The 60948-nt window shown below is 32.8% G+C and overlaps 4 protein-coding genes across 4 annotated transcripts; 3 read left to right on the top strand and 1 right to left on the bottom strand.

Annotated features, from left to right (window-relative positions):
* Positions 1 to 2481: 2481 nt before the first annotated feature.
* On the top strand, positions 2482 to 14263 carry LOC133192466 (maltase A3-like). The gene is made up of 10 exons (XM_061328468.1): positions 2482 to 2717; positions 5167 to 5346; positions 8181 to 8350; positions 8603 to 8728; positions 10666 to 10773; positions 10865 to 10956; positions 11072 to 11258; positions 12918 to 13100; positions 13433 to 13564; positions 13676 to 14263. The coding sequence occupies exons 1-10, from the start codon at positions 2483 to 2485 to the stop codon at positions 14021 to 14023; spliced, it is 1761 nt and encodes a 586-aa protein (XP_061184452.1). The 5' UTR covers position 2482; the 3' UTR covers positions 14024 to 14263.
* Positions 14264 to 16184: 1921 nt separating this feature from the next.
* On the bottom strand, positions 16185 to 17596 carry LOC133192464 (NEDD8-conjugating enzyme Ubc12-like). The gene is made up of 3 exons (XM_061328467.1): positions 17506 to 17596; positions 17104 to 17219; positions 16185 to 16766 (listed from the first exon to the last, which is right to left on the bottom strand). Exons 1-3 carry the CDS (start codon positions 17570 to 17572, stop codon positions 16206 to 16208), a joined length of 744 nt encoding a protein of 247 aa, XP_061184451.1. The 5' UTR covers positions 17573 to 17596; the 3' UTR covers positions 16185 to 16205.
* Positions 17597 to 25460: 7864 nt separating this feature from the next.
* Positions 25461 to 37827, top strand: LOC133191850 (serine/threonine-protein phosphatase 6 catalytic subunit-like). The gene is made up of 10 exons (XM_061327580.1): positions 25461 to 25534; positions 27187 to 27282; positions 30620 to 30685; positions 30893 to 30960; positions 31101 to 31174; positions 32136 to 32215; positions 32584 to 32700; positions 35407 to 35499; positions 36884 to 36941; positions 37255 to 37827. Exons 1-10 carry the CDS (start codon positions 25466 to 25468, stop codon positions 37443 to 37445), a joined length of 912 nt encoding a protein of 303 aa, XP_061183564.1. The 5' UTR covers positions 25461 to 25465; the 3' UTR covers positions 37446 to 37827.
* Positions 33162 to 34114, top strand: LOC133191849 (uncharacterized). Its single transcript, XM_061327579.1, has one exon. It carries the CDS (start codon positions 33200 to 33202, stop codon positions 33977 to 33979), a length of 780 nt encoding a protein of 259 aa, XP_061183563.1. The 5' UTR covers positions 33162 to 33199; the 3' UTR covers positions 33980 to 34114.
* Positions 37828 to 60948: the final 23121 nt, after the last annotated feature.

The raw sequence follows: 60948 nt of genomic DNA, 5'->3' as shown, positions 1-60948 counted from the left end.
ACTGTAAGCTAAGTCAATGCTTTAAATTTATGAAACCAATCTGTAGATAAGCGTACCTTTTGAATACAGACGATTTTAGCATAAAAACGATTTAATTTTCCCTTTTTGCTTAAGTATGTTGGCTAATCTTGGCCCCCTCGGAGTAGCTTGTGTTTACGTTATGTAATGAAAAAATAAAGCAATTAAACGCTATTTACCTGCATCTATCAATCCACTTTCTCCTCTTCTTTGCAACAATCGGGGATCAAAACAAACTACAAGTTTAATAATTCCACTGCGATGCTTACAACTTAAGTAATCCATTGTCTCCAAGAACGCTCAGGTACCCGGGAGTTATAAAACGAAAGTGAAAGTCAACGAGACTTACAGACCCTTTGAATTTTCCTATAGTATACATGATAGATAAGTGTAATAAATATAATTTGTGAGCAAAAACAAACAACAAATTCTACTGGGGTGCTTAAAACTAAATGCGAAGCTGTAATCCATTGTCTGCAAGAATGGTAAGTTATAAAACGAAAGTGAAAGTAAATGAGAATTAAAGCTATAGTCTTGGGAGCAGTTGTTATTTCATAAATAATTTGAATAGGTGATATCACCTATTCGAATAAGTGATATCACCTATTCAAAATGATTAAGTGATATCACCTATTCGAATAGGTGATATCACCTATTCGAATAGGTGATATCACCTATTTGATTTGAATAGGTGATATCACCTATTCGAATAAGTGATATCACCTATTCAAAAGGAATAAGTGATATCACCTATTCGAATAAGTGATATCACCTATTCGAATAAGTGATATCACCTATTCGAATAAGTGATATCACCTATTCGAATAGGTGATATCACCAATTCAAATCGAATAGGTGATATCACCTATTCGAATAGGTGATATCACTTATTCGAATAGGTGATATCACCTATTCGAATAGGTGATATCACCTATTCAGAAGCTGAATAGGTGATATCACTTATTCGAATAGGTGATATCACCAATTGAATAGGTGATATCACCTATTCGAATAGGTGATATCACTTTTTGGCAGTAAATACCAAAACGGCGCCTCATACTTAAGCGCTCCACAGTTGCTGATGTCACAGTCAGTTAAAAAAATATAACATTGATAAACAAAATTATGCTACTGAAACAATTGTTAGCAAAATGAATTTCAAATGATAGAGAAAAGTTTTCTAATGAGTACACTGGTATTGTGCTATAGTGTGAAATGTGCGGGGAAATTATTTTTGAGAACCTTATGACGGTATGTTTTTGACGTTACAGTGTTGCTGAGTTTGCTCCGTGGTACAAAACTTGTTGAATTTAAAATTAAATAACATGACTTCTATAAAAGCACATGGAATGAAACTTCACACTTTAACAAAATAAATATTTTTTTCATACGATAATATGCTCATTTTAAATATCTTGAAGAAAGTATAACGAAGATTGACATCGTCCGCGAACTTTGAACAACCCTCGTACATATCAATAATTATAGGAAATATAAGGATTGATAATGGATAATTAATATGAATCATAAATAAGCAATTAATATAAATCATTAATTATGAGGTCAGTTTTAAAATCATTAAGGGGACCCTTCATATATGTGTACTGTACACTAAAGAGTTCTAAAGTGGTATTTTAATGCAGAGTGATCTGCACTTAGATCTGAAATATTTACAGTATACGTTAATTAATTTGTCTGCATGCTATCCTTTATTTCGAGTTCTCTGGGATATATCGAACTGATGTTTTTAAATTGAAAAGAGCGATATGTCAATATTGAAAAAAAAAATTCCACAGTGACAATCTGAACAAAATGAAAGAGAACGTATCTGTAAGTTGTAACCAATTCAAGCATTTTTAATTATTAGTGTAGGTCAAAATACATGTATATTAATTGAATACTTTATTTCATAATTTGGATAATTTTTCCCCATTTAAATAAGCAAAAATGATTGCTGTTCATCAATACTTCGTTGCCTTTGAGCAATGCTCATGGGATAAATGGCTGATACTCTAAAATCAATATGTACAAATTTATACGATGTATATATTAGTATATTATATTTTCTCAATGTCCAAAAAAAATCATATTAAGTATATGGAGAACAAAAGACGCTTGGAAGACCGCGTGAACAACAAATACTAGTATATCCATGTCAACCCGGGATTCCGTTTCTGCTTACAAACCACTTGTGGTTGACAGCCATAGAATGATTTATAAACATTCTGATTAAAGAAAAATGTTTCGAATTTTCAGAAATTCATCTTACTTCTGATTTTCTTCATGTTTTACTTTATGTATGATTGAGTTGTACTTCTATAATGAGAATAACGCGTCGCTCGGAATGGTAAATGTTTTAGAGATGTATGATAGCACTTGAAGATTGCCATCTTATCTCAACAACACAGATATTCCACCCGAAAAACTCATCAATCCAACACACCTCTGTATTTTTCGGATCAAAATGTCTAATCCACATAAACAGAGGTTCTGCGAGCAGACAAAATGCCTTTTCATTTTGCTAGTAGCAGTTATAGCAGCTATTGTTCTAGTGTGTGTACTAACATTTACTGACAAAAGTTTTCGAGCGAAAGTGAAACCGCCCAAAGAATTAGAATGGTGGAAAACGAGCATTATATATCAAGTTTATCCACGTTCATTTCAGGATTCTAATGGCGATGGTACCGGAGATTTAAAAGGTCAGATAAATCATATTTTTAAGGTTTACAACTGATGATTTTGCTTATTTTACAGACAAATCTTTAAAAAGAACTTTCTCATTTATTTTCTTGATGTAAAAATCAGATAGAATCCTTAGTTCTTAGACCATGAATGTTCATGAGAGAAAAGAAGAAAAAAACAATTGCAAAGGGGGGGGGGGGAGGGGGGGCAGACAGAACCAAAAATAATACGCCAAAATGTTACATGTAAGGAATAAAGGATACTTTCTGCAACAACAGCCCTAAGAGAGTGGAAATTGCACCTTTACAGATTCTGCCATTAATCTAATTAATTACTTAAAAGACGCTACAAGTATTTTGAGCAAATGGTTCCTTTGCTACAAAATCTACTTTCTTATAAATGAAAATCTCCGGATCCTTTACGCAAAAAAAAAATACAAAAAAGAAACCAAAAAAAAAGAGCAAAAAAAAAAATTAATTAAAAATTCATGCATTATACATCAAAACAAAAACAAAACAAACCCTAGGTCAGGTTAAAAAAAACATCTGTATAAGCAATTTGTTATATTAATTAGTAAAACTAAATTGTATACACCATTCTTTAAAATTTTAAAATTGTTAAATATGGCATATACAATTCTCTATTGAACATTTGTCAAGTCCTGATTTTGAAGTGGAGGTTTTTAACTTTTGATAAAATTTCTTGAAACATAAATGTATTTTCCTTCTTAGCAAAAATAATGGTGACATTGATAACTAAAAAAGGGAGAAATGAAAAAAAGAAACATTTAAGCAAGGTCGAAATGCTCTAGTTTAAAAGAAACAAAATGTGTTTGTGAAACACTGATGTCCCCGGATGGCAGCTTATGGTAAAGGTTAAAGTTTCTCAAATTCAAGTCAAACGTCAAGATCAAGAGATCAAGAAAGTTTTGTGTCAATGGATATACCCAGGCTGGTAAATATGAAAGCACAAGCACCAACCATTCAAAAGTTATAGCCAAAGTTAATGTTTTCTAAAAGTGGGTCAAACTCCAAGGTTCAAGGCCAAAGGGTCAAAATTAATGGTACACAGGGGAAGACTTTGTTATAAGAAAGACATATGCAAGATATAAAAGCCGTAGTACCAACTGTCCAAAAGATATGGCGAAGGTTAAAGTTCGTCAAAGTAGGTCAAACTCCCAACTCCAAAAGGCCAAAATTGTTGGCATCAAAGGAAGGTCTTGTCACAAGGAATATACCTGTGAAATTTGAAAGCCCTAGTACTAACTGTTCTAAAGTTATGACCAATGTTAAAGTTTTTTAAAAGTAAGTCAAGGTCAAAAGATAAAAAAAATAACACGCTGGAAAGGTCTTGTCACGGTGAATACACATGTGAAAGACGAAAGCCCTAGCACCAACTGTTCAAAAGTTAAAGCTAAGGTTAAAGTTGGGTTTTTTTTTGCAAAAGTGGGTCAAACTCAAAGGTCAAGGTCAAAGTGGTCAAATATGTTGGTACCTAAAGGAAGGTCTTGTCACAAGAAATCCGCATGTGAAATATGAAAGCCATAGCTCCAATCAATCAAAATTTATGGGCAAGGTTAAAGTTTTTGCGGACAAACATACAGCTAGACAGACAGATAGATGGACGGACAGGGCAAAAACTATATACCCCGAATCTTCGATTAAGGGGGCATAAAAATAACCATGCACGGGCAGGGTAATCAGTAACCATGCACGGGCAGAGTAATCAGTAACTATGCACGGGCAGAGTAATCAGTAACTATGCACGGGCAGAGTAATCAGTAACTGTGCATGGGCAGAGTAATCAGTAACTGTGCACGGGCAGAGTAATCAGTAACTGTGCACGGGCAGAGTAATCAGTAACTGTGCACGGGCAGAGTAATCAGTAACTGTGCACGGGCAGAGTAATCAGTAACTATGCACGGGCAGAGTAATCAGTAACTATGCACGGGCAGAGTAATCAGTAACCATGCACGGGCAGAGTAATCAGTAACTATGCACGGGCAGAGTAATCAGTAACCATGCACGGGCCGGGTAACAATACAAGGGCAGAAAACTGTTTACAGAAAAAATCTGGTAACAATAGATCTTCTAATCGGTTTCATTTGATACAAAGGCGTGGTCTTTCAAACGATCTCATCTATTTGTCGAAAGGGTATCTCGAAATGTGTCCATTTTAAGGTTGATTTTCTCGAGAATTATATTTCATCTGATCTCACATCTCTAAACAAGGGTTTCCTATCCGAAATCCACTCTAGATTTTGGTTCGGAAACATTTGGCCATTAAGGATGTTTTTCTCATTCATGTATTTTTAAAATCACATGATCAAAATTACAGACCATACTACTTTTAGAAAGTTCAATGTGTTTGATATAACATGCAATTCACAGATCTTATTTATTATTTTTAAATATTTTCTTATACATGTACTTAAGTTTGAAAAATATACAAATGTACTTCCTATAGGTGTAACGAGTCGCCTTGACTATCTGAAAGATTTGGGTGTGGGCGCCATATGGTTGAGTCCCTTTTACAAGTCGCCTATGAGAGACTTCGGGTATGATGTTGAGAATTACACCCAAGTCGACCCTTTGTTCGGCACTATGGATGACTTCGAAGAGCTGATGAGAGAAGCTAAGAAAAGAAGTACATCTGATTCATCAATATCACTATTTTAAGTAGCAAAATTCACCTCTTGACTTCAGATTAGACATCCCCAAGTATTTTTTTTTTGTGTCCAGGCAGGTTTTGATATATAGTCTTTTCTTTTCTTTTTAAGTCACTTGAGTCACTCAGGTGACCTACTGCTATCCGTTCTCGTCCGTCGGCGTGCGTCGTGTGTTAACATTTGAACATTTTTAGCTTCTTCTCTGAAACCGCTTAACCAATTTCAACTAAATTTGGTATATAGCATCTATGGGTGAAGGGGAACAAAAATTGTGAATTTCATGGTCCCTGCCCCCCTGGGGCCTGAGGGGTGGGGCTAAAACCACCAAAAATAATGCAATCTTTAAAAATCTTCTTCTTTACTAGATCTGAACATCAAGCAGTCAAACTGTTAGCATCATTGTAATAAGCATTAAGCCCTCTACCAAAATTGTGAAATTCATGGCCTCAGGGTCAGGGGTTCTGGCCCCAGGGTTGGGCTATATAGATCATATAGTGAAAGTGCATTATTTCTTTGAAAATCTTCTTCTCTGCTCATGGGTATTAAATAAAGTAACTAAGTACATAGTTATGAAGAGCAAGAGTGCCTCTTCCAAAATTGTGAAATTCATGGCCCCAGGGTCAGGGGTCCTGGTATTAGGGCTGGGCTCTATTGATTATATAGTGAAAATGCATTAATTCTTTGAAAATCTTCTACTCTGCTCCTGGGTATTAAATAAAGTAACTAAATACATAGTTATGATGAGCAAGAGTGCCTCTTCCAAAATTGTGGAATTCATGTCCCCAGGATCAGGGGTTCTGGTGTTAGGGCGGGGCTCTATTGATTATATAGTGAAAATGCATTAATTCTTTGAAAATCTTCTTCTCTGCTCCTGGGTATTTTAATATAGTAACTAAGTACATAGTTATGATGAGCAAGAGTACCTCTTCCAAAATTGTGAATTTCATGGCCCCAGGGTCAGGGGTTCTGGTGTTAGGGCGGGGCTCTATCGACTATATAGTGAAAATGCATTGATTCTTTGAAAATCTTCTTCCCTGCTACTGGGTATTATTTAAACAAACTAGGTGCATGTTATGATGCATAAGGATGCCTTTTCAAAAATTGTGATTTCATTGCCCCAGGATCAGGGGTTCTGGTGTTAGGGCGGGGCTCTATTGATTATGTAGTGAAAATGCATTGATTCTTTGAAAATCTTCTTCTCTGCTACTGGAGATTATTTAAACAAACTAAGTGCATGATTATGATAGGCAAGGATGCCTCTTCCAAAATTTTTAAATATATGGCCTCAGTTTTTGGGGTTCTTGAGGAGGGGGGGGGGGGGCTCTATTGATTATATAGTGAAAAAGCATTAATTCTATTAATTAATTATTAATTAATCCTGTCTGCTCCTTAGTGCTGAGCTGATAAATAAATTGCTTAGCTATGATGAAAATGGGAGCTTCGAACAGAATTTTTAAATCTTGTGGTCCTAGGGTCAGGGGTTCTGGGGGGGGGGGGGCTTTTGATAATATAGTGGAAAAGTGTTAATTCTTTGAAGTCCATAGTTATGATAATGAGGGTAACTCTTCCAAATTTGTAAATTTCTTTACCCTTGGTCTTGGGTTCTGGTGTTAGGGTAAGGCTTTGTTGAATCTGTAGTGAAAATGCATTGTACCTGTGAAATTCTTCTCTGCTTCTGGGCATATCGCAAGCAAACTGAGTAAAAGTTTAAATGATATAAGTAAGCGTATTTCTACCAGATTTTTGAACATCTGGACCATTTGCCTAAGCATTCTGGTCCTGGGCAGGGCTCTATTAATTTGTATTCTACTGAGAGAAGTTATTCCCCCTTTCCATTCACCTTTGATAATTAATCATTGTAAATAATGTATTTGAAAGGTTAATAGAATAAGATAATTATGCAAGAATGTTTATCGTATAATTCAAAAAATACTTTCTTAATTTTAATAATCAGGTAGGCCTGTAAGTAATAGATAAATAAAAATGAGACAAAAATAACTTATCTTATTAAAAGTTCTTCAAAGACCGTAAGTAAGTGAACTTTATTGTCTTTTCCGTTTGAGTTGAAGAGTTCCAATACGTAAAGGAACTGTGTACTACATTTTAATGTCTATATATGCTATTGTACACTTCTTCTTAAACTTTGGATAAACAAAACATCTAGAATATATGTTTAGTATTTTTTGAATATTTTTCTTTGAATTATACAATAATTTTCATCATATGATATCTTTTCAAAACCCCTGGTAATGCATGCTGATTTTTTTTCTGCGAACATCTGATGGCACTATAATCTGTAGTTAAGAATATCTCGAAAAATTATCAATAGGTAAGGTACGTTGCATATGTCCTTAAAAATAGTACAGAAGCACTAATAGTTTGTTAATAGTCTGCATGGTGATAGTGTTAAGTGGGGGACAGATGAGAACTTAATTTATGAGTTGATACTGAATACTAGACTAATTATTTTGTTGATCCTGATCTTCCTACTTCTCTTGCTTTAGGGCAACAAAGCTTCATCTATCAGTGTACCTTCTAAATTGTTGTATTATACTCAGGTGACCGTTAAGGCCCTTGGGCCTCTTGTCTTTTTAAATTAATTTAAAAAATATTGATGTACACAATACATTGACATTGTGTAATTGTATGTAGTGATCTAAATTAAAGAAAAAATATTTTTAAAAAGTAAGACAAGAAAACGGTTTTAACATATTTTATATACACATGGCATCTGCATCTGTTCTTTAAAAAACACATAACTTAAGATCATAAGTTTATAATGAAATGAACATTTTTCTCTGTATATTCGTAGACTTGAGAGTACTAGTAGACTTTGTTCCGAACCACACGAGTAACGAGAGTGTTTGGTTTAACAACAGCCGCCACAGTGTCGGGAAATACAGGGATTACTATGTATGGGACGACGGCATAAACTGCTCCACATGTTCCGATACCAACTTCAAAAAACCTCCAAATGACTGGGTTTGTCACTTTTTTCCCCCTGAGTCGATATGTAATTGAATAATGTTCTTATTCTGGGAGACTAGTGCCTATATTTAGATCAGAGTACAACGTAGTAATTTATTGTATAACCTGTATACTTTCATGTTTTCTAAAGATTCAAATTTGTATATATTTGGTATACTTGTTACGAACATGCATTTCGGATTGTATAATGTCCTAAGGATATACATAAGGTCCAATTTTACAGACAGTTTATCTGTACTTGTACAGACCAGCGCCTTTCGAGGTTCAGCTTGGACGTACGATAAAAACCGGAAGCAGTTTTATTACCACGCCTACTTGGACGCACAGCCGGACCTCAATGTTCGGAACCCTGAAGTTGTAGAAGAATTGTCGGTATATTTTTAGAAACAGCTTATTTTAAAAGTCTTTGTTACTTTAATGTTATGCATGTTAAACACATTTTTTAATTATAGTCCCCACCCCACTGGATAACAGTACATGTTGAATTTAGCATTTAAATCCTCAACAAAAGGAAATTTATTTTGGAGGGTTGGGGGTGTTTGTTTGTTTGCTTAACGTCCTTTGAGCAATGAGGGATCTTTTTCATGCCAGCACCTACTGCGACTCGGGACTTTGGTTTATACGGTGTCACCATAAGGACCGGTCTCCACATCCCATATTGGATTAGAACCCGCGATGTAAGGATCAACTTCTTACTCGGCGACTCTAGAGCAAACTCTGACGATCCTGGCGGGGGGGGGGGGGGGGGGGGGTTAGAAATAATTAAAATTAAGAAAGATCATAGATGTATGTAGTTATGCAGTTTGTACCAAATTCTCCATCCACCACCTCTCCAGATATTTCAATCTACAAACTTAACGTTATTTTTTAATGCCCACGTTATCGTAGTTTTGGGGATATATATATATATTATTTGGTTTATCCGTCTGTTTTTTCTGTTTGTCCTTTAAAACCTTGAATCTTGCAAATAACTTGTGAATGGTTATTGCTAAGGCTTTCATATTTTTTTTCTTGTGACAAGACCTTTCTTTAGACACGAACATTTTTAGCCTCTTGACCTTGGAGTTTGACCTAGTTTGACCTTAGCCACAACTGTGACAAGAACTTTCTTTGGAAATTTGTACCACACGACCTTAGACTTTCTGTTGACAGAGAAACTTTAACCTTTGCCATAACTTCTGAACGGTTGTTACTAGGGCTTGAGTCACAGACCTTTCTTTGGGTACCATCATTTTTTACCTCTTGACCTTGGAGTTTGACCTATTTTTGAAAATCTTTAACCATGGCAAAAAGGTTCTTCATGATGCTAGGGGTTTTATATTTCATATCCTTGTGACAAGATCTTTCTCAGGATATACATGTACCACCAATTTTGACCTCTTGACCTTGGAGTTTGACCTACTTTTGAAAAAAAAGTTAAGTTTGATCATGAGCATCCATAAGAGAGCATCAATGTTTCACAAACACATCTTGTTTATACTATGGAATTCCCTTATTCCTCATCTTAGTTTGCAGTGTTTTTCGAGATATCTCTCAAATATAAAAATGATGTCGCTGGACTACAGCATTCTGTTTTTTTTCCACAACCCTTATTTTACTAATACACTACCATGATTTAACTATACCGGCAACAAGAAAGGGGCAACCAACCTTTCAATGAACACATTTTCAACAGTAAAAAGTTATGTTTAAAAAAAAATGGTGGGAGCCCCCCCCCCCCCTTCGATACTACGTGCTTGCATTTTATCGAGCATATTATATAAAACAAAGAGGTTCTTTATCTCCTCACAAGTTACTAGAAGGCCTTACATACTTATCTTTTCTATTGCCACAAAGTAATAATAAGTTTCATACTTTTCCTCACTGGTTTGAAGGGAATATTGCATTCACACATACATGAATATTTCACACATGTCTTTCACTAATTTGAATTTTTTTCAATTGTTAGTTAATACTAGTATATGATTAATTATAATTAGTCATGCTCAGAATTGTAAATTAGTGAAAGACAAGATATTGCGTGAAACAGAGCAGAATTTTTGTTAGCTTGATATTCATTTATCTGTTCAATGAAGTGTTATCATTACCACAAAACATTATCTATTCAATGAATTAATTGAAAGAAGAAAATAACTGAACGACCCTCAGTATTAATTTTAATGCACCTTATAAATACATGTTCATGACTTTCCAGGAATAAACGTGTAGCCGATACAGTGAAATTTAAAATGAAAGTTATCCTCTCTCGATCATTGTCCTCGAGTTGAAAAGATTCCTTTTTATGCATTGATTTTCTCCCACAATTTTAGAATGTTTTACGTTTTTGGCTGAATAAAGGAGTAGATGGATTTAGAGGTGATGCCATACGAAAACTCTTCGAGTTTCAAGATTTGCACAAAAATGAAAATGGCATAAAAGTAAGTTTATCAACTGTTAACAACATTTTTGTGCCTTACAAATATAGAAAGTAAGTCAAAAACTTCAAACTACATTGGGTTTTTTTTTAAGAATTTGACCAGAAATCTTCGTGAAATATATCCAGTAATGAAAACATGGAAGGATGTGTTGAACAAGCACGGCGGAAGAAATGGACAAGAGAAGTATATTGCCAATCACTCATCTCTATTATACTTTAAATTTTATTTTAATTCATGTAATTTATAATAAAATACGGAAGTAATTTTTTCAACAAAAGTTCGATTCATTATCTTATAGAATATTGATAGCAGAATCATACGGAATTACGAACGAGATGCGAGATTCGTACTACGAGGTGGACACAATACCATTCAATTTTGCATTTGTTCAGAAACTTAACCGATCTTGTGAAGCTCGCTGTATTCATGAAATTATACACTCTTCCCTTATGGATCTAAAAGAAGACTGGTGGCCTAATTTTGTGGTAAATACCTAAGTGTTAGATAAACTAGCATGGATAAATTTAAAATGATACTTGGAACGTAACAAGAGGCCCATGGGCCACAGCGCTCACCTTAGTAACTTTGGCCTTCCTGTTTTTTACCTGATTTCTCCCCCCCCCACCCCCCCGTAGTACTTATTGTGGCCCCGCCCTACCCCCTTTGATTCCCTATTGTGGCCCCATCACATCCCGGGGGCCATGATTGAAACAATTTAGAATCTACACTACCCCAGGATGCTTCCACGTAAGTTTCAGCTTTTCTGACCCAGTGGTTGTTGAGAAGAAGATTTTTAAAGATTTTTCCTATATATTTCAATATAAAATTGGATTCCCTATTGTGGCCCCGCTCTACCCCTGGGGGTCATGATTTGAACAATTTAGAATCTACACTACCCCAGGATGCTTCCACATAAGTTTCAGCTTTTCTGGCCCAGTGGTGCCTGAGAAAAAGAGTTTTAAAGATTTTTACTACATATTTCAATGTAAAATGTGGATTTCCTATTGTGGCCCCGCCCTACCCCCGGGGGGTCATGATTTGAACAATTTAGAATCTACACTACCCCAGGATGCTTCCACATAAGTTTCAGCTTTTCTGGCCCAGTAGTTCTTGAGAAGAAGATTTTTAAAGATTTTCCCTATATATTTCAATGTAAAACTTTGACTCACTATTGTGGCCCCGCCCTACCCCCGGGGGTCATGATTGAAACAATTTAGAATCTACACTACCCCAGGATGCATCCACATAAGTTTAAGCTTTTCTGGCCCAGTGGTTCTTGAGAAGAAGATTTTTAAAGATTTTTCCTATACATTTTAACATAAAATTGGATTCCCTATTGTGACCCCGCCCTTCCCCCAGGGGTCATGATTTTAACAATTTAGAATCTACACTACCCCAGGATGCTTCCACATAAGTTTCAGCTTTTCTGGCCCAGTGGTTCTTGAGAAGAAGATTTTTAAAGATTTTTACTACATATTTCAATGTAAAACTTGGATTCCCTTTTGTGGCCCCGCCCTACCCCCAGGGGTCATGATTTGAACAATTTAGAATCTACACTTCCCCAGGATGCTTCCACATAAGTTTCAGCTTTTCTGGCCCAGTGGTTCTTGAGAAGAAGATTTTTTAATGACCCCACCCAATTTTTGTATTTTCTTGATTATCTCCCCTTTGAAGGGGACTTGGCCCTTCATTTTAACAATTTAAACTCCCTTTCAGCCAAGGATGCTTTGTACCAAGTTTGGTTAAAATTGGCCCAGTGGTTCTTGAGAAGAAGTCGAAAATGTGAAAAGTTTACAGACGGACGGACGGACGACGGACAATGGGTGATCAGAAAAGCTCACTTGAGCTTTCAGCTCAGATGAGCTACAAAAAAAAATTAGCACCACATCCTTTTCAGAAATGTAAAATTTGATTCCATTTGTTTGTAGCAACTATCATGATTCATCAGTTTACCGAAAGTTTCTTGTGCAGCTTTTTTCTTTTACTTAGGTTTCGAATAGTTCCGTAAGGAATTTGATAACTTTCGTAAAATGCCAGATTTAATGGATCAAGATCATATTATACATGTACATTTCTGTCAGTAACGTTTTAGAATGATAGGGGGAATTATCACAGTTAAATGAATCATCAGTGTGTTTCTTCAGCTAGGAAGTCACGACATATCTAGAATAGCCGACAGAATGGGACCAGAATTGGTTGATGTATTTAATATGCTCCTGTTGACGCTACCCGGTACACCAACAACATATTACGGCGAAGAACTAGGAATGAGAAATGCATTTTATACATTCAACGAGAGTCGGGACCCGGCTGGATTGAATTATAAGGTCAATATATATATATATATATATATATATATATATATATATATATATATATATATATATATATATATATATATATATATATATATATATATTCGCTAGCCAAGGGTTGTGGGGAGAATATTGATTGTCTTGAACAATAGTCTTCACATTTTCCCCCGCCAGTTTGTCGCTTATTATACATTTGGACACTGCTATTTTGCAAAGATCTTTTAAAATACATGTAAATATCTATATCTACATTAAGAAGGGAATAAGAAAGTTTTCTTTCATTTTAAAATCTTCAATGCATTCCAACCTTATATATTTACAGTACATGTATTAGGCTTTTACAGGGTGACTATCTAAAGCACACACGGGACCCAGAGCGGTCGCCGATGCAGTGGAACTCCTCCACAAACGCTGGGTTTTCTAATGGGATCCCATGGTTACACGTGAACCCCAATTACCCAGTTTTAAATGTAGAAGTTAGTGAAATCACTTTTCATTTTCTTAATGTATTAAACTCATTAAGTTTTTTTAAAGAAATGTTATGTTATACAATAGCACCAAATTTTCATAACTTATTATTTTTTTAGGAACAACTTTCCGTAGATACCTCCAGTTTAAACACTTATAAAAGACTTGCTAAACTGAGACAGCATCCATCTTTTACCAACAAGAAAATTATTTTCTCAACCGTTAACGACAACATCATCTCATACATAAGAACCGATGCTGAAAAACCAAAATACTTGGTTGTTATGAATTTTGGGTCACGTGATTCTTCAGTAGATTGCAGCGGCCCTCCTCTGGCTTCAGAAGGAAACGTTTTCTTCTCAATTGGCAATTCTCTCTCAGAAACTTCAACACACAAGACTGGAGATATCATAGACTTAAAGAAAATTTCTCTGAAGAGAGGGCAAGGGATCATTGTTAAAATATGAAAAGCGTTTTGCTTCCATATTATGTCCCAGAGGTACATAAAGAATATGGTAAATTTGCTTTACTCTCTTTGATCATAATTACAGTTATCGTTCTGTTTGATTTTCTCTTGCTAATTTACATTTTTACTTCGGGACAGAAGGGTAAGAACAGTTTTAATTAAGCCAGAAAAGGTCAATTGTTGAAATAACCTTTAAATTCTCTGTAGCATACCCAAATAAAGTGGACAACAATGAAACAGAGTTTGCGACTTCTGAAATTTTTCGCTGATTTGAAATTGTTCATTACTTTTGCCTCCACCACATTCTGTAAAATTATGTCCCCTATGGTGCCCTATTTCTAAGTATGACGGTTAGAATACGTCTTGCATGTTTATTTTGTATCCAATATGATTAAAATCTGATCTTTTGTTACGCTCCGAAATTCTGATGGTCGTTGTACAGCGACCATCAAAATTTCGGATCGTAACAAAAACCTGATTTAAATCAGATTGGGTTTGTAGCAAGATGGAGGGAAAAACAAAGTGAAAGAAGTAAATGACACTCCAAATCTTTTTTGCTTCTTGAGGTTTTTATGTTTCAAGAAATCAACACCTATGTATAGAAATACAAAGAACAGTCTCTCACTTTTTTTTCTCAGTTCAAATGCCTTATTTGGAACCCTCTGCAGTGTTCATGATCTACATCTGTCCATGTCCATACAACAGATATACAATATATTTACTTTTCAGGAGAAAAGAATTAATAGGGCAAAATTATTTATAGCAATTCTATTTTTAGAACCGATGTAACAAAATGCGAACCTTCAGGACAAACCAAAATTGTTATAAATATTTAAACAATCTTTATGTATATCTCTTTTGAAATTGAAAGACCTGAATAAGTTTTTTTTTTTTGCATTTTTCGTAGAAAGCAGTAAGTTTGTTAAGAGATTCCAAAGCTTAAAAATAAGCTTGAACTTGGTTGAACTTGGTAAATAAGAATAAAATTATTTCCTTTTGTGGGAACAACAGTAATGTTAAGGATGTGTGGCTTGAAGGTTACGAAGGGAAGTTGTATGATTGTTACTTATTCTGGCGTTCAAACTTTGCACGGAAAAGTTTGATTTTATGAGAGAACCTTTTTTTTTTACAGATTGATTCAATTCTATGACTCTCTGCATAGCAATGAGCGCAACAACAACAAAAAAATACATGTATATTATTTGTGATTCAGTGTTTATTATTATTATTAAGTGTAGATACAAAAGAAAATTGTTTAATAAAATGTCAAAAGAATCTGTTCGACATTTAATCAAGAGTTCTTACTGAGCATGTCCCTGATTAACTCTGTGCACTCAAAATGTATATGATTAACGATTTGCTGAAATAACCTATATTTTCTGCAGCATACCCAAATCAAGTTGACAACAATGGAGACAGTGAATGCTAAATTCTGTAACATTATGTCCCAATAGTTCCTTAGTTCTAAGAATTATGGCTATAGAATACATCTTACATGTTTGTTTTGTAGCACGCTGGAGCGTAAACAAACGAAATAAGTGTCACACCAAATCTTTTTTAGGTTTTATGTTCCAAGAAATCAACCCATATTTATAGAAATATAAAGAACACAGTTTCTCACTTTTTTTGTTCGCCAAGTTGTCTTTCTTGGAACTCTCTGCAGTGTTCATAATACATGTCTGCCCATGTTTGTTTCGCCATGCAACAGATACTGTATATACAATATCATATGAATTAATTCGACTTCCTCTTTCTATACCTTTTCAGGAAAAAGATTTACAATGAAAATTATTTATAGCAATTCTATTTTTAGAACCGATGTAACAATAAGTGAACCTTCAGGACATTTAAAGAATCTTTTCAAGCGTATCTCTTTTGAAATTGGAAAGACCTGAATAAACTTTTTTGCATTTTTCATTTAAAAAAACAAAAAGTTTGTAAAGAGATTCCAAAGCTTTAAATTTGATTTTTAATAAGATATCAAAAGAATCAGGTCGACATTAAATTAAGTGCTCTTCCTAAGCGACTGTTGCAGCTATGTCCCTGATAAACTGTAAGTTTGTACACTCAAAAAGTAACGATTAGTTACAACAATCTGTGTCTTGAGAACCGGTACATGTATCTAGGTATGGAATGCATGTAGTGTACCATTCAAAAAAAGGTATATTGGTTGTTTCATTTCTTTATTGATAAAATTCAAATGTCTGTACACCAGGATCTTCATACACAATTTCATGCATATTGGTCAAGTAAAAGTTTTCTAGGACACGTTGATTACACAGTTTCGTGTCTCGTTTGTTGCTGACTATGTTCCAGTTTGTAGTATCTATCTCCATTGGTTCCTCGTGGTCAGGCACAATAGACTCGCCTTCTTCCTCTCTCCCTCTCCAGCCTGCATTCTTTGGAACATAAGGTCCACTCTCGATCTGGCCACCTTTCACTGATAACTTGGCCATCTCGAAACGGTCAAAATAATCCAAATAAGGTGAAAGTGGATCGTCAAAATTGGGTGTGTGTAATACAAATAATACCGCCTGAACACAATCGTCAAATGAATAACAAGTTGAATTCCATTCATCCTCGTCCAATATACTTATGCATACTTTTAAGTCAACTGAAATATCTTCTAGAGATTCTTCTGATAAAATGTCTTCTGAGAATTCTTCAATGTTTGGATGGAATATTAGAGTCTGACATGTAACTGTGGGTGGATAATTAGGCCAATCCTGACTCGCTGTGGCAATCTATGAGAAAAAATTGTTATAATTATTGAAAGTTGTAGATAATTCAAAGTGTATAATTGCAAAATACAAACAAAAATATCTTAGAAAATCAATAATTACGCCATGCAGTTTCAATATTATGAATGACTCAACTTGTATAAATAGAATAGACGTTCTAAGAAATATAAATAGCATGTAAGAAAGCAACAATTATTTTAGCTTTGTGAGAAAGTGGATTAATTTATTTAATTACATGTAACAATATGTTTTTATTAATAATATAATTGAATTTTTTTTAAAAATATATATTTTATTTATATTTCTGTAATTAATGTCTGTTTGCAAACTAAAGAAGTACCTTAAAAATATATTTCCCTGAATAATATGGTCCACCTGACGGAGATATTTCAACCTGGAAGCTGAATTCGTCATCGTCACTCTCATCTGACCATGACAAGACGCGGGCCTGTCCGTCTATAAATAGAATCACATCATAATATAAATAGAACGTATATAAATTTAGACAGTATAATACTGAGTATTCAAAACTTAACCCGTTTAATATGAAAACAATTAAGCAGTAAGTGGTACAGACGTTTACTAGTATTTTGCAGAATCCATGGATGCAAATAACAAGAGATAGGCCTATATGGGTTGATGTACATGTAAACATGTACATGGAGATACATACAGTGTAACATATGCAGATGGAAATTGTTTCATGTGGTAATCTGGCCAATTACATGATCTTTGAACCTACCTGAAAAACTATCGATAGTTTTCAGTAATTTGAAGAAGTCCTTCATTAAACTCCTTTTCAGTGCCATGATTTAAATGAGAAAAAACGCGCCAGTGTTTCCTTTTATATTAGCTTGCTTTGGAACTAAAAATAGATCTTATACTCTCAAGGAAATTCCCAGATAGACTGGCAATTTTTAAAGACTGACAATGCAATGTGACCCATTAATATTCGGGCTACAGAGAGGGAAGACTATCTAAGTTTCTGAACTTGTGTCCGATCCTTTTGACTTTGTCAATAAAATATGTTCAATTCACAGAAAGGGAAAGAAAAAAATATTTAATCTAAATTTAAACTTTGGATATTTAAAGTTTTGAACTTAGCCTTAAATTCTTAATGATTTATACTCGATACACTTGTATATATAAATATATAATTGATGGAATGTCTGTAAATTTGCCAATAATTATATACTGTGATATAAGCTTACGTACATGATCACCACTTCCGAAATTCTAAGGGATCCATAATTTTTCGTGATTTTCAGTTGCATGTTGTCGATGTTTATGATTTGACAGTGAACGTAATTTTTTAGGACAAACTAATTTGCCGATCGTCAAAAATACGATATATATATTTATTTTTTAAAGCGTTCCACTGTTAGCCTGTGCTAGATTATGTACTGTTATCAGAATTTATTCTCTTTATCCTTCCTGGTGCTTATCCGCATCATTCTCAAAATTTACACTCATCAGTCAAACACGAGATTTCTTTCTTTTTTCAATCTTTTATATACCCAAACTAGGCGTTGCATAAAAATGGTTAATATTCAGCAATGAAATTTTGTCGAAAAATCCTTCGACATTATTACTGCATTGTTAATTTAGATTCATATGAAAGAGAACAATCATATAAGAACATGTGAATGAAAATATTCCATCCAGTCTGTTTTTTCAAAACTTTTTTAAAAATAAAAATATATTAGAAAATATGTTAATTTTCACCTTATTTTCAATACCATAATGTAAAACAAAAATGGAATTCGTTTTATTGATTGACATTGCGTTGTACATGTCGTGCAGTGCAATAAAATGCAGTTAAATTCTTATTATTGTAAACAGTATAAATTCTCTTGCAAACAAAAAAAATCCACTCATGAGTCAAAAAGGAGTGTTTATTCTTTTGGATCTTTTGCGCATACCCAAACTAGTCATTCGATGAAAAAAAAAAAAGCAAGCAACATGTAACTTTGCGAAAGTCCTTCGACTTAATTACTAATTGTTAATTTTGATTCATATCAAAGAAAACAAATATTTAAGAATATGAGAATAAAAGAAATGCTCTCTAGTCTGTTTTTGAAACCTTTTTTTTATCAAAGCATAAAATGAAAAAAAAAGTGTCTGTATTCAATAAGTTTTTAAATTCAATTAAGAAAAAAAAATGACTAAGTTAATATTGATTGCACAATTTGGCAGGCATCACAATGTATCGCATTGTATTGCAGCAGAGTGCAGTATGGTGCAATTATACTTGAACTTAAACAAGCACAATTATTTTACTTGTCATTTTACTTGTCAATGTATTAGAAATATTCCCCCACCATCCACCCTCCAAAGACAGCTTTTATATACAATTTGTCCTTGTGATTGAATGTTTCTTTGGAAATTTGCATAATGTAAGTTTTGTTTCAAAGTTCGATAACTCAAATTATGTCCCTTTGAACAACGTAGACAAAACGATCATTGATTTCTGCTTTATATTATGTAAATGTTTAAGCAATGCTTACGAGTAACAGGCTTGTATACTATATATACATGTAAGACGTTAGAGAGACATTCACAAATGACCATTTGTTAAAGTCAGAGTAAATAACGGTTATGGGTGATGTCGCTTGTAAAGGACTTAGTGTGAGCTTATCTCACTAAACAAGTACTGCAAATATAAGCAGTATTGAAAAGCGTCTCTGATTGTTCTACAAAGTCATCGGCGCTTTGTTTGAGTCTTAAAATATTCACTCATCAGTCAAACAGGAAAGTTATATTTTTTTTCACTGTTTGCCTAATAATAAAAATTGACCAAGTATGTTTTAATTAGAGAGTACATCAAGCATTACAATGCAATGTATTGTTGGACAGTTATATTTTTATTTAAAAGTAAAATTTTTAGCTTGCAATTAAAGAACTTCTCTCGACACTCCAATTTTCCTTGGGATGTTTCGCATATATCCATATCAGTCTTTCAATAAAACAAATCACCAAAAGTAACAGTTTACTGTTCTTTGCTTTGATGAGAACTTAGCTCTAAGTACTGTTATCAGAATATATTCTGTTTAGGCTTCCTGGTGCTTATCTGCATCATTCTCAAAATTTACATTCATCAGTCAAACACGAGATTTCTCTCATATACCCAAACTAAGCGTTGCATAAAATGATAAACATGCAGCAATGAAGAAATTTGTCGAAAAATCCTTCTACATTATTACTGCATTGTTAATTTAGATTCATATGAAAGAGAACAATCATATAAGAACATGTGAATGAAAATATTCCATCCAGTCTGTTTTTCAAATTTTTTTTGAAAATAAAAAATATATATGAAAATATGTTAAGTTACACCTTATTTTCAATACCATAATGAAAAACAAAAATGGACTTCATTTTATTGATTGACATTGCGTTGTTCATGTGCAATGCAATAAAATGCAGTTAAACTCTTAAAATAGTAAACAGTATAAATTCTCTTGCAAACAAAAAAAATCCACTCATGAGTCAAAAAGGAGTGTTTATTCTTTTGGATCTTTTGCGCATAACCCAAACTAGTCATTCGATAAGAAGAAAAAAAAAACCAGCAATATGTAACTTTGCGAAAGTCCTTCGACTTAATTACTGATTGTTAATTTTGATTCATATCAAAGAACACAAATATTTAAGAATATGAGAATAAAAGAAATGCTCTCTAGTCTTTTTTTGAAACCTTTTTTTTTTTATCAAAGCATAAAATGAAAAAAAAAGTGTCTGTATTCAATAAGTTTTTAAATTCAATTAAGAAAAAAAAAATGACTAAGTTAATATTGATTGCACAATTTGGCAGGCATCACAATGTATCGCATTGTATTGCAGCAGAGTGCAGTATGGTGCAATTATACTTGAACTTAAACAAGCACAATTATTTTACTTGTCAATGTATTAGAAATATTCCCCCACCATCCACCCTCCAAAGACAGCTTTTATATACAATTTGTCCTTGTGATTGAATGTTTCTTTGGAAATTTGCATAATGTAAGTTTTGTTTCAAAGTTCGATAACTCAAATTATGTCCCTTTGAACAACGTAGACAAAACGATCATTGATTTCTGCTTTATATTATGTAAATGTTGAAGCAATGCATACGAATAACAGGCTTGTATACTATATATAAGACGATAGAGAGACATTTACAAATGTGTTAAAGTCAGAGTAAATAACGGTTATGGGTAATGTCGCGTGTAAAGGACTTAGCTGAGCTCATCTCACTAAACAAGTACTGCTTAGCAGTATTGAAAAGCGTCTTTGATTCTTCTACAAAGTCATCGGCGCTTTGTTTGAGTCTTAAAATATTCACTCATCAGTCAAACAGGAAAGTTATATATTTTTCACTGTTCTGCCTAATTATAAAAATTGACCAAGTATGTTTTAATTAGAAAGTACATCAAGCATTACAATGCAATGTATTGTTGGAAAGTTATATTTTTATTTACAAGAAAATTTATTAGCTTGCAATTAAAGAACTTCACTCGACACTCCAATTTTCCTCGGGATGTTTCGCATATATCCATATCAGTCTTTCAATAAAAAAAAAATCAGCAAAAGTAACTGTTCCTTGATGAGAACTTACATGTAGCTCTAAGATTAGAGAGAGAGAGAGAGAGAATCGATGTGAAAAGTTATCATGAAATTCTCGGTATTTATATAATGACAGAGGACAGAGATGTTCTGTTGTGACATTTAAGGTTTGAAGAATGCCCTCGAATGGATATTTGTACAGAATACATTCGTTTCTGGAAACAATTTAAATGTTATTTAGAGAGGAGGGAGATGTGTGTTAATTAATACGGATAAATTGGCTACATTTTCGCGTCTTAAAGATTATTGCTGTTTTTGTTGTCATTATGATGATCTAGCCATATGAGGAGTACTTACTATATGAAACAAGCTGAAGGAAAAAATGATCACATGTACAGTGAGGGCAACAGCTATAGTTTTGGGAAGCATTTATAGTGTTCCCAGAAATTATTGAGAATTTTATCGTGATTTTTTTTTTTCATTAAAGGATTTTTTTTATTATTTGATTAAGTTTTTTTTAATCAAATAACATTATTGCTACTTACAGTTTTCATAAATAACTTACCGTTTTCTTTGTACACAATTTCAGGTCGATTGCCAATGCTCAAAATGAGTGTTATTGAAAAAAGAAAGCTTATTGTAGAAAGCTAGAGTTATCAAAGATTTGTAAAACTTTAAGAAACTTTTGAAACACTGAGTATTCCGCTGTCTATTATAGATTCACGTGGAGCAAAAAATTGAAAGATGGAAAGGAATTCGGCAGAGGGAAAGAGTTGGTAGGGCTATGGGAATGGAATCCCATTTTTTTTATTTATGCATAGTGTTGTTCTTACTGAGCAAATATCAACGCTTTCTTTGATCTGTGAATGCCTACAAACTCTTTTCCTTAAATGAATTTCTCTTCTTTTTGAATATTTTGTATAACACAATACAGAGTAGACGGTGACATACTGAGTATTCGGTGTTTCAGAAATATCACCAGATTTAACAATCCGTTACTTATTAATTTAATCAGTATTTTATTATGTAAAGTCAGTTTACATAATTGGATTGGACATCAGACATGGCCTATACAAGTCCTCTCCAAGAAGGTCAAGGTTACAAATGTTAAGAATTGACAATGATTTACAATCATGATGAAATAATTCATAATAAGTTACATTAATTTCTTTTGTTAACTAGAAATGGGAAAAAAAGGAGAGATAGATTAATAAATTCATAAGAGTTATTACTTAGCATGTATACTCACTATACAATATAATGAAAAAAATAAAAGAGTGCAAACAAACAACAAAATAGAATAAGTAAACAAATGAAGTGCAAAAGACAAATATGCAAGGAAATAAAAAAAAAAGCAAAGAAAATAATATTAATAATAACAAATAAATAAATCTGGAACAAGCAAAAACACTGGATTAATAAAGAAAAAAAATGAAAATGCAAAAGACAAATATCCAAGAAAAAAATACAATATATATACATGGAAATGCTGAGATTTGAAATAAGTATAAATATCAAAAATATTTGGAAATTAATATTAAAACTTAAATATGAAATAATATCAAAATCGCTTTGAAAACTTGATGTAGTTGGACTGCTTCAAAAATTGAACAGTTAGTTTTATCAGGTAATTGCCTATCACCAAATAGCAAAGTATTCAAAATTTGATCAGGAGAGAGGGTTTCTAAACCTATTATACTCTGAAGACTGTCAAAAAGTATCATTCTCTGATTATTATAGGCAGGGCATTCTAAGAAAAAATGATAGTTATCCTCGTTCGGATATCCGCACTTAGTACAAGATGCCATTTCACTTAAATACTGATTATACGTTACTTATACATTACTGAAAAAGGTTTTCTACTTTCAATGGCAGTAATTTTGAATATCAGCAGACAACAGAAGTATATTAAATAAATGGGAGGCTCTCCATTTAAACTGCATGCATCATTAGAAAGTGCGGGGTATTATCATTAAATAAAAAAGTGACATTAAATTATATTGTTAGTAATGAATCCAACGTATCATTAAACAAAATCTCAATAATCTCTGGGAACACTATACATACTGATTTCTCATGCGTGGGGTCAGGTAGGATAATTTCATACCAAGAAAACCTTAATTTGCAATTGCGTTTTACATTTTGGTGAAATCAATAAAAGCGCAATTTATCCTTATCACTAATACTGGCATGATATTGAGGCAATAAATTTCACCAGTTTTGAGGGATGGATCCTAAATTTTGAAACTTCCAAATGAGGAAACTAATTCTTCAGAAAACAATTAGAAGCTTTTTCCACCTCTTTTCCCTGTATTACCCATATATCATAAATGCGTTCAAAACTTGAGAAAAAAATATTGCAAAAGAGAGTAAATACTTTTTGAATCAATAAAAGAAATTTAGACAAATGTTCTGATTGGCAAAATCAATATTGACCCAAGGTCTGATTTGAAGTTTAGAGAAATATTCTACGTCGCTATTGCGCTGAGTAGGGGGGGGGGGGGGGGGTTGAAAGTATACTTGTAAGGTAAGTAAGTTATAAATATACATGTATGAAAATTACCCATTAGAAAGCCAACTTTCTGTGATATGAAGGTCAAGGTTAGAGTCAAATTTACCATCTCTAAGTTTATCATGTTTGTATTGAAAAATCAGTGTTGCCTCGCACCATATGTATCTGATTCAGTGATTAACGTAAACTTACTGCTCTTTGGTCGATTTCACCCTTGACTATATAAATTGGACCGCTGCATGTTTAAGTTCCACTTTTCCGCGATTCGACACTGCTTTTTTGCTGGAAAAATCCTGCTTTTCCGATGTCGATCAGCGAGATTTGATCAGCTCAAATAGCTCAGTTGGTAGAGTACCTGTCTACAGTCGATTCATGGGGCCCGAGTTTGATGATCGAATCGCTGGTTACATTTGGTGCCATGACCAAGATGTGAAAGGTGAAAGACCTGCCAGTAAAGAGTCTTGGTTGGGATCTTCGGGGTGAAAACCTTTAAGGAGGTAGTAATGTGGCGGTCAGGCAGGTTTGATTGTCGGTGGTCAGATACAGCTCAGCTGGAAGAGTCCGAATCCTGGTCTGCTTCGTTGTATTTTTCTCCCTCACCAGTCACAATACACAGTAGTATATGGATTTTTTTTTTCATAAAAAGAGAATAGTGCTTTAATTTTATGATTCATGCCCATCTTGAAGTCTTCAAATTCAGGCACTGCATGATCATGAACAGTTGACATCAATTGCATTATCTTTATAGGCTATATACATGTATATTGCATCTTCAGAGAAGCTCTTCTTAAAAAAAATGAACAGTGATAGGATACCCCCTCCCCCGGCCTTTACATTTTTTTTTTTTTTTTTTTTTTTTTTTTTTTTTTGAAGTTTGTTAAAGAATGATCCACATCGGGAAATAAATGTGATATTATATATAGAAAATTCTTTACAGATCTTGGGAAATATTGAATTGTTTCAGGAACGTACCTGGACATAACTGAGTTAATAATTTTATTTTTCCACTATACAGTATACATGTATATTTAATTGAAAAGTGCATTTTTCTAAAATATTATTGCAATGTTATATGTGGTTCTTTTTTTCTTTTTCTTTTTTTTTTTTCTTCTTCTTCTTTTTTTTTTTTTTACTAAAATACCATAAAAGGTACGCGTATAATTATTTTCAGTTTCTTCTGATCTTCACATAATTTCAACATACTTGTATCTCACTATATCTGCAGCATTCGATCAAATGCATTAATTCAATTAAAACTTTACGATTCTAATTTGGTAAGAAATCATTATTTGAGGTTAGAAATTGTGCCTTGACGATTTCATAAATCATTCTCAAATATTAGTCTATCATTTTGTTTAGCATTTTAAGACAAGAATATTTGAACATGAACAATTTTGCATGATTATGTGTAAAAAAAAAATCATGAAAATTGGGCTAAAATTGACCTCGCAATAAGTTTTTATATATGGGATATATATTTTTTAATTTTTTTAAAAAATATAAATAATGAATAAATCATGCTCTTATCTGTTAATTGCGTGTAAAATGTACATTAATTAAATACATGATTAACTCATGTAATTACAAAACAAATCCGGAAATACCGTCATTGTTTTTGAATGGTATAAATTCATCGAGGAAAACAAACATGGCGGAAATCGAGAAGTGGATTGAGGTAGCAAAAGAATGTAAATACTTGCCTGAAAATGACCTTAAAGTAAGTTATAATATCGGGAACATAACATTGTAATTGGTTTTCAAGTGAAACACCATTAATCTGTTATGGAAATGTTCTTTTCTTCAGATTTCTCATTTGAGTAACCAATGCACTAGTCTAACGTTAACTAAGCACTAAAACAGTTAAGTAATGGATATATGCCGAATACTGTTCTATATGTAAAATTATCAGACTGTTTGAGGCCCGTTAGGGCCGAAAACAGTCTGATAATTTTACATATAGAATTGTATGAGGCATATATCTTACTTAAAACATTGTTATTTAAATGTCCAAAAGTTACCTGAAGGATAGTTAGAATAATCTAACTGTGTCTCGGGACAAGCCCTCACCACAGTTAGAATATGTCCCATATACTTGCAATGTAGCAAATCGGAGTGGATCCACTCCGAAATGATTTTGAAGAATACAAAAGGAGTTGCACTGAAAATAACTACCAAATTAATAATAACAAACCTTTTTGAGATGGTATATGTCTTTTAACCAAAAAAAATAATCCGTATAAATAACAAAAATCAACTCATTTTCTCAACGTTTTTTCCTTGCTTCAAATTTAATGCCATGTTGACATTCAGAACTCTCTAGATTGTTCATAGAAAATGCACAGAGTACGAGTTATCGCCCGTGTTTATTTTGCAACATTGCCAATACACGGAACGAATACTATCGTTAAACCTGGTCCGTAGGACAATATCATTTTTATGATAGAACGTTCTATCTACCTGAAGGAGTCCGATAATTACACAATAGGCATCAATAGTCTTCTACCTGAAACCATCTAATAAGTAGACAAAAGAAAAGAGAAAGTTTTTTTTTCTTTAGACAGTAAAATCAGTGAGTGAACTCTTTTGTTTCTTTCATTCAATGGCAGTCGTTTGGCTTAGCAGGAACTATGGACAGTGGTCAGGTGATGAAGGATTTTTTAATGATTTGGAATATTTTTTTTATTAAGTGCATTTGACATTGATAAAGATACAGTGTTGGATGATATCTTCAAAATGCATTTAAAGTAAAAATGCGGATTTTTATCTAAAATTTTGATTGGATGATATAATGAAAATCTTGGGTTTTAAAAGTGCGGTCATTGACGAACAAACCTCGTTAAATGAAGAGATTCGCAGACTGGTTCTTTATCAGAAATGGATTTAAATTGGCTTATTCACAGTGCTGTATCGAAAACGCTTTGCAAAAAATCGAATGGAAAGTGTTACTTTTGAGGAAGGTTAAAACTTCAGTTTCTTCTTGGATTTGCTATTTTTAACAACTTAATTTCCTGGCGTTCGCTTTCCCTGAATTTTTTCTCCCTAACTTTTTTTTCTGTGGTTTCTGGACATATTAAACCTTGATTTAACTCTAGTTGTTGTTTTTTAACTACTGTCCGATTTTGTTATCACTGCTGTCCAATAATATATTATTGGACTGCTAATTTTTATTATCGGACGGCTACAGGTAAATTTTTAGACTGCAAGAACAAATGCATGACATCACAGCAATGTTTTAAATGGAGTTATGATAGTTTATAAGTTTGCCCAGTTATTGAATAATTTATAAGACCTACAAACAATAAATTAAACTGTTATATGCATATTTTATGTGCTTAAATGTACCATTAATATTTCTTGTCAACATTACAGAAACTTTGCGATATGGTCTGTGAACTTCTGCTTGAGGAGTCAAACGTCCAGCCTGTTTCTTCACCGGTAACAGTGTGTGGGGATATACATGGACAGGTATATAATCAAATTATATAATAAAAAAGGTATAGAAGCTTAAATGCTTCAAATGGGTCATATGGACTTGTAAAAGGTCATCTTCACCAGTCAAGGGGTTTCTAATCTGCTACTCTCCTCACAAATTCTTGCTATCAAAATTCAGGATTTTTTTTCTCAAGTTGTGATTGGGGTAAATTGATATCATATGATCAATCTGAATCTCCTATAGTAAATGATGATATCTTCTTTTGGGATATTTCTTGACAATATTCTTGAAAATGAAAAACAAGTAAATGGTACATGCCATTCTATACAAGAATAGATATGGGTTACCCCATATCCAAGATATTCGACTTTTAATTTATTCGAGTTTTCATTGTGCTCAGATGATTTCTAATAAATAACAAGTATATTTACTGACAAAACGTCATAGTTGAGAAGAAAGTCAACTATAAAAGTGCCATAAATCGAATAAATTAAAAGTCGAATATCTTGGATATGGGGTAACCCATATCCTTGTTATTATGATGTTCTGATCAAAATACTACGAGAATGGCCTTGAAGTTACGTCATATTTTACGTCATCAAAGGGGAGTAACCAGAATTTTATGATTATGTAAATTTTTAGAGTTGTCGTTTTTTTTAATAAATGACGTAATATTTAGGTATTCTCTGGATTATAGAACGAGCCATCAACTTCTCAATAGAGAATAAATATTTAAGCTACTGAGTTTCAACATCTTTCGTTGAATAAAATATGTACTAGGAAACAAACTGCATGTACATATATAACGTTACATGCATGTAGTGACTTATTCACAAAGTTGCACATGCCTAAAAATAGTTTTAATTTCACATAGAACATAGACTAAATATAATTAATCGTATAATTTTAAAAATGTATTTAACACCTCACTCATTTTCAGGAATATTTAATCCAAATAGCATGTTACAGGCCTGTAGCAACGTTTTTAAAGTGAAGGGGGGGGGGGGCTCTGAAAAAATCCGCGCACTATGGGCCTTTGCTACATGTGTACCATCTAACTCTCCAATGATAGAATCTTCTGTAAAAAAAAAATCAAAACAAGTTTAAGCCGTTATGGATTATTAAAGATAACCCAAATTTTAAATAGCAAAACCGGCATATATATGGATCTGTCAAGGATAGATTTTATTTATTTTTTTATTTTTGTGCTATTAAAGTACTATATCACTCAAAGTATAGGCAGATGTTAAAGATGGGTCAACCTGTCACCTTTGAGAGTAATCAATGAACTCGTCCAGAGATGCATTTGAAAGCGCGAGATCGGTTGCGGCTGTGGAGCATCACTGATTATTCCTTCGTCATAGAATAGAATCCGACATTAATGTTCACTTAATATAGATTTTGAATATACAGACGTTTTGACGATAAACTTCATTTTTGTTTCTAGAAATGTTAAGTTTACTTACAAAAATAGTACATTTTCATGTTTTTAAACTGAGTAGATCGATGACCTAGCATCGTTTTAGATGCCCCTCTAGCCCAGTCTAGGGCTTGAGTAAAAACGGTTAATCTGCACTTGTTATGAAACCGGTGTATGGTTCTATGAACTTCCAATACCCAGTCAAAAAGATCTAAACGTCACTAGCGAACGGTGCACACACCTGTGCTTGCAAGACCAAATAGCCTAGGTCTACACACGTGCGAAGACCCTTCCAGACGAGCTCGGAAAATCACGTTGCTTTGCCGAGAAGTTACGATTGCAGGTGTTTAACCATAATAACCATTCCGTTATTTAAAAAAAAAAAACAAACACAGTTAATGATTAGCATTCTCACTCAAAAGAAAATATACGTCAATTAACGAATAATAATCATGACAGTAATATAATTGGTGAAAAGATTTATCAATGTTATCAATCGAAGTATGACCTATATATTTTCGTGAAAAAGACTGAGGAGGCAGAGAGCGTAGGAATATGAAAACTTTTTATTTCCTTTTCTGGGGAAAAAGCGATTTTCTTAAAATCATTTTACGTTAATTTTATTTTCTTTAACGTATTAAATATACATCATTATTCTTAACATTTGTTGTAATGTTGTATCTACTGATCATGAATGGAACTATTTTCTTCGGAGCAATTGTGTGAAGAGTACCTGACTTTAGTAATATATCTTGAATAGATAATATGCACTGATCGAATATATTAAAAAAGCTACATGTATGGTATCATCCATCATTAAGTTGATGTGCATATAATTTTATCTGAAATCTATATATTGAAGATATAAATTTGCATCCTAAATAACAAATAAACATTGCTCAATATTTGCTTGATAATTATTCATCATATATACTTTGATTTTTTAAAACGCTCTTTATTTTTGTCAATAACACAAGCTGTGTGTATTAGGTAAGATTCGAAATCACATGATGTAAACAATCCTGATGTTTGATAGAACAATAGGCCAAGGGTTTATGAGGAGAGAAGCAGGATCAGAAACCCTTAATTGGCTAGCGAATATGGTAAAAGATCCATTCATTAGCATAATTTACAACAGGTCAATTCCTGTTTTTAATATGATCAGAACACCAGATTGAAATTTCATAACCATGATAGTGTAACTGTAAACACTGTATAGAATGTTTATAGTTAAGATGGATAAAATTGTAAAATCAGGTAAACAAAAACACCCAGAGACATATATAACAAAAATTTGAAACTGTTGGAAATCTCAAGATTTCTTACATGTGCTATTGTTTTAATTTTTGTTTAAATCTTGCACCATTTAAATCATAAAAATCTTTAAAATTATCAAGGATAACAAAGTAGAACCTTTTATTCATTTCAAAAAAATATTCAGAATGTATATTTTCATAATACATTAGCAAAGGAGAAGTCTGAAATACCAACAATCGACCTTGGTCAGCCATATCTCTGAGATTTTACCAACCTTTTGATCATTGACCTCTTTAATTTGCTTTGTTTGCTTTTATTTACTAAAACACATGTATATACTTTAAAAACTTTACCAGTCTTACACCCATATATATTCATACATTTATAATAATTTATTTAGATCAAAATACAAAAGCATCTAAGAGTAATTATAGGACTGACCTGTCACATATTCTAGACAGTAAGTATAGGAGTTGCAAATCTCTGTTATTTATGTCTCTGAAAAAAAAAGAAAAGGAAAAAATCACCCAGTACTTCCAGACAATTAACTGGATATACAGTAATAAATTCTGAATATGACTGTATTGATGACAAAATTTTAGAAGCATAGTATTTTGCTTTGATCTTTCAATTAATGTTTATTATATTGTAATGAAATGTTATTTATCGTTTTAAGTTATGGTTTTTTATAGTTTTATGACCTGATGGAATTATTCCGAACAGGAGGGCAGTGTCCAGACACAAACTACATTTTTATGGTATGTTCACTTGCATAAGCATTAATGAAGCCTTTGTAGCAATTTTTTTAATCTCAAGGTCTGTGTACCTTGAATTTATCATTCATTTTCAGGAAATAATTATGTTGTAAATTTTTCAGAATTTGAAAATTTAGTCTACCATGTTATTTAGTTATTTTTATGAATTTCTTCTATACATGCTTAGATGTGTTTACTTTTTTCATATAGGGAGACTTTGTTGACCGTGGATATTATAGTTTGGAAACTTTCACATTGTTACTGACACTAAAAGCCAGGTAAAATACAGGTGTATAGTATTCAGCTAAAGAAAGAAAACTGTAATGGCAACTGAATTACCTTATTTTGTAGTAATGTCTAGCTATAGCACCAGTCTACTCTCTTTTTTTTTTCACTGTTTTAAAATTTAAATCGACAGATGGCCAGACAAAATAATTCTGTTAAGAGGAAATCATGAAAGCAGACAGATAACTCAGATATATGGATTTTATGGTAAGTAATTGTATTCCACACATGACCAGTTACGCCCACCCACCCCACCCCACCAGATATCTATGTGTTGCTTATGTGTTTTACAACATATACTTAACTCCCTTGTCAAGTCTGTCAACATGCTTGTACCGGAACAAGCCATTTAATGGCCAGCATCATAATCTGATCTCTAAGCATCGTTGTTTACATTGAATAATAAGATTCAAAGTGGAATTGTGTTTGAAAATATGATTGGAGCTGTTAGATTTTATTGTTAAATAACTCTGATTTGTCAATTCCATTGGCTCTGTGGAAACCCACTGAATGTTAGCCAATAGCAGTGAGACTTGCAAACCTTACTAAGTATTTAGTGAATTTCCTTTTATCTCTGAAAGTCAAGAAGTACTTATGAAATGCTGTTAAGGTGTCATATGTGAATTTAATTAAAAAAAAAAATAATAAACATGAAAATTTATGCTGCAGTATTAATACAGTTGAACTTCGATATCTCAAACACTGATATGTTGAATACCATGAATATGTCAAATCCATCTGGATTTCTCAGCCAAGTATTCTTTTAGTATTTCACCCTTGATTTCTCAAGTCCTCTTATATCTTGAAATTTTTATCTTTTTCCCATCAAGTTTGAGATAACAAGATATGACTGTATTACTAACTTATTGAGGGGAAACTTTGGAATGTTTCTAATACAATGTTTCCACCAGCTCATGAATATTCTTTTCTGCTGTATTTTCTTTGGTGAACTATTTATCATGTACTTACTGCTGTTGTCTTTGTGGACAGACATCTCAATGTGTTAGCAGCAGCTTGTTAAACAGACATTTCTTGTATGTCTGTCCTTATTTTCTTTCCCAGAAGGCTGCATTTCTGCAGCTGTAGATATGTGAAATTAGATTTTTAACATGTATGTATACCCACACAGATACTCTGTCTGAAAAAGTGCATATTTTTTAACCTTTAGATGAATGTCAGTCTAAATATGGGAATGCCAATGCCTGGAGGTATTGTTGTAAGGTGTTTGATCTCCTCACAGTAGCAGCAGTGAGTATCTGTATGATTGCAATACACAGGGATAGTGTATTTGAAGGAATCTTTTGCTAAGTTTTTATTTGTTTCTCCAGAAATATTGCAAACATGCTCTAAGGCATCTCTGCAAGCCAAGGGTTTTCGATCCGCTTCATTTTCTCTTGTGGAGAGCAAAGTGGACTGAAAACCCTTAACTTGCAAAGATGGCTCCAAGGGATCACCAGACTTAAATGAAATATGTATGTATCTTATAGTGGTAATTCATGTGTCTTTGAGTGATAGAGGCCTAGGTGTGGAATTCAATTTTCAGTTACAAAAAGTATGCAGATTTTTTTCTTTTTAAATTTAAAATAAAGATCAAAATGATTTTTTTTTTTCAACAGATTATAGATGAGTGTGTTTTATGTGTCCATGGAGGTCTTTCTCCAGATATAAAGACCATTGACCAGATTAGAACAATTGAGAGGAATCAAGAAATCCCTCACAAAGGAGCTTTTTGTGATATCCTTTTTTTGTGTTTATATGTATTTGGATTTTTTCTTTCAGGTAACTGTTAACGAAGTGTCATGCATTTTTACAAGTTGTGTCACTTAGCTAAAAATATGGTGGAATTCATCCAAATGATAGACCCAAAACAGATTGTTATGTTACATACGTACACAATATTTTCTTTTGTCTGTCTTCAGTATGCTGAAAAAAAAATCAGTTCTTTTTAAATATATACATATATATAATGATATAACTATAAAAAGATAACACTTGACACATAAAAAAAATTGTTAAGTAATGTTATAAGTGTAAATATATTTGGTGTTTAACTGATGAAATTCTTTCACTTACTAAATTAAAAGATTGGTTCGTTTAAATAAAACTGCGTTTAAAATTCGAAGCAATATAAGTACGACTCGATAAAAAGAAGTACGAATCATTATACGTACGCTTTACTCAATAATCAAACCTGACCTGATTTCACGTGTTTTATGAACTTTTTATCATAAAATGTCTAGTTTAGTGCGGAAAACGTTTTTATGTGCTCTGAAAACGAGATCTTCTTTCCAACATTATGGATTACCAGCAATAAGAAATCTTACCAGTCGTACCATGGTGTGTAAAAGGACATTTTCAAGCCTTGTCAATTTTCCGAGGCAATTCGGAAGCGTACAACAGCGTTGGTGTCATCAGAAAAGTGCCAGCCTTGAAAGTGATTCCAATTTGTCGAAGTACCTGGAATCTGAAATAAAGTCAGAAACGGAGGACGGGCTTGAAGAAGTTGACAACCTTCTTGATGGATGGACAAAGGAATGTGAAGGAGTACAAGTGGTTTTAAACAAGAAGATAGGCAAAGAGACTGTCAGAGTAAAATTCAGCATTGCTGGAGCTCTGGAGGAATATGGACCAGAGGGAGAGGAAGTAGACTATGAGATGCCATTGTTTTGTAAGCCTCCCTTTGAAGTTGAAATTGTCAAGCCTAGTGGTAACACAATGGCTATCCGTTGCATGATTTCAGAAGAAATCGGGGAAGAGCCATCAGAGGATGATGTGTCTGACAGATTTGAAATTATCAACGTTGCAATGACCCAAGGGGAAGTTAAAGAAACAACATATGTTTGCGAAGCAGAAAATATGGATGTTGACATGTATGAGGGTCTTATGGACGTTCTTGATGAAAGAGGCATTGACAGAGCTTTCACTCAAGACTTGATTGAATTTAGCACAAAATATGAAAAGAAGGCATATGTTAACTTCATTTCATCAATGAAGAAGTTTGCAGATGAATAGTGCTGTTGTGACAGTTTTTGACAAGAAAGATTTGCATTAACATGTAGAGAACATTTTTTAACAACTCACCATGATTTGTTCCATTATGTTTTATGTAATATCATAAGTGATTTATGAATAAAATTTTAGATCTGACTTTTTAAAAAATTCATATAATGAACCATCTGTTCAGTGCATAGAAGGTAAAGTCATATTGCTGCTGAACATTTGTTTCCGACTAACTTGGGCATTAACTAAATTAACTAAAAAGGGGGGGAGGGGGGGGGTGTTTTGTCTCTTTTCTAAGCCAGCTTCCTTCACATACATGACTCTTCTCGTCATTTTATTGGGGGCGGGGGGTGGTGGATAGGGGGTCCTAGGTCATTTTGTGTTGCCTGCAGAGCAGAGCGACACTTGGGGATCACCTTACTTGAATACTGTCCTTTCTTCCGTCTGTTACACCCTATATATAGGTATGGATTTGATATTTTGCACATCTATTGCTTGGCACTTTGGCTTTTGTAAAATACTATGGTTGTGACCTTTTAACTTGACTCCTGACCTACTTTTCAAAATAGCTCATTTTGAAATTAGCAACTATAATTCATGTTTATGAGCTCATGAAACTGTACTTTGAAACTGTATGCCATGCAGTAACCACACAAACTGAAATTTAAATAGATTGTACTTTCAAAATACATCGTGATTGGTATACCAGTATTCATCTTCGCTAGCCAAGGGTTTCTGATACGCTACTCTCATGAGGAGAGTAGCGTATCAGAAACCCTTGGCTAGCGAAGATGACCAGTATTAAAGAAAGACTGAAATCTCTTTTGGGGATGGTTAGATTAAACACACATTTATCATGTTTTAAAATGAAAAATATTTTTTTAAAGGTTAATTTCAATTTCATTATTCCCCCTAGCTTTGGAGATTGGGGAATCATATTTCTATTCTAAAATCAGATTTTTTATGATAAACGCTATTCTTCGTGGATTTTTCCTGTGCTTTTATAAATCATGATAATGCTAGTAGCAAGTAAATAACTGGCCACTCTTCGGTTTATTGTTATTTTTAATGATGCTATAAAGCAGGCGACACATTTGTTCCTTGGAACTCTCTAGTTTGATAATGTAGAAATTCAATAACTCTGTAAATCCCGGGGGGGGGCTTTAGATTCAAGAAATTGTGAAGTCATTTCTTGCTGTCTTCTTTCCTAAAATTATTAATATATCAGAAATGCTCATTATTTCATAATTGTAAAATGAGTATTCATTTTTGTATTCGTAAATATCTGTCTATTCAAGAAAATGATTGGTTTGTAACAGAAATTTTTAAATTGTGCAGATTTTTCCAAAATACACATGTTGATTAAAAGCCAATGTTGGAATATTTCAAAAACAAGTATTGTTTGATGATAATTTGACATTTTTCCTTAATGCTGTATACATTTGGTATGGTCTGATCCTGAGGATGTTGAGACATGGGCAATCAGTCCCAGGGGTGCAGGATGGCTCTTTGGGGCAAAGGTCACAAATGAGGTAAGAATGCTATTTTTTTGGCATGGAAGATCCTTTAAAATGAAAGATGGGAATCCCATATAAGTGGGGGGGTTTTATGAAAGGAAAGATGGGGATCACCAGACCCAAGTTTCTTTACAAAAGGCCTTGGTCAGTGGAGATTAAAAAAAAAATGAAGTCTGATTTATGAGCTGACTTGCACTGTATGCAGTTAGTAGCTGATCTGAGCATAAAGCTCAAGTTGCTTTTCTGATAACATTCATCCAATTCTAACCAAACTTGTCACAAGCATTCTTGAGTAAAGTGGATTCAAGTTTGTTCAAATGAGGGGCCACATACTATTAAAAGGAGAATGAAATGCAGATTTAGGGTGGGTATCTTAAAAATCCTCTCAGAACTACTGGGCCAGAAAAGAGGAAATTGATAGTTTTAAGATACAAGGTAAAGTTAATTTTATTCAAATCATGGCCCCAGGGAGTTGGTTGGGGCCAGAATTCAAGAAGTTTAGCATGGGAATATAGAGGGAAAAATTTCTTTATGCATGTATTTTGTTTTCAAGAACATTAAATGCTATGAGTAGTGAAATTAATATGCAATCATCCCCAGGTAGTATAGATTCAAGTTCAAATTATAGCCCCATGGGGTAGAAAGTGGTCAAAATGCAAAGTTTAATATGAGAATATTTAGGAATTTTTTTTAATAATCTCAATAACAAGGCAATGATAAGTCACATTAATGTGCATGCATCCTCAGAGAATGTAAATTTAAGAATTTTAATTTTGTTTGAAATGTGCCATCCAGGAATAGGGTTGGGGCACAATAGGGTGTCCAAGTTTTACATGACAATATATAGGGAAAAAATTATTAAATAATTTCTTTTAAAGAACAGCAGATCCATGATAAGTCATTCATGTACATACTACACAAGTATTCTCAAGTTTTGCAGATTTAAATTCGTTGAAATCATAATCTCCATGGGTAGGAGTAAAAGTTTCACATGGAAGGTATAGTTTAATAAAAAAGAATGTACAAAAACTTTCCTCTTATGAACAGTAAGGCCGTTATTAGTGATGTTTGATGCAAACATCGTCCAGCGTTGTAGATTCAAGTTTAAGGGCCACTGGTGCAAGGGTGCCGTGGGATCACAATAGAAATTCAAAGAAAATATCTTTTGAAAAACTTCTTGTAAAGAACAACATGGTCATGATTAGTCATAAAAATATGCAGAAATTTCAGTGTGTAGATTCAAGTTTCTTCAAATATGACTCTGGGGCTAGGTTTGTGCCATTGTTTTGAAAAATGCTGCCAAGGTGACTCAGGTCAGTATTGTGGCTTATGGGCATCTTGTATAAAAATGCCACCAGGAACATAAAATTGCTAATTAAGAAATATTTCATCATTTCAGTTTATGCATATCAACAACCTGAAACTTATATGCAGAGCTCATCAGTTAGTGCACGAAGGTAATATATATACTAGACAATGTTTTGTAAAAACTGACAATGAAGCACATATAATAAATGAGATGATAAAGGTGGAAAATACTGAAATGCTGTATTTAGTACTGTGGAGAACTGAATAATAAGTTACATAGTATGCATCATCGCGGACATGGAGTCCGCATACAGCTCTCTCCTATACTGGCCAGACGTACGTTTTGGCCATGGTTTGCGACGATGCATAGTATGTTAGATACTATTAATACATGTATTAATCATTGAATTCATAAGTTTTAGTGAATTGCTTCATATCTGTATGGATGATTTTTTTTTTCAGGCTATAAGTACATGTTTGATGAGAAACTTGTGACAGTCTGGTCAGCACCTAACTACTGTTATCGATGTGGAAACATTGCAGCAGTTTTATCATTCAAAGATCCAGACACAAGAGAGGCCAAATTATTCCGTGCTGTACCAGAACACGAGAGGGTCATTCCAGCACGCACAACAACTCCATATTTTCTATAGGACAGTCATAAGTTTTTAATTCAGCTTTTGGATCGGGGACAGATTTGGAACAAAATATATATTGTCTCATTAAATGATAAATGAAATAACAGGAAAAAGAGATTGCTCCATTAGTAAATTAAATTTCAAAAACAAAAACTCATAAATTATCATGTGTTATGACAATTTACATTGATTGTAAAGCCTTCAGTTTGTTTTCATTTTTCCATATAAGAATGTGAAATGGTATTAAAACATTTCTCATGGATTTTAGAACATTTATAACATACGCAGACATTTTCAAAACATTGAGGAACATGTCAGTTTTTTAAACCTCTTTATTGAAATCTGATCTTTTATGATTGTGTTTGTAAATAATGTAAATAAATGTATTTTTAAACAATTTTCTTTCTTTATTTTTCATCTTTTCAGACAATTATCATTTTCTACCTCATAAATGAAGGCTATTTTTATCAAGTTTGATTGCTTTTTACTTCTGAATCAGCAAAGCAATATAATATTTCATTACATTATTTGTATGGGATTGTACAAGAGGAACCTTTCAGTTTCAGCAACTAAGCTCATTTGTTTGACCTTTAAGATATTTTTGTTAACTGGATGTTTTTATCGGCCTAGGTATCCTCTCGGGGGGGGGGGGGGGGGTCTCCTTCCTTTTGATACATTTTTTTCAGAATACTGGTTATTTGCCATTGCTTGACGTTAAAGCAACAAAAAAGGGGGAGGGGGCAACTAGCATCTATAAATGATTTTTTCTCATATAAAATCTACTGCAAAAGACTATAACCAGAAAAAAGTTAAAACGTTCTACGGACCTGTGCATGTTATATTTTGAGACACGGGTCACCTTTGCAATTGTCCATATTTTTCGAATGTTCAAAAGTTGATGTAAGATAATTGTATCATTTTATACTTTGCACTAACTAAGCAATGTTAAACGAAGTGCTATATGTATTATATAAACAAATGATTGACTATTTTTGCTTACTATTATTTGAAGAAGAAAAAAAAATCAATAACGAAATTATATAAACTGTAGACGAACTGTGAGCGATCCACATATTTATACCCCTGAGCCAATTTTTTTTTTTTTGAAGTGCCCATTTAGGATCTTGAACTTTCCAAAATGCCTTGGTAAAAAAAGAGACATCCTCTGGTAATAATAAGTGACCTGGCTTTGAGCGAAGTAGGGACAATCATTGTTTCCACATTATAAACATGACATGAATTAAGATTTCTCATACAATATATACAATTCAGCACATTTCAAGAAATTTTCAAAATTTGACTTTTGTGGGGGCAAAAGTATGCATGCATACACCGCATATAGTTCTGTAGAGAAGGAGTAATGCTTTATTAAAATTTTTGCATGAATATTATGGCTTATTTTTTATTTTGGATATTAGGAGTCATTCTCTGTAATGACTTGAACTTTAATATAAGAGCTGTGGCACGCATAGTTTCAGAATTTCTCCAAACTCTGTATGATAAAAGTCTTTGATGCCGTAAACTCAAATCGGGCAAAATTGGTTGCTACGTGTCATGGTTACCATAGCAACATGTCCTAAAGTTTGAAAAATAGCATTTTTCAACATGTTCAGAGTCCCATAGTTAACGTTTGCAGCAAAGCAAATAAGTGGCAATGACTGTTTCTGAAAGTTGAAGGCCTGCTGTCCCAAATGCATGATAAACATGTTTGGTAAATCAACTATAACATAGGTTATTATGGAAACAAAGTATTCAAAAGTAATTATTTTGTTCATTTAATTTTGTAAAGTCATACACTTAAGAATATAAACAATAATTATAGGTTGAAATGCAAGCAAAAAATAGACAAAAGATCCTTGTAACATATACCAAGGAAGAAATATATTTCTTATAGGTTGGCAATGATTGTCCTGGTTTTAATACCACGAAGAGATTTTAAATTTACATTCTTGGTGTTTTTATCTTATCCTATCTATTTAAAAAGCATATTTCTATATAACTGATGATCAATTTTTAAAGGCGTTGGTGTGACCCTAATTTTCACATTTCAACAAATTCAAATTCAATTCTTTAAATAGAGCGTTGCTATGGAAATTAGCCGAAAAAATATGCATAAAAGTTTGAATAATATTCTGTTTCCTTGGATACTTACCCTTGTATGTAGATTCCCAAAACTTTCATGATTGATATTTATGAACAACTAACCTGACTTTCAATTTTGACTACCACCCAATTTCTAACTGGATGCAAAACGCTGGCACCTAGGGTTTAATATTGATATAAAATTAACAAAATCGAAAATTTTTCCTCCTTGGTAACCATAGCAACAGTGTTATATTTTTCAACAAACTTTATAAATAAATGATATTCAACTTTAGTTCTACCAGATAAGTACTATTCAAGGTGAGTCAAATAATATGTTTCTTGATTAAAAGGTAAGTAAATTCCTAAGGCAGCAAAAAATATCACTTTAAATAACTGGTACGTTGTTTCCATGGTTATACTGCAAAGTAACAATTAATCCCAATTTTTCTTATGTTGTCGGTGTTGCAAGGTCCTAAGGATTTATATGTGCTAGTCATGAATTTTATTGTTTTCCTCAAGACAGTAGCATTAACCCAATCTTAGCAACAGATTTTGCATGGTTACACTGTGTTACCATGGCAATCTGAAAGTTATTTTTAGAATAATATTGCCAATTACCTAATTACTTAAGGTCAAATATTTTTATTGTTTTTCTTAGGTTTTTGATTGAATTTGGTCATGTAACACCTATCATTAATGAATATTGAGCATTTCAGCATCTAAAATGTATTCCAAATGTACCCATGGTTACCACTTACTTAGAGAAAAATTCTAAATAGTTTCTTTTATAGCATAAGTGGCAACAAGGTGTCATGTTTTTGTGAGAATGGTTTGTTTGTTTTTCTTAGTCTTTTAAGGTTTAAGAAAGATTCAAAGTAGCTGAAAATCTCAATTTTTCCAACTTTTCTGACTGTTACAATGGCAACCAAGACACATAGCAACGGAATTTTATTTGATATACATTTCTGGTGTCAAGTTGTAATAATGGGCAAAGTTTCATCAAAATCGGTGACCATGCGTGGCCAAGAAGTTTAAGTGGTTACAGAGAATCGTTATTAAACACAAAAATGGGGTCACATTTCATTTTTTTAGCTCACCTGAGCGGAAGGCTTATAAGTGAGCTTTTCTGTTGATAAAGTCATTTTATCGACCATTGAATTTGCAAAATACTGACTTTAAACGAGACTGTTGATATCCTTTTACTTATTTATCTGTACATGTAGCTTGCTTCGATTTAGACATTGCTCGTATGTAGATTATGCACGGTCTTGTTCATCGAACCAACTGGAAAACATAAACTCCATATGCAGGTAATAATGGTATATTGCTAAATACATGTAAATAAGGGAATTTGACGATAGAAAAGTTGATGTTATCACATTTATCATAAAGTCTTTTTGTAATTTCTCCATCAATGTCTTTTTAGTAAAGTAGACAAATATGAAATGGAATGATATGTTAGATTCTGTGGTGTCTTTTATTTCGAATTCAAAGAGCTACATGTATATATCGAATCGGCGTAGAAATGAAACAAAATGAATATTGATAATTGATAAAATGTCGTCCATATAACTAAAATTGAAGGCCACAGCAAGAGACTTCTCGTGTAGAAGTTTTTGAATAAATTCTGCTTCATATGAATACAAAATAGAACTGCTAATAACTGGACTCAGTTAGGACCCATGGGAATTTCAACAGATGGTTGGAGGATTTGATCCCCCAAAACTACATTATGATAGATATTGTCAATCAGAAACTAAGCATCTTTTTAATATCAACTTCGGAGTATTTGTGAGTACATGTACAATCAGAATGTTTTTAAGAATAATTAATTTTGCAGATGTATTAATTTTTTTTCCTTGGGCGACAATATGTGCAGTGTAAAGGCCGGTATAAACAGTAAGTACAAGTATTGTAACACTTCTGTAGTGTAGTACTTTTCTGTATACAGGATAATACAAATTTGATAAGATTGAAAATAAACGTAGATAAATTCAAGTGCTATTTTCCCTCAATATTTCTCTCAAAACAAATCAATCACTGGGTATTGAGTGGTTGGCATGATCATGAATTAGCGCTACACACTTCCGCTCATATTTGGTATTTTATTAATTCATGAATTATCGTTGTCTGCGCCAAAGCCGCTAAAATATGAAGCCCGCTCTTTTAAGTACACATACAGGCCTCTACTTAATATCTCGACAATGGTATGTTTAGTGGCGACAATATGTGCCGCCAAATATCGATTTTTTTTTATGACCGCTCAGTAAAACATTGAAAATGTCAGATTTTTTTAAATATAGAATTTTATAGGAAACAATTTTAAAGGTATAACAATTATAGTTATTTTTACTTTACAATAGTTCTTACCACAACTATCGAATGCCATGTGTATGTACATGTATAGGCCAGTTTTTAGCCTCTCTGATTAACACAAATTATAGAAAATGTACATCTCTCTCTCTCTCTCTCTCTCTCTCTCTCTCTCTCTCTCTCTCTCTGGCACTGAAATTGCCTTTAGAAATTATATAGCTGGATCACTGGCACTGGATCGGAAGTTGATGTTTTTTTCTGTATGCGTTAGCCACTCCGCTTTACGAAAAAAGAGGGAAATAATGTTATTTTCAAAACCAAAAAAGACCCAAAACTAAATTTTCCTGTTTTTGTGATTGATTTAAGTTTATCTCAACGAAGTTTGTTAAATTCCTAGAAACATTTTCGTTACTTCTACTGAATTGATGGATTACATTCAAGCAGTTTTAGGTCGAAGCAGTTTTATAGTCAATCACCCATACAGATTAGAAGGTTTATTAAGAATTAATTTTTGATGATACCATACATGTAGGGACTTACATAACGTACATAAACTCTATATTTCATGTTGTTTCGCTAAAAACATAGAAAGTTAATAACCACTTAAAATTATAGCCATTCAGATTTCAGGGAACGTGTATTTTCTAGATTTTTCACATCGACGTGAGCGACAATTAAGATTTGTGTAACACATGTAACTATCTTACAAGGACGCCTTCATCATTAGTGAAAGTTCATTATGGTATGACCTGATAGTGTTTGTCCAGGCAAATTTCTTGAAGTGTCAGACTAAATTCTAATAAATGCATATTAGCGCGCCATAAAAAATTATCAGATCTTTCCTATGAACTTTATAACACTGAAATACATTACTTAAACGTACATTTAACAAATCATGTTTAAAACACTAGCTCATAGAATTGACAAACAATCGAGGGATTATTCCTTCACTTCAATTTAACGAGGTTGGATCCTGATATTTAAAGTCTTTAGCAATTTTTTATCAAGTATATTTTTAGTATCTATACGCATAGCTTAATTGGATATGAAAACAAAATATGTGGTTCAGTATGCTTCTTTTAGCGCTACGGTACATTTAATATGACTATTGTGTCTTAATCATAAATCACATCTTCGAAGTTTTCCCTCCTATATGTTTTTATCCAAATAAATCCTGGGACAAAATATACTACTATTCTATCTTTTAAAAAGACACATTAAAATTTTGACAAAGAAGAAGTTTCAAATTGCTTCGCATATTCAATTATTCGACCTTTCTTGCACTCACATAATGTCATTTTTCTGGCATTAAAATTTAACAAGCAAGAAAATTAATTTAAAGTCTTAAACTTTTGCTGAATTTAAGCAGAGTGATCAAAGTTATTCAGACAAGAAAATCAAAAGTGGGGGTCTATGATGTAATTTTTTTAAATGTTACTAAAAAAAAAATGTTAATTTTATGTTAAAATTGGCTCAATTTTTTCCAGGATTTCAGAATATATTTACTATATTTGTCACAATATGATGATAGAATTCATAAAAATTAATTGAATAGAATTTCAGAACCATCATAAAACAATTCACTGCAAAAAATTGCTCTGTGTGCATATAGCAAGGAAAAAATAGGAATCTAAAATTAACAGTACTGTAAATACTTCATAAGCGAGAAATTAATAATTTTCTTCCAAGAAACCTTCCGCCACAAAATATAGTTTCTGGCTTAATCCTATCTGTATGGAATTTAATCGCGGGTTTTTTTTTTTATTTTTTATTCCCCCCCCCCCTTTAATATTGTTTAATTTGCATTGAAGAAAACAAATTAAATGTAAGAACTTAAATATGATGCAGAATTTTAGAAATATAGGTCCAGACAAAAATCTGCTCAAAAGCCCTCCTTAAGGTATGTCACTCGTGAAATTAGTTATATCAAGGATCTTTTTTAAAACTATATTTTTGATAAGTACTCGGAGCATGACTCAAAATCGTAAAGAAATATTCGTTGAAACCTAACTTTCAATATTCCTAGCATATAGCAACGGAAAATATGCTCTGAGTAAAAATATATAGGGCTAAAGTTCCAGGAAATGTGTAGATTTGAAGAATTGTCTTCTAAATATCCTTCCACCATAAGAAATAGTCTCCCATAAATCTTGTTTCTTTATGATTTTGTAACCAGTATTTAAATCGAATTTTGTATAATTTGAATTCATTATTTGTTAATTCAAATATAATTTAATTTTGGTTGTAACGCATCATTTGATTGGATAAAAAAATAGAATAAATCGTGTAACCTGGGTTGCCTACGTCACAATGACTTACGTCAAAAACGTATCAATCCGCTTGACGTTACATTTAAAATACATACAATTTAAAGTCATTTTCGAAGGAGAAATTGTCTTATTTTTTACACTTAATGATGGAAAATCAAATTATAAGAAATGAATTTAATAGCTACCCAATTTATACTGGTATAACCTGGGTTGGAACAGTGTACGCTTTTTTATAAACCGCTTCGCGGTTTATAAAGCGTAAACTGCCCCAACCCAGGTTATACTAGTATAACTTGGGTAGCTATTAAATTCATTCCTTAAATGTTATAAGAATCGAAATGTTATAAATAGTTTTGAAATGAGTGATTCTGACTGAACTTTTCTTAAAAGCTGACGAGTGACATACCTTAGGTTAGGCCATTCACTCCGTTTAAAAAATTACTGTTCATAAAGTTGATAATCGAGTTAGTGTTCCTTAAAGAGAACGCATATTTTATGTTAATACCATCAGAATCTCAGATGAGTCCATATGGCGCCATTTTCTATGTATAAACAAAACCCTTTTTATGTCGTATTAAAGATACATTCCATTCTGTTGATACCAGAATATTTCCATTTCTATTTGTTTTCCTTGTGATAACTCTTTGAAAGTTAGTTGAGCTGATTTCTTGATCATTCTACAGGAATGTAAATTTCGCCAAGCGAAAGGTTAGGAGCTAAGAAGGCCTAATATGAATGTAATTTTCGTGCGGCTGTCTTTGTGTCTGACGCTAAGGAGGCCTAATATGCATGTAATTCTCGTGCGGATGTCTTTGTGTTTGACGTCAGTGGGCGGGGACTATTGAAATTGACGTGTGAGGCTTCGTGTAATTTAAATCTATTAGTCTACATTTTTACAATCTAAATTTACAATTTTATTTCACAATGAAATGGAAATATAAGGAATCACTGTCTAGTTAGTAGAGTATGCCAGGGACATCAACGATAATTGGAAACGTGGGATAATTTATGCATAACGGGCTTCGCCTGTTATGCAAATTATCCCACGTTTCAAACTATCGTTGATGCCCTGGCATACTCTACAAACTAGACAGTGATTCCTTAAATCTATTTCTGAAAAAAGTCTTTTATTGTTGTATATACATATTGTTTAATGAAAAGATGTCGAGGCCTGCAAACTACAATTTGATTAAAAGTATCACCTTTACGATGGCGGTGTATAATGTTCATCGGATGACACGTGATATGAGAGGGAAAAATACATATGCAAAAAGCGAAACAAAACAAAAAAAAATATGTATTGACATTTGAAAGCTAAGGTTTACAAAAAAAAATATCGTTAAGGAGTTAACCTCTTTTATTGTATACCGGTAATCTACGGGGATTCTTGAAATATCAGTGATGGAAATTAATCTTACACGGATCTGGTCCATGAAAATCCTGATTATATATACCTGGGTGTGTATATATATATATATATATATATATATATATATATATATATATATATATATATATATATATATATATATATATATATATATATATATATATATATATACCTGTGCTATGTACGAAAGTCAAAAGTCTCATAACATATAACTTGTCTACAGATTTGTACTACGAATAATTGACGATCAGAACAGAAATATTGATGAATCCTCATTTCCCTTGGTGAAGGAAATATAGGCTCATTCGGTTGAGAAATCCCCACAACTTTTGTTAAATGTGCACACATTGATAATACTACCATTGACAATTTATTATATACAAAAATAACTAAGACATTGAACATCTATCTCCGTCTTTTATTAGAGTAAAAATATGTTAAAACATCACACGACATAAATGATATCAAAGCGTCAAAAAAGGGGGGGGGGGGGGCATAATTTTCGGTATACCAAAAAAATGTGGAGATATCTAACAGTAACTATGCTGAATAGTCCATTTTATCACACTGAGATAAGAGCAAACACGGAAAATATCAGTATAGTGATCACCGATCTGGTTTAAATAATTCAACTTCTTCGAATCAAATCTCTCAATCTAAACTCTGTCGCTTCCTGTATTCTGTGGAATCCAGATTGTTTAAGTGATTGTTGATAAGACTTTTTAGCCCCTTGTAAGTCCCCTACAGTGTGCTGACAAATTCCCAATATCTGCCATGATATGTCTCTGCTTTTTGAAGATACATACAACTCATTATCGTCGTAGAGCAACAAGGTTTCTAAGTCTGTAAGTGACTCTAGATATTGAGACCTGTTACCTAGTCTGTAGTGACATAGTATAGACAGTAGATGTATCGCAACCAAAGGAGGTACTAGAAATAAGACCATTCCATTCTTTTTGCTGAACTGCTGTTCCAGCGATAGTTCATCGATGTAGGTAAAATGAGAACTAATGATAAGGTTTGTTGCCCAAGCTTTCTTCATCTTTCTTGACAAAGATTGACCACCCACCACTTCTTTGTATCTCTGTTTGTTCACATATGCACAATTGTGGTGCATGACATGGGACTTCGTGAGTCTCTGTCTCGCAATATCCGTGACGACTAACGCTCGGCGATATCTCCCACTACTATAAAGGTATAACGCAAGATAAAGTGTATCTGACACACAGCCAATTTTTGATACCAGGGAAAGCATATGAATAATTGACCTGTCAACGCTATAATAGCTTTTTTTACTGGAAAAAAATTGACATCTCGGTTTAAGAGACATGGCTGTTGACAAAAGCACTTTAACCATGGCTTCTTGTAAAACAACATCGTGGAAGTGGTTTTGGAGTTTGTCAATTGTGTTCAACCAAGTCACATTTTTTTGAAAAAGTATACTATCAAATGAGGCAAAACCTGTTTTCAATTCATGGAAATGAGCAAAATCGACATCCACCTCTAATTTAACGAAAGGACTTTTATCTGTATATACCTCTAAACAGGGGTTACAAATTGCCGATAAAACCATCTTTATCAGAGACGAACTGTGCAGGAGAAATGCCATACCTAGTTTGTAAAATTTTTCTAACCTCTGAAACAATGCAAATTTTAGTGGACCCACTACTTTCCCTGTAAACATGTTGTTTTCTGGTATAAAGAAATTTGGGAGACACTTTGTATGAATACAGTGCATCAAACATTTATAACATATCCAGAAATGCTGAAGTAAAGTTGATGGAGTCCACGGTATGGAAACATTTTCTTGGATCCTCCAAAAAAGAATCGTTTTCAGGAAATACGAACAAATTAGTTCGTCATTAATAATTTCCTTTAGAGTGATTTTCAGTAATCCATAGCATATAAACTGGATATGGTTCAAAGAATATGCATTTGTTCTGCCTTTGAAAAAGAAATCCTCCCTTCCAGTTCAGGGTAATCATTTGACAGTTTGCTTTCAATGTGAACAAGGTGACATCCTTCTACCACAATCGATTGAAGAACACTGCGTGATGGCCAAGTGGAATTATAACATCTTCTAATCCAGCGTGAAGCGACTGATGGCCAATGAGCAGAATGAAAGGAAAGCACTTCATCAATAAGAACTGAGAAACTAGTATAACTGTGACAAGGACCATGCAAGGTCCCTCGTTCATCTGAGTCTGATTTCTTCATATGTTGATGAACGTGATTCCTGAATGACACACTTGAAACGTAATACTTAGAATTTAAGTGCACAATGTAATGTGGAATTTGAGGGGGTGGAGTTAGTGCCTGTAACCTGGCAAACCCTGGTGGGGTATCAGATATATCCATGTAAAAAAATATATTTCTGGGGGAACGATAAAATACGGACTGAGACATGTCACATATCACTTTAAAATGATATGCCCAGTGCATCTTGTCCATGTCAGATGTTCTAAATCTGAACCCCTCCCTATAACTGCCACTCATTATGCTTCTCAAGTTTCCCTTAAGTATTGAAGGTTTAGCTACCATCTCTTTTGCGTCCATCACATTTCTTCTGATGTTTACTTCTGCCTCTGTCCCTATCTGACGACACAGACCCATATATAGGATTTCAGAAACACGCGGGACGTGGTCCATTCTGTAATTAAAAGCAGGAAAGATACAATCAGAAGAAAATGTGTAGCGTTTTTATTCACATATATTTGTTTATTTAGTTCAATCATTTCACTCAATCATCAATACCTCTATGACACTATCAACCAAGGTATCATACCTTCAAAAAGTACTTGTCAATACAGTCAATGTTCGCATGAAAATAAATTTAAACAAATATCTATATATATATTCACTTAGAAATGTTAACTTTTCTTTTTACAACCCTCTTCTAATCGCAGTCATTTCAGAGTTAAGGACTTTAAAAGTTCATTTTGTGATAAGAAATGTTCATACAGTCATGTGCTAGTGTATGAAGATCCAAAATGTTTCAATGCTTGTTTTCTGTATATTTTCTGCATATTTGTAAATATTATGATATCGAGAAAGGAAATGAAATATGTAGCCTGCACGATATCATTTTTTAATTTATCATTAATTCAGTAAATACTGTGAGCGAGCCCTAGCGTAATAAATCAAAGTACTGTAAGTACTGATAGACGGTGGCATGAATGATTTTGTTTGTTTAACGTCCCTCTCAGGAATTTTTCACTTATATTGAGCCATCACTATTGCCGTTGGTGGGCAGCAAATTTAGATCTATATTCAACATTCTAGGCCACTGAGTAGTGAGGGATCTTTTTCTGACCAGAACTTACTGCGACACGGGACCTCGGTTTAACTGTCTCCATGTCCCGCAGTGGGATTCGAACCCGCTATGTAAGGATCGACTCCTTCATGTTCGTGACTCTAGAGCAAACGCTAACCACTGCGCCACACGGCGACTGGCATTGAATGAGATAAAATATTATAAGAATCTGTAAAATGATATGATGGAAATTATGAAAGTTTTTGCAATTTTTCACGATACATTTTTTTTAATAAGTAAATTTATATTTCCGTAGTATAATGAGGATATGTATTAATTGGAGTTGTTAATGTATTGCATGAAATTTTCTACATTATGTTTATTATAAAATAAGGATTGAATTTAAAAAAAACTATCCTGAAATGCCAGAAACGAAACTTCGATCATTTCAGGGGTTTTTTTATATGTACTATTGTGGTGTACAGTCATAATTGCAAATTTAAAAATGAAAAACATATTTAAGGATGATGGACAGATTGAAATTATATATTCAAATAATGGATTTTGGGATGTTTTAGTATTTTTCCCCACTGCTTGAAAGGTGTCAAAACCAGTTTACCCTAAATGTTAAATCATAAGGGAATCAAGGTTCCTAATATACTCATGTAGTGACCGAACATATTTATTCTAAGATGCATGTTTTACAAAAATGTGTAATGAAATCGTGGTGTTTTGAAGTTACAAATTTTGACTTTATAATTTCTAATCTTTACTCAGTGATCAATAATCAAATTTTGCACCACCACCAACCCCCCAACCCCCCCCCCCCCAAAAAAAAAAAAAACAGAGAGAAGAAAATATGAACAATTTTTCGTATTCACTAACTTATTGGAAAAGTTTTTGAAATTTTGAGTAGAATTGAACCCACAATATTTTTTAACAAAAACTTACTTTTCATAAAGTATATGGTAAAAAGGGAAATTATGAATCACTTTTGGCCATGTACTGTAGATTGTGCGACATAAATCATATGCAGAAAGAAAATGAAATACCCTTTATCCTTGAATTCCCATCTTTGCCAAATTCCCTGGTTGTAATTAACTTATTTCTAAAAGTTTGAAAGACTTCAGGAATTGTACAGAAGTCTTACTTCTTTGTTTGATATATACTGTTCGAAAGGAAAAAAAAGAAGAACAGAAAAACAAAATATTTGTCAGCCTCTATTTCTCCATCGTCTCAAGCCACTGTTCGGAGTCCGCATATAGCTCTCTTCAGAATGGGCGAAGATCGTATATTTTGGCCGTGGTTTGTGACGATGCTATTTCTCATACGTAATCTTATTAATATGCACTGACCCTGCTTATTGCTGCTAGTCATTGCGCAATACGAAATTTAATTTGTGAACACACGCAGGAGAAGACTGACCTAAATTAAGCCCACTGAATTCGCAAGAAAATCCTAATATTTCATGCACGTGTATTTTAGTACCTTTTTTCTTACACTTTTTAAAGGATAAATTTTATTCAAGGCACGATAGAATTTTCAAATACGAATGAAATATATTGTTAACTTTTGTCCGTCACAGTCTTTTTAATTATAACTTTGATAAATTAGCATTCATTCAGTAGTTTTTGTGTCCGAGATAATTAAGCAATGGTTTATTTATTTATTTTTTTTTAGATAGAATCGTAATAAACTTTGCAAATTTTATGGCATCGTATCTGCCTCCAACAACTCTTATATTAACTGATTATCGATAAGATGTCGTGATCTTTTTTTTCTTTCCGAAAAAAAATATATATTTCTGAAATATTATCGTCAACAGATATTAGAAATTCAAACAATCAAAAGACATCGTAAAATTACAGTTAACTTTAAAATTTTTATTGTATAAAAAATCCACAAAACGTCTCAAATAAAACATTTATAAAACACGCAGTTCCAGAATAAGGAATGTGCAGTCCTAGAATCATATTGTACTTTTGGAATTGGAGAAATTTGCAGATCGACGCTTTCCTAGCATGGAGTTTCTCATAATAAGGGAGTATCAAATTGGGAACGTCCCGTAATTACCGTTTGTCGCATGCATGTAACTAAGAAACCACCGTGCGTTTGTTTAGCAATTATAATTATTTGATTACAAAGTTAAAATGTGAAACCATTATTCTCAAATATTTTTCCCTTAAATATTCAGACTATTAATAAATAATGTATTATTTAAATTTTACATTAACACAACGTTAAAAAAAAGCAATGTGACTTCTGTAGTTTGCATACGAATATACGAGTCGGTCTGTGTACGAATTAGTTGTAGGTCGGCGTAATTTAATGAATATTCATGAAGCGAGAAATATCGATAAGGGCAAATATCAGGAATTAAGCTTTGTGCCCATCAACAAAATGTCTTTGAAATAACTTGAGAGTATTTGTTAACTATGTGCATTTTATTTTCAAACATTAAATCAACCCTATTTTTTCATTATTTTGACTCTGCAAAATTCGCCGCTAGGGTCCCCGTGATTTTATACTGTCGTTATTTATAGCCTAAAAGCAACAGCAATAGCCTGTGGCTATAAATAGCCACCGTCTAAAAAGATTCTTCCCCTGCGACACTTCATTTCTTTTGGTTCTGGTTACCTTCATTATTTGTAAATCACCACTAACATCTCATTCTTAGCTAATAACCAAATTTTTTTTATGATACGTATGGGCTAAAATATTTTTGTGGAAAATATTTTTTTTTTTCAAGATTAATTTTGAACTTTTCCAAATGACGCTAGGTCAACGTTTTGTCAAACCTTCTTCATATATGATAATAATCTCATTGCAATTTTCCGGCCTATGTATGGTAAAAGAAATATTTAATTCTGTTAGTCGCCTTGAAATTCTCTTAAACGACAGGGATCTAAGACAGATCTCACCCTCAGGTCAAAGGCAATCATTATGTCAAGTATGAACTTCAAAGGTTTCTCCATTGCCAAAAACAAATCATGGATTAAAGTTCTGAGATATTTTAAATTTGCGAATCATTATTATATTCCTTGATTAATATGAAAACAAATACTTGCTACTTAAATAAAACTCTAAAATTGGAGGAAATTGAAGAGATTAGCTATCCTCAGAGAACAAATGAAACAAAAAACACATTTTTTAAAAGATAAAATAATGTACAAGATGTATCATACCTTTCGAATTTTGGTATATGCTCCTTCCCGGCCCTGCTAGTATTTTTGTACATCAGTTGCAATGTATTTATGTTTTGTTCTTCAATACTTGAAATGAATGCTTCCCTCTGTATCAAATTAATCAGTGGATTCGTGATCTGAATATATAGTTGATCTAAATTCAAGCCATTTTTTTGCTTTTTATAAAAAATTTTGCTTCCGATTATTTTCGATGCCTCTTTTTAGCAACAAAAATGTGAGCAGTTTGCTGATGCATATGTTGTGACATATAAGCTTTATTAGTAGTGTTGCTAAATGCTTATGTTATGTAATTCTGTTGGAATACATGAATCATCGATCAGTTGACAGAAACATACGCGACTTTATTTTTTATCAGAAATGTTTTCAGATTGAAATAAGAATAAAATAATTTAGGTCAAGGAAATATTGTTATTTTGGGCAGAAATGCAAATTTCAATCTGAAAGTAATATATTCATGTTACTGATTTTGTACTCTCCATTTTTTTTTTTTTTTTTTTTTTTTTGTAAAAGTGAAAATTTTTATGAAAATAATTTATCAAGCCTAATTGGTCCTATTCCAAAGCTAGGGAGAATTTCTAAAGAAGCTTCTCAAATGTGCTTGGATTCTTCGTAAAGAACTTAACTTATTCAGTTTAAGGGAGGGCAAGTGGTAAAATAACTGCAGCTTATAACATTTTAGACATACTGTTAAAAGTTCCTTAAAGAGAAATGGCACTGGAGGGAGTATAAGTTTCTGATAAAAAAAAATTAGTTTTATTATATCCTTTCAACCTTTTAATTTGACGTTGTTCAAAACTCTTGATTGTTACATGTATATTACCGTGGACCATTTACAGGTACATATAATTAGCTAGATCTACTGGGTTTATTTTTCTTCTACAAGTTATATTTATTTATGTACATTGTAACCATGAATGTTAATGACAAATTCCGAAGAACCTCAAGTAAAATCTGATTTATGCAAATACGTGTCAGAGTTACTGATATTCTTTTAAGTGTCTAAAAATACAGTTTGATTTGTAGACGATAAGCTTTTCTTAATCACTGATATAATTATTACTTCCTACAATCAAAATAACGCACTTTTTCACTCCCAAACTCTTCATGACTTGATATAAAACACACACACAATATTTAAACGATTGGAAAATTCCCGTAAATTATGAATATAATAACTATACTTTTGGAAAGGTGCAGGTAAATTACACAACAGATAATGCAATAGAGAATATACTTTTAGTAATTAGGAGGAAATATTACACTTTTAAGGTCAAGGTATCTTATTATAAGTAGTAAGACAATTAACATGAAAAACGATTTCACTGTATATAAGTTAATAAAATAATGTATAATCTACTTGTCCAGTAAACAACAATACACGAAAAAGCATATTGTTTTGAACTCATAAAGATCTGTGAAAAATAACCTTTACATTATAAAAATCATGTATGCCAATTTCATAGTAAAAATATGTACATTTAAGGATACATGTATCCGCTCCTCAGGAAGGAAGGATAACTCTTAAATTTATTATTTTATTTAAAAAGTATCAAAACGAAATTGATATATTTTCGTACAACGATTTTTATTTTCTGCACCAGGGATCTTTGAAATCTTAGAAACGATCTTGTAAAAAGTTGACATTTGCACCCCATAAAAGAAAAGAAAAATAAATTCATTTTTAGAGAAATCGAATTTCCTTAAATCTAGCATTAGATACATAATTATGCTTATTAGCATAATATGAAATTAAACGTGATATGTGATGTCTAGCAATGATAGCACAAACTTTTTACATTATGTATTATATAACATTGGAGTAAATAGAAGATCTAATATACTGTATAAGCATAAAAAGATGCAATTTTCTCCAATTGCCTGGATACCTATACGTTTTTATCCTATAATATATTTGTTTATTAATTTTCAATAAGAAAATGCATAGCTTGTGTTTTTATTCGCATTTCTTGAAAATATATTTGAGATTTGATAATTTTCCCAATAAAATATTATTAACTATTATGATGAACTTTGAAGAAATACCATGGGTAAATTCATGTTACTCTGTGAAATGAGACATTTTTGTGAGCATTTTCAATTAAAGTTGATTTTCAGTACCTGAGGATCGGACTACCCTAAATCAATCAAAATGCAATAAATAGTCTTCATAAGATAAGAACAAATTAGTACGTCATCAATAATTTCCTTCAATAATTTTCGGTAATTCATAGGAACTGAAAATGGTTGACAGAATATACAAGTCTTCGTTCTGCTTGCTTGTTAAAAAAAAAAAAATTCCAGTTCTGCGTAATCATTCGGCAATTCGCTCCCAAAGGAAACAAGTTGACATCGATTCATATGTCAGTTTAAAATGTTTTTAATATTCTCAGCAACCAAATTGAATTCCAATTACCTTACCTCTACTATATTCCAAAGATACATAGCGGGTTCTAGTAAATGTTGTACCAAGCCTTTTCCTCTACTCCTCATGAAAATATTAACAGCTGTGAAGGAGAAGCTTCAGGCGCTAGTTTTATACAACACATTCCAGAAGCAGTGTTAATAAGATCTGGATACTTAATCTCAAAGGAACTTTCAGAAAATTTGAAATCACAAAATTTTACCAAACTAAATAGCATTATATTTTCGACTTTTCAACATTTTAGACACCCATTCCTCACAATAAATTAAAGACTAGGCTTTTTGACACCATAGAAAACTGTTTCTTCTAACCTGTGACATTTTGATAACTAACACTTCTTTCACTGGTAGTCTTACTGGACAGAGCTTCTTTACCAAAACTTGGGAAAATCGAACTGCAAATCTAATGTTGTCTACGGAATAGAATGTAATCTTTGTGGACTTATTTATGTTGGTGAAACCGAGGGTTCACTTCATAAAAGAATATCGGGTCACAGATTTCAAACAAACAACGGGGGCCAGCAGCTTCTCTACAAACACTTTAATTTACCTGATCATTCAATTTTGTTAATGAAAGTAGAATTCTAGAAAAAATTTATCATCATACAAACAGTCCATCACTGAGCACACCTTTCCGTAGACAACAAGAAGAATTTTGGATTAGAAAACTAGGAACGGCCTAGTTTCCCTATCGATGCAATGACAATGTCGATGGTGTTGGGAATCTTTCCAGTCCACAGAGTAACAATGTCAATGTGATGGGACTTTTCAACCATACACAGAGACGTAAACGTATAGTCATGGGCATCGGTCTTATAATAAACCTTTAATACACTATGTCTCTTTTGATTCGTTACTATACCTTATGTAAATCAACAGTTAGGTCTTCATCACATTCGCACCAAGCTTTACTCTGTCCCTTTGAAACTTTTGAATAGTCTACTTGAAAAGGTCAAGGAAAGCCCATTTTTTGATTCCTCGACACAAGAATACAGACTCGGATCTGTGATTATAGATATTGCAAATCATAGGCTTTTTTAAAGAAGAAAATGTAGCTATTTTTGATACCCTTTCTCTTGCTATCATTTTTTGTAAACAGAAAAAATCATTTTCAAAAATTGATTCTATGACCTTAGGTCAATCGCATGGGTTTGTACTACATATATAAAAAGGACTCTAAACACTCTTTTTTTAATTTTTCCCCCCAAGAAGACTGATTCAAAGTCTCTTCCGTTGAGTTCTCTATCGATTTTGTTTTATTCAAACTCCGGACTATTTAATCCAGTTCTTATGTGAGTATACAAGTAAATACTCCTTATACTGTAAGATATCAAAATACGATAATGTGAATACAATGGTTTAATAATTTCTTTAGGATGGATATAATTTTTTAATCAATTTTTTATTCATTTATTTTAATTTTTAATTTATTAGATAATTGAAAATGGTGATGAAAAAGTTGTATATACTCTTTATTTATGCTTGTTTATAACAAATCAAGATGATCAAAAATGAAATGTGACATTAATCCCCGATGTTACAGAAAGTTAACAAATATATTTCTTGCTTCCGATTCACTGCATGTAAAAAAAATATATTAAATGAGATGTTACCAAAGATTTGGCAATTTCATCTGCAACTGATTTTTTCTAAACTTAAACAAGTCCGTCCATAATATTTTTATGCCCCCGCCATAAAATGGCCGGGGCATATAGTGTTACCCTGTTCCGTCATTCTGTCATTCCGTCATCATTCACTTTCCGTTCATTATCTCTGCAACAGTTGCATACATTCAACTCAAATTTAATATATGGATACGTCATAGAAATACACAGGTCAAGTATGAATTTGGTCATGGTCCGATAATTTTTGACAGTTATACATGTACCTCTTGAACTTAAAAAAAAAGAAGACATTTTCAGTTTCCGCTCTCTAACTTTTGTAGGGATGTATGTATAAGATTGAAATTGCATATGCAGGTATTTTACCAGAAAATACAGGTCAAGATCGAATTTGGTCATGGTCCGATGATTTTTGACAGAGTTATCCCTCTTGAACTTAGAACTTAGAAAAAAATGAGAAATTTTCAGTTTCCGCTCTCTAACTTTTGTAGGGATGTACAGTTGTATGTATAGGGTTGAAATTGCATGTGCAGGTATTTTACAAGAAAATACAGGTCAAATTTGAATTGGTCATGGTCCGATGATTTTTGACAGAGTTATCCCTTTTGAACCTAGAAAAGATAAGAATGCAGTTTTTGCTCTCTAACTTTTGTAGGGAGGTACAGTGTATGTTATAGGTTGAAACTGCATATGCAGGTATTTTATCAGAAAATACGGGTCAAGTTTGAATACAAATTTAAAACTATGTATTGCATTTGAAATTTTGGCTGCTTGCGGGAGCATTCGTGGCGCTAACGACCAGGTATGGGCACGATTACTGAAAAATGTAAATCAATTACTTAGAGGAATTTTATGTAATCGATTAGTAATCAATTACAATCATTTTTGTCCTGTAATTGTTTTTAATCGATTACTTTGGAAGATGTTACCGATTAATAATCGATTACTTCCGAGTTTTTATCCCCTCAAGTTAAAATTATTGAAAAGTTATAATTGTAATGTTGATGATATCCACTAAATTTTTTTTTTGTTTTTTTTGTGTTCCTGCAGATCAAGTGCATTCTTTGAAGGTTTTATTCTGGTTTCATGTCATATTTTAGACCTAACATTTTCACTAAATGCCAAAAGGAGGGATTCTCTACCATGGACAATGGAGACATGCAGGCATGATATCGAAGCCATCTTAGGACTAAGACATATCTTAAGATATATCTTAGTCGTAAGTGAGGCCATCGAATCTGTTCTAATTTAAGACATATCTTAGGATTTCTCCTAAAGTTAAGACATTGCAAGACCTCTCCTAACATGAACTTAGGAGACTCCAAACATTATGCAGCCGTTCATTTCCTATCGGACACGTAGTTTTGTTTTTTATGGGGGGGGGGGGGTTCTCCCTATTACTTTTCTCCCTTAAACCTTTTATATGATTTTTTGTCTCCCCCCCCCCCCGCCCCCCTTAGCCGAAGTAAATATATCAAGTTTAGAAGTTTTTCTTTATTGTGCTTCTCAGAGTTAATCAGGAACTTTTTTTGTTTATAATCTGCGTTATAACCCCGACCCCTTTCCCTCCAACACTGAGTGCTCCATTCCTACTTATGCATAAATAATTATGATGATTCTTCTAAGCAATAAATAAATTAAATTGAATTGATTTAATATTGGAATTAGTGGTCACAATTCCAGAAGTATTTAAAGTTACATTTCGAAAACGTTGGGATTTCTTTGATGGTTCATTACATGCATATGCGTTAAAACCTAAAGCAATACTAATTATTATTCAGTCGAAGATTACGAATGAATGAGGATAATAGCACTAACCAGCACGGGATTATTTTAGCGGGATACAGTAACTTTAAGAGGTCACCTCCAAGGGCTATCCATGCTCGCTGTAGCTTATATGAAATGGATGGAGATTCTATACCGCGTCAAGAGATAAGTTATCTTACTAGCGAGGCAGTATTTCCCTCTCTAAGTACTGACTGCTACATTACTCGCCCAAGCTAAGTTAACTAAAATACCCGACGGGTTTATATGCTAGTTTGTTACTTATACAAACTTTATTTATCTAGACTAAGTTTGCTGTGCAAGTATATTGAAGTGTGAAAATTTGTACAAACTTAACTTTTAAACTTTTTTCAATATGTATGTTTTCATATTTTCTACATTATTTAGAGAGAGAGAGATAGAGAGATCGAGATGTCCCATTAATTAACTTATTAAATAAGAAAGTTTTAAGAATTAGACAATTGTCTATGAATATTTCTCTCCAATTTAATTTTAACTAGTTATTAAAAAACAGTAAGTCCCCATAATTATTTTTTTTTATTGTAACATATAACTATAATTATCATAAAAATAATCTATGAAGTTACAATATTTGAGATTTGTCTTAAGAATCTCCTGTCTATCCTAATAAAGACATTCCTAAGAGAGCTTCTATGTCTATCTTAAGAACTCTCTTAGGACCATCCTAAGTTTTGCCCTCAGACATCTCTTATGTCATATCTTAGGACTATTCTTATGACACTTTCGATAGCATACCTGCTGGTTCCTGCTATAAAGTATGAGAGGAATAAATTATTACTTTCGACATTGGATCTGAACCTCCATATTTATTGACTTGGTTGTAGAAATTATTTAATAATTTATTGTATTTTGGAGGATTTGGACTGCCCGCATGTTGGCAGTACACATAAAAAATTCCTATGTCTTCTCTCGAAAAAATAAGTTTAGAATTCTTATTGATAAACATGAGAACTATCAATTATAAAAGTTAAAATGGGTAGGTCAAAGCTCACATCTCATTATCTGCATGTCAAGGATGTCCCAGACAATTAGCCAAGATAAACAAACAGTGAAACTTACCCCCTGTCTTTAAAAATACAGACAATTATAACCTTTCACTGACAAAACAAACAAGCATTCTGAGAGTATTGCATTAGCAATACTAGTCCCCTACCGGCATATGTAATCTGGTTTCCGTTAAAAATTGAAAATGCCATAATTCCGTCAAAAATCATTGAAACGGAACGAAATGCAAACTTAATCTATAACTAATCAAGGTAAAGTCACATACCAAAAATCAGCTCAATATCTGCAAGCGTTTAGAAAAAAAAAATCGCGTTTAGAAAAAAAAGTGCGGAAAACAAAGTGGGACAGACTGACAGACAGACAGAGGGACAGACGGACGGACAGACTCAGAGGAAACCTATAGTCCCCTCCGGTTTCATCGGTAGGGGACTAATAACCATATAATTTTAATGAAAACAGAATGATTTTAAAATTTTTAAGTTACTAAAACACAAAAAAACAGAAATGAATATTAAGTATTTCATCTTCTTTTTTCCAAATTTAATTTAGTTTTTTAGTCCCCTACCGGTGAAACCGGAGGGGACTATAGGTTTCCTCTGAGTCTGTCCGTCCGTCTGTCTGTCTGTCTGTCTGTCTGTCTAGCTGTCCCTCTGTCTGTCTGTCAGTCTGTCCCACTTAGTTTTCCGCACTTTTTCCTAAACGCTTGCAGATATTGAGCTGATTTTTGGCCTGTGAGTGTATCTTGATGAGTTACAGATCAAGTTCGCATTTCGTTCCGCTTCATTGATTTTTGACGGAATTACATGTACGACCTTTTCAATTTTTTCGCAATTTTTTTTCTAAACGCTTGCAGATATTGAGCTGATTTTTTGGTATGTGACTTTACCTTGATTAGTTATAGATTAAGTTTGCATTTCGTTCTGTTTCAATGATTTTTGACGGAATTATGGCATTTTCAATTTTTAACGGGAACCAGATTACACTTGCCGGTAGGGGACAAGTATTGCTAATGCAATACTCTCAGAATACTTGTTTACCGTATTATTTATATTTAATACAGCACTTTAAATCTGTTTTAGCTATTTAATATAATTTTTTATGATAAGACAAAGTTTTTCAGCATCTGAAATACAAAAAGGACATACACCAAGAGGGCAGTAAGTTCAAATGTAAAATGCACACAGAAAATCTGTATATGTTATTGATAAATGGTTGAAATATACTTCTGAATTATTTAATACTAGACCAGTAGGCCTGTAATGCAAATTTTATTGTGAACATTATCAAACGTATGATTATCATAATAAAAGTTAGGAAATCAACATATATCACTGGGTGATTTTTTTTAAATATATATTTATGTGTGACTGACTGGAAATAATTCTCCAAAATAACATTCATTTATGCATAAAAAAATCGAAAAAATAATTATTGTTACATTGAAAATTTTAGTTGTAATCGATTAAATTACGATTACAAGTAATTGAAAATCTGTTCGAATACCGATTACTGTCGATTACATGAAAAAAGTAATCCTGTTATCGACACATCTAGTATTAGAAAAATTTAATCCCTTGGACATGCAGGAGAGAATATGTTCGATTTTCTGGAGTCTCTAGTAAAATATTTTCTCTGTACATACAAAACCAAGCAAGGTAAAAATACAAATTGGAAAAAGAAAAATAAACATTTATATTATGCAAATTAAGAGAAATTGGAGCTTTTAAAAATGATCGAGTTGTGTTCAATGAGGATAGCTCTTGTATAGAATTGAGTTTCAATACCAACTACATGTTGTTATCGTGACATCAATTTTCCCGCGAATTGTGATTAGCATATAGAAAATTAGTGAAATTACAATTTTACATAGTAAATTACTGTATTTTCAACATTTCTCAATCAATTAACGTGAACCTTTTAATGATCTGTGATTATCCCCAAAGGGAGTTGTTCAAAGTATAATGCATTGATCAAAAAAGTAAAATTTCAACGTCAAAGTCTATAATCTGATCTATTAGCTATTTTTATTTAAATAAAAATATAAAAATTGTAGAAATATCAAAGTCCTACAAAGTTTTTTTTAAATTATGTTTTTAATGCATTTTCAGAAATGGATTCCCAGTTATTCCAATGCAGTTTGACGTGAA

This window comes from Saccostrea echinata, unplaced genomic scaffold, assembly GCF_033153115.1.
Source record: "Saccostrea echinata isolate AGI-Se365-2 ecotype Australia unplaced genomic scaffold, CSIRO_AGI_Sech_v1 ptg000025l, whole genome shotgun sequence".
Lineage (NCBI taxonomy): Eukaryota > Metazoa > Mollusca > Bivalvia > Ostreida > Ostreidae > Saccostrea > Saccostrea echinata.
This window is presented reverse-complemented; position numbering and strand designations above follow the sequence as displayed.

Bases quoted from the DNA above. Each gene is read 5' to 3' on its own strand.
- LOC133192466 (XM_061328468.1), top strand. From the start codon at position 2,483: ATGTCTAATCCACATAAACAGAGGTTCTGCGAGCAGACAAAATGCCTT. The intron at 10,957-11,071 runs GTATATTGCCAA...ATTATCTTATAG, and splicing joins GGAAGAAATGGACAAGAGAA to AATATTGATAGCAGAATCAT. The intron at 11,259-12,917 runs GTAAATACCTAA...GTGTTTCTTCAG, and splicing joins ACTGGTGGCCTAATTTTGTG to CTAGGAAGTCACGACATATC.
- LOC133192464 (XM_061328467.1), bottom strand. From the start codon at position 17,572: ATGGCACTGAAAAGGAGTTTAATGAAGGACTTCTTCAAATTACTGAAA. The intron at 17,220-17,505 runs GTAGGTTCAAAG...TTCTATTTATAG, and splicing joins AACTATCGATAGTTTTTCAG to ACGGACAGGCCCGCGTCTTG. The intron at 16,767-17,103 runs GTACTTCTTTAG...TTTTTCTCATAG, and splicing joins CAGGGAAATATATTTTTAAG to ATTGCCACAGCGAGTCAGGA.
- LOC133191850 (XM_061327580.1), top strand. From the start codon at position 25,466: ATGGCGGAAATCGAGAAGTGGATTGAGGTAGCAAAAGAATGTAAATAC. The intron at 30,961-31,100 runs GTAAAATACAGG...TTAAATCGACAG, and splicing joins TTACTGACACTAAAAGCCAG to ATGGCCAGACAAAATAATTC. The intron at 31,175-32,135 runs GTAAGTAATTGT...TTTAACCTTTAG, and splicing joins TCAGATATATGGATTTTATG to ATGAATGTCAGTCTAAATAT.
- LOC133191849 (XM_061327579.1), top strand. From the start codon at position 33,200: ATGTCTAGTTTAGTGCGGAAAACGTTTTTATGTGCTCTGAAAACGAGA.